Genomic DNA, 72089 nt, shown 5'->3' with positions numbered 1-72089 from the left:
ACATACGACTATTTTACATCATTTGAAAGATAAGACTCTCGTTAATCTAACCATATTGTCTGATTTCAAAAAGGCTTTACAACGAAAGCAAAACATTAGATTATGTTAGAGTACATAGACACAAATAACCACACAGCCATTTTTCAAACAAGCATATATGTCACAAAAAACCAAAACACAGCTAAATGCAGCACTAACCTTTGATGATCTTCATCAGATGACACTCCTAGGACATTATGTTATACAATACATGCATGCTTTGTTCAATAAAGTTCATATTTATATCAAAAGACAGCTTTTTACATTGGCGTGTGATGTTCAGAAATTGTATTCCCACCGAAAACTTCCGGTGAATTTACTAAATTACTCATGATAAATGTTGACAAAATACATAACAATTATTTTAAGAATTATAGATACAGAACTCCTTTATGCAATCACGGTGTCAGATTTTAAAATAGCTTTTCGGCGAAAGCACATTTTGTAATATTCTGAGTACATAGCTCAGCCATCACGGCTAGCTAATTTGACACCCGCCAAGTTCGGGGCAACCTAAACTCAGAATTAGTATTAGAAAAATTGGATTACCTTTGCTGTTCTTCATCAGAATGCACTCCCAGGACTGCTACTTCCACAACAAATGTTGTTTTTGTTCCAAATAATACATAGTTATGTGTAAATATCTCTGCTTTGTTTATGCGTTCAGGTCACTATCCAAAGGGTAATGCGCGAGTTCATTTCGAGACAAAAAAATTCAAAATGTTCCATTACCGTACTTAGAAGCATGTCAAACGCTGTTTAAAATCCATTTTTATGCTATTTTTCTCGTAAAATAGCGATAACATTCCAACCGGACAATAGTGTTTTCATTCAAAAAGGAAGAGAAAAAACAGCGTGCTCACGTGAACGCGCATATCCAATCTCTTAGTCACCAGGCATGCCACTCAGAAACTGAGCTACCATACTCTGCCCAGAGACAGGAGACGCCTCAATCCACGTTCTGAAGGCTTTAGAAAGCCAATGGAAGCCTTAGGAAGTGCAACGTAACCCCACAGATACTGTAGTTTCGATAGAGAATCAAAAGAAGAACTACAAATTCTCAGACAGGCCACTTCCTGCTTGTAATTTTCTCAGGTTTTTGCCTGCCATATGAGTTCTGTTATACTCACAGACACCATTCAAACAGTTTTAGAAACTTTAGAGTGTTTTCTATCCAAATCTACTAATAATATGCATATTCTCCTTTCTGGGCAAGAGTAGTAACCAGTTTAAATTGGGTACGTTTTTTCATCCGGCCGTGAAAATACTGCAATACTGGACACCTCAATAAGACAGACATAAACTCAGCAAAAAAAGAAACGTCCTGTCTCCCTGTAGCACTGTCTTAGGCATCTCACAGTACAGACATTGCAATTTATTACCCTGGCCACATTTGTAGTCCACATGCCTCCTTGCAGCATGCATAAGGCACATTCACGCAGAAGAGCAGGGACCCTGGGGATATTTGTTTTGGTGTTTTTCAGAGTCAGTAGACAGGCCTTTTTAGTGTCCTAAGTTTTCATAACTGTGACCTTAATTGCCTACCGTCTGTAAGCTGTTAGTGTTTTCACTTCATGCGGATCAGTGGGACGCTAGCGTCCAATCTCGACAACTTCCGGTGAAATTGCAGAGCGCGAAATTCAATTTACAGAAATAGTAATATTCAACATTCAGGAAAATTTAAGTGCCATACATCAGTTAACCTGTTGGGGATAGGGGGCTGTATTTGCACGGCCGGATAAAAAACGTACCCGATTTAATCTGGTTACTACTCCTGCCCAGTAACTAGAATATGCATATAATTATTGGCTTTGGATAGAAAACACCCTAAAGTTTCTAAAACTGTTTGAATGGTGTCTGTGAGTATAACAGAACTCATATGGCAGGCAAAAACCTGAGAAGATTCCTTACAGGAAGTGGCCTGTCTGACCATTCCTTGAGCTTCTTGACTCTGTTTATTGAAGACTGGGGATCTTTGCTGTAACGTGACACTTTCTACGGCTCCCATAGGCTCTCAGAAGGCGGGAAAAAGCTGAATGATATAATTCCAGCCCCAGGCTAAAACACATTAGCGCTTTTGGCAAGTGCTCTATCAGAGGACAATGGGCTGAGGCGCGTGCACGAGTCGATGTTTTTATTTTGTATCGTCTTTGAACCTAAACACAGATTCCCGGTCGGAATATTATCGCTTTTTTACGAGAAAAATGGCATAAAAATTGATTTTAAACAGCGGTTGACATGCTTCGAAGTACGGTAATGGAATATTTAGAAATGTTTTGTCACAAAATGCGTCGTGCGCGTCACCCTTCTTTACCATTCGGATAGTGTCTTGAACGCATGAACAAAACAGAGGATATTTGAACATAACTATGGATTATTTTGAACCAAACCAACATTTGTTATTGAAGTAGAAGTCCTGGGAGTGCATTCTGACGAAGACAGCAAAGGTAATAACATTTTTCTTATAGTAAATCTGATTTTGGTGAGTGCTAAACTTGGTGGGTGTCTAAATAGCTAGCCCTGTGATGCTGGGCTATCTACTGAGAATATTGCAAAATGTGCTTTCACCGAAAATAGCGAGTGCATAGAGGAGTTCTCTATCTATAATTCTTAAAATAATTGTTATGTTTTTTGTGAACGTTTATCGTGAGTAATTTAGTAAATTCACCGGAAGTTTGCGGGGGGTATGCTAGTTCTGAACGTCACATGCTAATGTAAAAAGCTGTTTTTTGATATAAATATGAACTTGATTGAACAAAACATCCATGTATTGTATAACATAATGTCCTAGGGTTGTCATCTGATGAAGATCATCAAAGGTTAGTGCTGCATTTAGCTGTGGTTTGGGTTTATGTGACATTATATGCTAGCTTGAAAAATGGGTGTCTGATTATTTCTGGCTGGGTACTCTGCTGACATAATCGAATGTTTTGCTTTCGTTGTAAAGCCTTTTTGAAATCGGACAGTGTGGTTAGATTAACGAGAGTCTTGTCTTTAAAATGGTGTAAAATAGTCATATGTTTGAGAAATTGAAGTAATAGCATTTCTAAGGTATTTGAATAACGCGCCACGGGATTCAACTGGCTGTTGAGTAGGTGGGACGATTTCGTCCCGCCGACCCTAGAGAGGTTAAAGCTTGATTTCTTGTTAAAACCTGTTGGGGCTAGGGGGCAGTATTGAGAATCTTGAAAAAAATATGTGCCCATATTAAACTGCCTCCTACACAAACTCAGAAGCTAGGATATGCATATTATTATTCTTTTTGGATAGAAAACACTCTGAAGTTTCTAAAACTGTTTGAATGGTGTCTGTAAGTATAACAGAATTCATATGGCAATCAAAACCCTGAGACAAATCCTAACAGGAAGTGGAAATCTGATCTGTGGAATCACTTTCAAGCCTTTGCCTATGAAACACACAGTGAGTTAGGATTCATTTAGCACTTCCTAAGGCTTCCACTAGATGTCACCAGTCTTTACAAAGTGGTTTGAGTCTTCTCCGGTAAAAACTGACCTAACGAGAAGCCTGGAAAGTTTGTCATAAGGGGAAGGACATTACTACTATGACACGCATGCATGTGGGGACTCTTTCGTTCTGAAACGTTTTATAAGACAATGCAATCGTCTGCCTTGAATATTATTGAAGTTCTGATTGAAAAGTGCTCTAAAGATTTATGCTATACAACTTTTGACATGTTTGAACGAACGTAAATATGTTTTTTTTGTACTTTTCGTGGCGACATGTTCCGTGCGCTTCGTACATTTGGAGTAGCCTACAGAACGTGGAAACGACAAGGAGCTAATATCGAGCAAAACCAGATTTGTTGTGGATCAGGGATTCCTGTAAGTGCCTTCTGATGAAGTTTATCAAAGGTAGGTGAATATTTCTAATACAATTTATGATTGTAGATGGTTCCAAGATGGCGCTGGTATCTATCGCCTAGCTTATTTTTCTGAGCATAGTACCTCGTTTATTGCAAAGTGTGATTTCCCAGTAAAGTTATTTTGAAATCTGGCAATGCGGTTGCATTGATGAGATGTTAATCTATAATTCTTTGAATGACAATATTATATTTTACCAATGTTTTCGAATAGTAATTTTGTAAATTGTAGCGCTGATTCACTGGCGGTATAAGAGGGAAAATATTTTCTGAACATCACCGCCATCGCAAAATGCTGTTTTTGGATATAAATATGAACTTGATAGAACAAAACATGCATGTATTGTCTAACATAACGTCCTAGGAGTGTCATCTGATGAAGATTGTCAAAGGTTAGTGCATAATTTTAGCTGGTTTTCTGCTTTTGGTGACGCCTGTCTTTGCATTGAAAATGGCTGTATGTAATGTTTTGTCAATGTACTGTCCTAACATAATCTAACTTTATGCTTTCGCCGTAAAGCCTTTTTGAAATCGGACAACGTAGTTCGATTAAGGAGATGTTTATCTTTCAAAGGGTGTAAAATAGTTGTATGTTTGAGAAATTTGAATTATGACATAGAAGTTAATCCAGCTGCTGTGTCAGATTTCAAAAAGATTTACGGTGAAAGCACACTATGCGATTATCTGAGGACAGCGCCCAGCACACAAAAGCTTTAAGGATACGCCACTTTCTTTCAATTTTCGCCTAAATCTAACTGCCTATAGCTCAGGGCCTGAAGCAAGGATATGCATATTCTTGGTACCATTTGAAAGGAAACACTTTGAACTTTGTGGAAATGTGAAAGGAATGTAGGAGAATATAACAGAATAGATCTGGTAAAAGATAATACAAAGAAAAAAACAACTGTTCTCATGTTTTTTTTGCACCATCATCTTTGAAATGCAAGAGAAAGGCCATAATGTATTATTCCAGCCCATGTGCAATTTAGATTTTGTCCACTAGATGGCAGCAGTGTATGTGCAAAGTTTTAGACTGATTCAATGAACCATTGCATTTCTGTTAACAATATTGGCTTATATCAAGACAAATATATGGTAAAGAAAGAGTGTTCGCTTTCCAGTCTTTTCGGTCCTCTGAAGCAGTTGGTAGTCATCAAGTTGTCACCGTCAAAAACACCATCCTTGGAGAGCAATTCTGATGTAATAATTTTGTTCGAACTGAGCAAACATTTATGTGGTGAACTAGAACTGCCCGCATCCTCCTTCCTTCGCGACTGCTACAAGATCAAATAGAGCCAAGCAACCAGCATAGCAACGGACGCTTTCATTCATTATGTAATCCGGTCAGAATTTTGCAAGTTCTAGCAACAGCCCTAGCAACAGACGCTAGAATGCATTGAATCCCATTGTATGATAGTGATGGCGCCGGAAGGTAGGGCTGCTGCCTTATTGGCTCTCAACCAATCATGCTATTTTCTATTTATTTATTACGTTGTTCATAACTTTTTTTGTACATAATGTTGCTGCTACTGTCTCATGACCGAAAAGAGCTTCTGGACATCAGAACTGGGATTACTCACATCAAATTGAACGAGGAGTTCTTCTTCAATGAGTCGGCCACGAGGGATATACTGCAGACACCCGACCAGGCACCGATCCCCGTGATTCGCTGGAGAAGGAAACTGAGGTTTCGAGGCAAAAGATCCTGGTGCCTTGAGAGATCAGGCGGCGAGTGGCTAATCTGCCCTTGGCTTCCATTCTGCTAGCTGACGTTCAATCGCTGGAAAATAAATGGGATGAACTGAAAGCAAGTATATCCTACCAACGGGACATTAAAAACTGTAATATCTTATGTTTCACCGAGTTGTGACTGAACGGCGACATTAAGAACATACAGCTGGCGGGTTATACACTCTATCGGCAAGACAGAGGAGCAGCCTCTGGTAAGACACGGGGCGGGGGGCTATGCATTTATGTGAACAATGCTGGTGCACGATATCTAAGGAAGTCTCAAAGTTTTGCTCACCTGAGGTAGAGTATCTTATGAAAAGCTGTAGACTACACAATCTACCTAGAGAGTTTTCATTTGTATTTTTCGTAGCTGTCTACATAGCACCACAGAGCAAAGTTGGCACTTAAACCGCACTCAATGAGCTGTATTTCGCCAAAAGCAAACAGGAAAACGTTCACCCAGAGGTGGCGTTCCTCGTGGCCGGTGATGTTAATGCAAGGAAACTTAAATCAGTTTTACCAAATTTCTATCAGCATGTTAAATGTGAAACCAGAGGGAAAAAAATTCTAGACCACCTTTACTCCACACACAGAGACGCGTACAAAGCTCTCCCTTGCCCTCCATTTGGCAAATCTGACCATAACTCTATCCTCATAATTCCTGCTTACAAGCAAAAATTAAAGCAGGAAGCACCAGTAACTCGGTCTATAAAAAAGTAGTCAGATGAAGCAGATTCTTCCGATGGCATTGAGGAGTACACCACATCAGTCACTGGCTTTATCAATAAGTGCATCGAGGACATTGTCCCCACAGTGAATGTAGATACATACCCCAACCAGAAGTCATGGATTACAGACAACATTCGCACCGAGCTAAAGGGCAGAGCTGCCGCTTTCAAGGAGCGGGACTCTAACCCAGAAGCTTTTAAGAAATCCTGCTATGCCCTCCGACGAACCATCAAACAGGCAAAGCGCCAATACAGGACTAAGGTCGAGTCGTACTACACCAACTCCGACGCTCGTCGGATGTGGCAGGGCTTGCAAACTATTACAGACTGCAAAAGGAAGCACAACCGAGAGCTGAACAGTTTCACGAGCCCACTAGACGAGCTAAATAACTTCTATGCTTGCTTCGAGGCAAGTAACATTGAAAATATCATGAGAGCATCAGACGGATTACCAGGACGTGTACTCCGAGAATGCGCTGACCAACTGGCAAGTGTCTCTCTCCCTGTCTGAGTCTGTAATACCAACATGTTTCAAGCAGACCACCATAGTGTTCATGGGCACAGGGACTAAGGTAACCTGCATAAATAACTACCGACCCATGAAATATTTTGAAAGGTTGGTCCTGGACCACTTCAACACCATTATCCCTGAAACCCTAGACCCACTCCATTTGCATATCGCACCATCAGATCCACAGATGATGCAATCTCTATTGCACTCCACACTGCCCTTTCCAACCTGGACAAAAGGAATACCGACAGTGGCTTGCGAAAGTATTCACTCCCCTTGCCATTTTTCCTATTTTGTTGCCTTTTTGGGGGGTTTGTATCATTTGATTTACACAACATGCCTACCACTTTGAAGATGCAAAATATATTTTATTGTGAAACAAACAAGAAATAATAATAAAAAATTTGAGCATGCATAACTATTCACCCTCCCCCTAAGTCAATACTTTGTAGAGCCACCTTTTGCAGCAGTTACAGCTGCAAGTCTCTTGGGTATGTCTCTATAAGCTTGGCACATCTAGCCACTGGGATTTTTGGCCATTCTACAAGGCAAAACTGCTCCAGCTCATTCAAGTTCGATGGGTTCCGCTGGTGTACAGCAATCTTTAAGTAACACCACAGATTCTCCATTGGATTGAGGTCTGGGCTTTGTCTAGGTCATTCCAAGACATTTAAATGTTTCCCGTTAAACCACTCGAGTGTTGCTTTAGCAGTATGCTTAGGGTCATTGTCCTGTTGGAAGGTGAATCTCCGTCCCAGTCTCAAATCTCTGGAAAACTGAAACAGGTTTCCCTCAAGAATATTCTTGTATTTAGCGCCATCCATCATTCCTTCAATTCTGACTAGTTTCCCAGTCCCTGCCGATAAAGAACATCCCCACAGCATGATGCTGCAAAATAGCGTTTTCCTTGATGGCCAAAAAGCTACATTTTAGTCTCATCTGACCAGAGTTGTCAAAAGCGTCGTAAAGGACAGACCAAGGCGCAGCGGGTATAGTGCTCATCTTCTTTATTTTAATGAGAACACTTTTAACAAAATAACAAAAACGACAACCAACAGTTCCGTCAGGTACGTAGACACAACGGAAAACCACCAACCACAAAACCCAAAGGAAAACAGGCTGCCTAAGTATGGCTTCCAATCAGAGACAACGAAAAACCCCTGCCTCTGATTGGAAACCATACTCAGCCAAACATGGAAAAATGAAACATAGAAATAGAAAACTAGAACCAAAATCCCCTAGAACAAAAAAACCCAAAACACACAAAACAAACACCCCATGCCACGCCCTGACCATACTACAATGACAAAAGACCCCTTTACTGGTCAGGACGTGACAAGAGTACCTTCTTCCATATGTTTGGAGAGTCTCCCACATGCCTTTTGGCGAACACCAAGTGTACGGCTTAAAGTGGTCCTATGGACAGATACTCCAATCTCCGCTGTGGAGCTTTGCAGCTCCTTCAGGGTTATCTTTGGTCTCTTTGTTGCCTCTCCGATTAATGCCCTCCCTGCCTGGTCCATGAGTTTTGGTGGACGGCCCTCTCTTGGCAGATTAGTTGTGGTGCCATATTCTTTATGATGGCTTTAATGGTGCTCTGTGGGATGTTCAAAGTTTCGGATATGTTTTCATAACCCAATCCTGATCTGTACTTCTCCACAACTTTGTCCCTGACCTGTTTGGAGAGCTCCTTGGTCTTCATGGTGCCGCTTGCTTGGTGGTGCTCCTTGCTTAGTGGTGTTGCAGACTCTGGGAATTTTCAGAACAGGTGTATATTTACTGAGGTCATGTGACAGATCATGTGACACTTAGATTGCACACATGTGGACTTTATTTAACTAATTATGTGACATCTGAAGGTAACTGGTTGCACCAGACCTTATTTAGGGGCTTCAAAGCAAAGAGGGCGAATACATATGCAAGCACCACAAAATACCTTTTAATAATAATTTCACTTCACCAATTTTGACTATTTTCTGTATGTCCATTACATGAAATCCAAATAAAAATCTATTTAAATGACAGGTTGAAATGCAACAAAAAATGAAAAACACCAATGGGGATGAACACTTCTGCAAGGCACTGGATGTTTTATTTATTTCACCTTTATTTAACCAGGTAGGCAAGTTGAGAACAAGTTCTCATTTACAATTGCGACCTGGCCAAGATAAAGCAAAGCAGTTCGACAACATACAACAACACAGAGTTACACATGGAGTAAAACAACATACAATCAATAATACAGTAGAAAAATAAGACTATATACAATGTGAGCAAATGAGGTGAGAATAGGGAGGTAAAGGCAAAAAAAGGCCATGGTGGCAGAGTAAATACAATACAGCAAGTAAAACACTGGAATGCTAGATTTGTAGTAGAAGAAAGTGCAAAGTAGAAATATAAATAATGGGGTGCAAAGGAGCAAAACAAATAAAATAGATAAATACAGTAGGGGAAGAGGTAGTTGTTTGGGCTAAATTATAGATGGGCTATGTACAGGTGCAGTGATCTGTGAGCTGCTCTGACAGCTGGTGCTTAAAGCTAGTGAGGGAGATAAGTGTTTCCAGTTTCAGAGATTTTTTAGTTCATTCCAGTCATTGGCAGCAGAGAACTGGAAGGAGAGACGGCCAAAGGAGGAATTGGCTTTGGGGGTGACCAGAGAGATATATCTGCTGGATCACATGCTACAGGTGGGTGCTGCTATGGTGACCAGTGAGCAGAGATAAAGGGGGACTTTACCTAGCAGGGTCTTGTAGATGACCTGGAGCCAGTGTGTTTGGCGACGATTATGAAGCGAAGGCCAGCCAACGAGAGCGTACAGGTCGCAGTGGTGGGTAGTATATGGGGCTTTGGTGACAAAACGGATGGCACTGTGATAGACTGCATCCAGCTTGTTGAGTAGGGTATTGGAGGCTATTTTGTAAATGACATCGCCGAAGTGGAGGATGGTCAGTTTTACGAGGGTATTTTTGGCAGTATGAGTGAAGGATGCTTTGTTGCGAAATAGGAAGCCAATTCTAGATTTAACTTTGGATTGGAGATGTTTGATGTGAGTCTGGAAAGAGAGTTTACAGTCTAACAAGACACCTAGGTATGTGTAGTTGTCCACATATTCTAAGTCAGAACCGTCCAGAGTAGTGATGCTGGACACCCGGGCAGGTGCAGGTGATGTCGGTTGAAGAGCATGCATTTAGTTTTACTTGTATTTAGGAGCAGTTGGAGGCCACGGAAGGAGAGTTGTATGGCATTGAAGCTCGTCTGGAGGGTTGTTAACCTCTATGGGCTAGGTGGGACGCAAGCGTCCCACCCGTGGTGCACTCCATCAACAGCAGGTGCATTTCAAGAGCGGCAAATTTGAATCCAAATAAATGTCAAAATTCAAATTTTTCAAACATACAACTATTTTACACCCTTTGAAAGATAAACATCTCCTTAATCTAACCACGTTTTACGATTTCAAAAAGGTTTTACGGCGAAAGCATAAATTTAGAGTATGTTAGGACAGTACATTTACAAGAGTTGTGTGTAATGTTTTGTCAAGTCAAAGACAGGGTCACCAAAACCATAAAACCAGCTAAAATGATGCACTAACCTTTTACAATCTCCATCAGATGACACTCCTAGGACATTATGTTAGACAAGGCATGCATTTTTAGTTCTATCAAGTTCATATTTATATCCAAAAACAGCGTTTTACTATGGCATTGATGTTGAGGAAATCGTTTCCCTCCAATAACCGGCAGTCAAGTCAGCAACACAAATTAAATAATTAAAATTAGAAAACATTGGTAAAATATTATATTGTCATTTAAAGAATTATAGATTTACATCTCTTGAACGCAATCAACTTGCCAGATTTAAAAATAACCTTACTGGGAAATCACACTTTGCAATAATCTGAGCACTGCGCCCAGAAAAATACGCGTTGCGATACAGACAAGCCGTCATGTTGGGGAGATCTAAAATCGAAAATACTATGTAAATAATCCATTACCTTTGATTCTCTTCATCAGATGTCACTTCCAGGTATCACAGGTCCATAACGAATGTAGTTTTGTTCAAAAAAGCTCATCATTTATGTCCAAAAATCTCCGTCTTGTTAGCACATGATCTAAGCCCGCCGGACTTCACTTCATGAACGAGGGGAAAAAATATATTTCCGTTCGTTCAAACATGTCAAACGTTGTATAGCATAAATCATTAGGGCCTTTTTTAACCAGAACATGAATAATATTCAAGGTGGACGAATGCATTCTCTTTTATAACGCATTGGAACGAGGGTACCCAACATGAACTCGCGCGCCAGGTGTCTAATGGGCCATCATCGTTCCATGGCTCTTGTTCGGTCAGATCTCCCTCCAGAAGACTCAAAACACTTTGTAAAGGCTGGTGACATCTAGTGGAAGCAATAGGAAGTGCCAAAATATTCCTCAGCCCCTGTGTTTTTCAATGGCATAGGTTTAAAGGTAATACAACACATCAGGTATCCACTTCCTGTCAGAAAATGTCTCAGGGTTTTGCCTGCCAAATGAGTTCTGTTATACTCACAGACACCATTCAAACAGTTTTAGAAACTTTAGTGTTTTCTATCCATATATAATAAGTATATGCATATTCTAGTTACTGGGTAGGATTAGTAACCAGATTAAATCGGTGAAATTTTTTTATCCAGCCATGCAAATACTGCCCCCTAGCCCTATTAAGTTAACACAGTGTCCAAAGAAGGGCCAGAAGTATACAGAATGGTGTCGTCTGCATAGAGGTGGATTAGAGACTCACCAGCAGCAAGAGCGACATCATTGATGTATACAGAGAAAAGAGTTGGCCCAAGAATTGAACCCTGTGGTACCCCCATAGTGAGAATGATATTCATTGACTACAGCTCAGCGTTGAATACCATAGTGCCCTCAAAGCTCATCACTAAGCTAAGGACCCTGGGACTAAACACCTCCCTCTGCAACTGGATCCTACACTTCCTGAAGGGCTGCCCCCAGGTGGTAAGTGTAGGTAACAACACATCCGCCATGCTGATCCTCAACATGTGGGCCCCTCAGGGGTGTGTGATCAGTCCCCTCCTGTACTCCCTATTTGGCATGACAAATCGTGTCACCCTAAAAGGCTGAGGATTTTAGGGTGAAAAAGGTCCCACAAATCTGCTCCAGAAATAAACATTTTTAGCTACTGTAAAAAGAGACAAGCGGTTTTCTGCAATGTAAAGGCGCAACCACAGACACAAAGCCATGCTCCATTTGTTTCTATGGGAGAGGCTGTGGTATAGCTAAGCCCAGAGCCATATAGAAATAATTGACTCTGGCTAAATCTAATCATACTTTCCTGAGTTTAAATGGTTTTCACAGATAAAGTAAAATGATGATACAAATTTAACAGCCTGAGGGCACTGGACTTGCAACAACAATACAGAGGTAACCATGTGCCATTTAATGTATCATCTGACAGCCACTAGTGCTGCCAAGTCTAAATTACATGTGCATTCATTTTTGTGTTACATAATTATTTTTAAAATCAAGATCAGGAAAAGTTTCGAAGTATACCTGAGAGGTCCTCAACTCACACCAGTGTGCGGCGGCACATCGATAGGGAACCACTGATCTAAGTTACCAAATAATCAACATCTTAGATAAGAAACCTACGTTTGAACGAAAATGTTGTGACGGCTGTCTTTGGAGAGAGTGAACCAAGGTGCAGCGTGGTTAGTGCTCATCATGAATTTATTGAAGATAGAACACTATAAACACAAAAAACAAGAAACCGACAGCCAAACAGTTCTGTCAGGTGCAAAACACTAAACAGAAAATATCTACCCACAAACCCCAAAGGAAAAACAGGCTGCCTATGTATGACTCCCAATCAGCAACAACGATCTACAGCTGTTCCTGATTGAGAGCCACACATGGCCAAACCAAAGAAACAAACCAACATAGAAAAATAAACATAGAACGCCCACCCATGTAACACCCTGGCCTAACCAAAATAGAGAACCAAAAACCCCTCTCTATGGCCAGGGCGTTACAAATGTATGATTTTTATCACAGGAGATAATTCCAATCTATTGGAAATAGTGGAAAAATATATTGCGTGTGTGTAGTACTCCATTAAAGAAATACAAAGTGGCACGCCCGACTTTACACAACCATATGACGTACATAGGAAAATCAAATAACTAAAATACTTTTGTTCATATGTATTTATATACTGTATATGTGTGCATGCGTGCGTGTGTGCGTTGCTTTCATACATGCAGTCTTTCTCTTCTTTCAAGGAAGTGTATTTGTGTTCCTGGCAGTTGCTGGACAGTTTCAGTGCCACAGGTGTGGTATCAAGGGGATAGAGAGAGAGGAAGCTGCTTTTGCATGACACTATTATTAGACAAGTTAGAGAACCAAGAAACCACCTCAGATCAACTGATAACAGAATGTTGAAGTCTTAGTTGAGTATTACAGATATAGCTTAACGTTGTTTTAATCTGTCCTGGGAGGAAGTACAGCTGTAAATTGGCTCCATAGATAACTCTGCCAAGCAGAAACACTCCAATCAGTAATGTTTTTGGACAAAGGATGTGTCCTTCTCCCAGCATTAGCATCCAGTGGATGTCTCAGTAAAAACAAAATTACTTTATTAAAGTGAAAAAGGACACAGACATTACAGGATACACTTATATTTAAAGATACTGTACAATAGAAATGAATGAATTAAAAATAACATCACCACAATGCTTGTATAATATTGACAACAACAATACTAATCAATCATAATCAATAATATTTTGGATATATCCATACCATTATTACTAAAGAACACTACTGAACACCATAATCATCCCAGACCATTATCTTTCTAGTCTAGACTCATCTATCTCTGCAGTCCATCATGTGTTCTTCACTGCTTCATCTGAAAAGAGGCAGAGACAGATACAGGTTAATACAATAAGCAGACAGCAAAGTAGAGCAATGTAGGTTACCTTTGGCCCACAAAGAGTTTCTCATCTCTCCTCCGTGTATATAATCATATTTGGAAGGTAAAGGAGCAACTCTCACTCACAATCAAATCAAATCTAATGTTATTGGTCACATACACATATTTAGCAGATGCTATTGCGGGTGTAGCGAAATGTTCGTGTTCAATTAAACACTTGATACCTTATATTTTTATTTGAAATCGTGACGTTTCAGCTGCCAATGGCCTTCATCAGAAGTCTACAATCACATGAAATAAGTGGTGTCAGTACCTTGACCAGGCTGAGCACTGTGCTGTAGGTGAGAGAGAGAAGAAAGAGGATGATGAAGGAGGAGGTGGTGGACCACAGGCTGCTGAACTCATCCTCATCGTTGTCCGTGCAGCTCAGAGCGAAGCTCGCCTCAGGCTCAGTCAGTGGGATGTTCTCTGAGAACAGGGAGAGAGACAGGTGGTGAGGAATGGACATATACTTGTGTCTGTGTGTGTGTGCGTGTTCATGTGTGTCTGCGTGTTTACGTGTGTATGTGTTCATGTGTGTCTTTGTATTCTACACCTGTATTATTCTTTATCATTTTCTAACAAATACAGCTACATGAGTTCAAATGATATGGACACACACAGACAGACACACACAGACACACACATCAACACACAAAGAACACATGAAACTGACCTGTGCAGGCTCATATCTTGTCCTAATATTAACATGCACACCCACTCACATTATGTCAAACTACACTTATACACTAAATAGTACGTCCATGACCACCTGATTGGAAGCATAGTACTACTATGTAGGCTATTCAGTACTGTTGTGTCTTTTCATGCCAAACAATTGTCTTCATTCTGTTTTTATATGTACAGTAGACCAGTATATTTTCTAAGACTTGAAGTAATTGATATACGAACTCGAAACGATGTGATGTTAAATGCAGTATTGTTTATTAGCCAGCCTCCACATTAGGAAGACACATTGAATAATGACAAAGTACAACAATGGCAACACAAGGCTGTGCAGTAGGACTGACAACTTACAAAACAGTAGACTGGACAATATCACATTAGACAATATGTTACAGTCAACAAAACAATGACAACACTAACATGATAACTTTAACTCAACAAGGACAACAATGAATGACATCAAAGAGGACAACAGGGGACAGTCCTAGCAATTGGCTATTCTGACCCACAGAGGAGTTAATAAGGAGAAAGAACAACACAACGCACACAGATTAAAATCACATATCTTAACATGAGTTACCCTTGGACTTCGACACACTGTCCTCCTTAGATGCGGTGTTGTTGTCCAAGCTGTCGTGCCTGACGGCGCATGTGAAAAGCACTTCCGTGTCCCAAACATTCTTGGTGGTGGTGAAGACGCTGGTGACAAGGTAGCTGCCTTTCTGGGTTTTCTGAGGAGGGCTGGTGACCCCCTCCTGATAATTGTCTTCGCCCACCTTCCCCACCTTCCCCACCTTCCACATGATGTAGACGTCACAGAGAGACGGACTGAGCACCAGGCACAACAGAGTCACTTCCCCCTCCGGGGGTCTTCCTTTGGGACAAGGTGAACGGACACTGAAGGGGCTTGACCTGAAAGAGGATTGATTTTAAGGAGAAACATTACTCTCTTGTTCGTGTAACCCCAGGAGGTTGGTCGCGCGTTAATTGGGGAGGATGGGCTCGTGGTAATGGCTGGAGATGAATAAGTGGAACGGTGACAAATACATTAAACATGGTTTCCATGTGTTTGATGCCATTCCATTTACTACGTTCCAGCCATTATTATGAGCCGTCCTCCCACAAGCAACCTCCTGTGGTTTAGGCACATATGAAAACCAGTATGTGAATATCAGTTTAAAATCCAACCAAGTGGTCCTTATCCCTGGATCTGGAGCAACACAGGGGTGTGCTGGTTTCTGTTCTAGTCCAACACTAACACACCTGATTCAACTAAGCAAAGGTGATGATTAGTTAATGATTAGTTGATTTGATGACTCAGGTGTGTAAGCGCTGGGCTGGAGCAAAAGTCTGCACATTCTGTGCCTCCCTCTCCAGAACCTGGAGTACGTGACCACTTATCACAACCACATTGAGATGTCTCAGTGACCTACTTCCTTTGGTGAAGCTGAGTTCCTGAACGACCGGTGTGTCTTCACCACTCTTCATGGCAGAACACTGGACTTTGTTCACATTGGTCCACTCCATCTGGTTTATGGTCAGAGTGCTGACCCTGCTGTTCAGGTTGCCCTTTGATTCAATAGGTTTCAGGTCGACGTCATCAGTCTTGGCCTGTTCGTTGACCTGCCAGGTGATATTGGTACCAGACACTGTGTCTTGGTCTGTAGCAGTGATGACACAGTCCAGTACTGCTTGGTTGTCCATGAACACCTTTTTCACACTCGGTGGGTTCAGAGTCACCGTCAGCGGTTCTGAAAGGGGAAAGAAGCAGTGTGAAAGCAGGACATGTTAATGTTACTGATGAGGAACTACACTAAATAATAGAGATCCTGTATGTGAGCATGACATCAATTGTAGTACAGTCTTCTCCTATGTACAGACCTGTTTTGGAGATCGTCTTGATGGTGGTTTGTCCCTGGTGCTGCACCACACAGCTGTACTTGACCATGTTGTTCCAGTCAGTGTTGATGACCTTCAGCAGACTGCTGGCTGAGAAGAGGCCTGACGGCTGTTGGCCTACAGTAGGGGTCGGGCCCTCCACCTCCTTTTCATTCTTCTTCCAGGTGACAGTGACTTTGTTGGGGGCGAAATCTTCAATCATACACATCAGGTACTGGGTTGTGCCAATAGGCCCCGACAGCAAAGACACTGTTGGAGGCTTTGAGACTGAGTAGGGGGAGGAAAATGTCTGCATGTTAGTTTAATCGCTTATTGAAATAAGACATCCAGGGTAAACACCAAGCATAATTTTATAGTCAGGTTTTCTAAACAGAAATAGTTTACATCACAAACATTAAAATGCAATCTTTAGAAAAATAGAACCAACTTCATAGAAAAATACAATATAATGACCACATCATACCTGGTTTATTGATGACTGCTGTGTTTCCACCTCCAGGATGTTCCACAGAACAATGGAAAGACGTTGCAGTATCCCAGACATCCTTAGCCACACGGAGCTGACTGACTCCTGTGTAGGTTCCCCCGCTCTGGACTGCCGGGTATTGGACGAAGTCCGTCAGCGTACTCCCGCTGGCGTCTGTCCATTTGAAGGTGAGTGAGGAAGGAGAAAAGCCAGTAGCGAGACAACCGATGCTGTAGACATTGTTAGAAGGGATTCCACAGTTCATAAGAGTGAGTAGAGTAAGGGGGGCTGTGGTTGCTGCAAGAAAGAAAGAAAGAAAGAAAGAAAGAAAGAAAGAAAGAAAGAAAGAAAGAAAGAAAGAAAGAAAGAAAGAAAGAAAGAAAGAAAGAAAGAAAGAAAGAAAGAAAGAAAGAAAGAAAGAAAGAAAGAAAGAAAGAAAGAAAGAAAGGTAACACTTTATTTGAATGTACAGAAATGACCAGGTATCTACTTGGAATTACCATGGTAAAAATGGTCATTACACAGTTATAACCTAATAACTTATTTTTAATTTAATCTGGCACTATAAGGCACCATTTAATTCCATGTAGTTGGTTATAATTACCACTACGTTTCTAGTTTTATTAGTTGTATGTACAGGATACAAAAAGTTACTTTCAGGTTCCTTCTCAACAATGCAACAACAATAAGAAATAATAAAATATACGAATATGAACATAAAGTAACTGGCTCAGTAGAATACAATAAACATTTTAGAAAAGGTATAATACATGACGGCACAATTAAATACACATGAACACATTCAATTGTAGACACATTTACCAGTGAAAACAGAACTGTAAAATAAAACATACTGTTCCACTAATAAAACATTTGAATGTAATTATTTTTATGGATTAAGGTGATGCCAATTAATACTCAATTCAATACAGGTTAAGATTAACTCTTATAATTATACCCTATAATAGGTTTATGTGTTTGACTCCCATATGAATAGCCTACATTTTTGTTTTTACATGGTCATTTTAGACCTAAAACAAAGCCTACATAATCAACTAATTAAACATCAATCGCAAAAAGTGAAAAACTTATGTGGACAGATGAACAAACAATATACTGCCTTACCTAGGTGTGCTACACTAACAACATTATCCAAGTAATAATGTCTACTTTTCTCCATAAAACAATTATTTATCTACAAACTAAAACAATTTGATTGCATGAAAAAATGGATATATACAATGGCTTACCTGATGATACTGTGATCATTGTCCCTTTCTCCTAATAGTCAAAGTATCCATACACAGTGTGACAAGGGCATATGCCAAGCAATACAAAATTAATAGTTGTTATTTAGTCAGCATCATTATGAATGGTTTAACATTTAATAGTTGTTATTTATTCACCATCATTATGAATGGTTTAACCTTTAATAGTTGTTATTTAGTCAGCATCATTATGAATGGTTTAACATTTAATAGTTGTTATTTAGTCAGCATCATTATGAATGGTTTAACCTTTAATAGTTGTTATTTAGTCAGCATCATTATGAATGGTTTAACATTTAATAGTTGTTATTTAGTCAGCATCATTATGAATGGTTTAACCTTTAATAGTTGTTATTTAGTCAGCATCATTATGAATGGTTTAAACTTTAATGTGTTATTTAGTCAGCATCATTATGAATGGTTTAACATTTAATAGTTGTTATTTATTCACCATCATTATGAATGGTTTAACCTTTAATAGTTGTTATTTAGTCAGCATCATTATGAATGGTTTAACATTTAATAGTTGTTATTTAGTCAGCATCATTATGAATGGTTTAAACTTTAATGTGTTATTTAGTCAGCATCATTATGAATGGTTTAAACTTTAATGTGTTATTTAGTCAGCATCATTATGAATGGTTTAACATTTAATAGTTGCTATTTTGTCAGCATCATTATGAATGGTTTAAACTTTAATGTGTTATTTAGTCAGCATCATTATGAATGGTTTAACATTTAATAGTTGTTATTTAGTCAGCATCATTATGAATGGTTTAATAGTTGTTATTTAGTCAGCATCATTATGAATGGTTTAAACTTTAATATATGTTATTTAGTCAGCATCATTATGAACGGTTTAAACTTTAATATGTGTTATTTAGTCAGCATCATTATTCATGGTTGAACCTTTAAAATGGGTTGGCAGGTAGCCTAGTGGTTAGAGTGTTGGACCAGTAACCGAAAGGTTGCAAGATCGAATCCCCGAGCTGACAAGGTAAAAATGTGTTGTTCTACCCCTGAACAAGGCAGTTAACCCACTAGGCCGTCTTTAAAAATAAGAATTTGTTCTTAACTGACCTGCCTAGGAAGTGACTGTGAACTGGGTAATCCTTAGGGAACGATGGTTTCATGCGACAGACATCTTTGTTGTTTTTGTACAGGTCATGCTTTGCTTCACACAACTGTGTGTCATTATATCTGACACAGTAATACACAGCTGTGTCTTCAGTTTGAATTATCTTCCCTTCTAAAGTCACTATGTTTTTGGATCCATCTTTGGAGATGCTGAACCTGCTTTTCAAAGAATCCTTGCAGTTTCCATCTGAACCATTCCATAGCTTTATCTACAGGATGTCTAATCCAGTCTGTGGTATAGCTATCATCACTGATATAATACCCAGATACCTTACAGGTGATGCTCCAAGACTCTCTGGGCTTTACAACCATAGAGCTTGGCTACTGAGTTCTGGGTCAACAATACCATGCTCACCTGTGGGGGGATTGAGATATTTGAAAATGGTCTAACATCAGCTACATGAAAAATTGATAAAGCTTGATTATGTTATAGTACTATCTATTTAATGAAAAAATAAACAGGAGGCAGCTGCCAGCAGCAGCAGCAGAGATGCGGGAACATGGTTTATGTGGAAGCTGAACTGATGGGAACAATACTTATTTACTCCAACTAGGTGAAGGAGAGACAGACCCTTCTATATATACTGTACAAAGGGGGGAATTGATTTGCATCAAAGTCTGAGATTTAGGATTAATGCAGAAGTACAGTTAGTACATTTCTAGTACCACGGTGACATGTTGAGTAGAACATATTACAGTTTAATAATACAGTGTAATTACAGTGTAATAATACAGTTATCTGTTATGGAATGCATTGTGCAGCATTATGAATGGTTATGTTCTGCTCGTAGTTTACAGTATGTTATTCTCATCATTATCATTGATGCACAGATGGAGATAATCTAACTTTTGGTGTCCACCAAAGATACAGTATATACAGTTGTCACGACTTCCGCCGAAGTCGGTTCCTCTCCTTGTTCAGGCGGCGTTCGGCGGGCGGCGTTCGGCGGTCGACGTCACCGGTCTTCTAGCCATCGCCGATCCACCTTTCATTTTTCCATTTGTTTTGTCTTGTTTTCCTGCACACCTGGTTTACATCTCCTCATAATTACTATGTGTATTTAGCCCTCTGTTCCCTCCATGTCCGTGTGGGGTATTGTTTATTGTCAGGTTGGCACGCTTCCGGCTGGTTTGCGCCAAGTTTTGTTTAACAGCCGTGCTTTGTGGCAGCCGGTACTTTGTACTTGGTTATTGTACAAGATGCTGCATCACTTGTTCTTTGGGCATTTGTTTTTGTGATGCAGTTGCGTTATGTTCTATTAAATGCTTCAGCAAAGTGCTTTGTCCACTCATCTCTGCTCTCCTGCGCCTGACTTCCATGCACCAGCTACACCCACTGCCTGACAACAGTACACCAGCTACACCCACTGCCTGACAACAGCCTATTACTCTTTTCATATATCAGTCAAAGTCTGCTATCAAAATTCCTCTTTTATATTTCATTATGTTCAATGACTACATTACTACGTACCAGTAACTCAAACTCTTAATTGGATTAGACTGATATACAGGTGAATGTAAATAAGCTGTAATCAAGATTATATTTACTGACTAACATGGTCAGAGTGGTTTAAGCTTCATTGAGCTTGATGAGGAATGGTATGCTGTGAATACACTTGTGCTGGATCCTCAGTTTATTGTCTGTCTTACATCCCATTAGACTCTTCCAGTGAGAGAAGTGCTTGATCAGTTTATGTACAGCTCTTTAGCCTCCTGTGTCACTGTGTCTCTGGCACAATAATAAACAGCAGAGTCTTCAGTCTTCAGACTGTTCATCTGGAGATACACCTGTTTCATGCTATTGTCTCTGGAGATGGTGAACCGACCCTGAACAGACTGGGGGTAGTTGGTGCTTCTGCTGTCATGGGTAATAGCTGCAACCCACTCCAGTCCTTTCCCAGGAGCCTGTCTGATCCAAGCCATCCGGTAGTTATTCATGTCTAAACCAGAGGCTATGCAGGTCAGTTTATGTGGTTCTTCAGGCTTTTTAACTACTGGTCCAGACTCAATCAGCCTCTGACCCTGAACACCTGTTAATAAAAAGAGAGTATTTCAAACTTGAAGAAGAGCTTTTAAGTACACACAACCATCTGATGAAAGTAAAAACAAAGTGTTTACCTGACAGTCCTATGATCAATAGCAATAGCCCTAATATGTAATCTTTGTTAAACATTTTTGACTATTGTCAGTGTCTATCACTCAGTCTAGTATTCAGAGCTTCAGTCCCTCTCTTCCACTCAGCAGTGAGATAAGTAGTGATGGAAGAGGTCAGAGTTTTGCATTGACTCCTCCTCACAGGAAGGGAAGATCACACAGAGATTAAATAGAGAACTCAGAGATGGGAAACGGATTCATATGTTCTGAATACTTTGTTAAATACTTGTTCATGTGACAACAAGAACGATCAACCAGACAGGGCAAGAGATCCTCTGATTGTGTAGTTAGAATGTCAGAGGCTGGACTCTTTTATAGTGTAGTGCTTTGTGATATTGTTGTATTATTTACAGTAATTATTCTTAGTATTATTCTAGTGTTACATAAAGAGAGGAAGTAGTACACCAGTTAGCCATATTGTTAGTTTTTTTGTACAGCTGCTTCACCAGCTTCAATCAGTGTGTCTGTCGAGCACAGTAATAAACAGCAGAGTCCTCTGAACTAAGACTCTTTGCCTCTAAGATCTGGGTGTTTATGGAGACGTCCTCAGTCAAGGTGAACTGGCCTGTCAGGGTGTCTGAGTAGGTAGCAGAGTTTGAACCAGTGCTCATTCTCCCAATCCACTCCAGTCCTCTCCCAGGTTTCTGCCTTGTCTAGTGAATGTTATAATTAGTCATTGAAAAACAAGAGATGTAACATGACACCTGAGAAGGTGACTGATCCAGTCTGATATCAGAACAAACACCTTCAAAACAAAAACATCAAAATGCAGTTAAAGATGTGGTATTTACACAGATTTAGAGTTTGACCATGATACTCAGACATTCTTCAAAACCCCATTTTACATTGGCGTGTAATGTTCAGAAATGTTTTGCCTCCCAAAACTTCCGGTGAATGAGCACATAAATTTACAGAAATACTCATCATAAACCTTGATAAAATATTCAACAGTTATTTAAAGAATTATAGATACACTTCTCCTTAATGCAACCGCTGTGTCAGATTTTTAAAAAAGCTTTACGGCGAAAGCAAATTTTACAATAATCTGAGTACAGCGTTCAGACACGAAACCATACTCGCCATTTTGTGGAGTCAACAAAACTCAGAAATAATATTATAAATATTCACTTACCTTTGATGATCTTCATCAGAATGCACTCCCAGGAATCCCAGGTCCACAATAAATGTTTGTTTTGTTCGATAACCTCTATGGGCTAGGTGGGACGCTTGCTCTCAATTCTCTCTTTCTCTCTTTCTTTCTTTCTTTCTTTCTTTCTCTCTCTCGGAGGACCTAAGCCCTAGGACCATGCCTCAGGACTACCTGGCATGATGACTCCTTGTTGTCCCCAGTCCACCTGGCCGTGCTGCTGCTCCAGTTTCAACTGTTCTGCCTGTGGCTATTGAACCCTGACCTGTTCACTGTGATTACTATTATTTGATTTAATAACTGGTTGACCTTCCTTTGGCAACAATAACCTCAACCAAACATTTTCTGTAGTTGTGGATCAGACCTGCACAATGGTCAGGAGGAATTTTGGACCATTCCTCTTTACAAAACTGTTTCAGTTCAGCAATATTAATGGGATTTCTGGTGTGAACCACTCTCTTGACATCATGCCACAGCATCTCAAACGGATTAAGATCAGGACTCTGACTGGGCCAATCCAGAAGGTGTATTTTCTTCTATTGAAGCCATTCTGTTGTTGATTTACCTCTGTGTTTTGGTTCGTTGTCCTGTTGCATCACCCAACTTCTGTTGATCTTCAATTGGCGGACAGATAGCCTTATATTCTCCTGCAAATTGTCTTGATAAACTTGGGAATTCATTTTTCCGTCGACGATAGCAAGCTGTCCAGGCCCTGAGGCAGCAAAGCAGCTCCAAACCATGTTGCTCCCTCCACCATGTTTTACAGTTGGTATGAGGTGTTGATGTGGGTGTGCTGTCCCTTTTCTCTCTATACATAGTGATGTGTGTTCCTTCCTTCCAAACAACTCAACCTCAGTTTAATCTGTCCACAGAATATTTAGCTTGTTGCACTGTGGAACATCCAGGTGCTCTTTTGCGAACTTCAGGTGTGCAGTAATGTTTATTTTGGACAGCAGTGGCTTCTTGCATGCTGTCCTCCCATGAACACGATTCTTGTTTAGTGTTTTACGTACTGTAGACTCGTCAACAGAGATGTCAGCATGTTCCAGGGATTTCTGTAAGTCTTTAGATGACACGCTAGGATTCTTCGTAACCTCATTGAGCATTCTGCTCTGTGATATTTCAGTCATCTTTGCAAGACGGCCACTCTTAGGGAGATAAGCAACAGTGCTGAGCATTCTCCATTTATAGACAATGTGTCTTACCATGGACTGATGAACATCAAGGCTTTTAGAGATACTTTTGTAACCCTTTCCAGCTTTATGCAAGTCAACAATTCTTAATCTAAGGTCTTCTGAGATATCTTTTGTTTGAGGCATGGTTCACATCAGGCAATGCTTCTTGTGAATAGCAAACATACATTGTGTGAATGGGGCAAGGCAGCTCTAACCAACATCTCCAATCTCATCTCATTGATTGGACTCCAGGTAAGCTGATTTGCTTTTGGAGGTCATTAGCCTAGGGGTTCACATACTTTTTCAAACCTACACTGTGAATGTTTAAATTATGTATTCAATATAGACAAGAAAAATACAATAATTTGTGTGTTATTAGTTTAAGCACACTATGTTTGTCTATTGTTGTGACTTAGATGAAGATCAGATCAAATGTTATGACCGATTTATGGAGACATCCAGGTAATTCCAAAGGGTTCACATACTTTTTATTGCCATTGTATACTCGGCAATTTTTATTTGTGAGATATTTATAATATTTTCAAAAGTATACGTTTTTAATATTTTATTATTTTAGATATAATTGAGCATATGACCTGTGTGTGAGAGTATGCTATGTCTCGACAAGTGTGGGTGTGTTGTTGATGATATGGAGTTGATACTGACAGAGTGAACCATAGACTCATTTTAGAGACTCATACTGAGATCAGTGTTGATCAGTTTTTGTATGGCACTGCAGCCTCCTGTGTCACTGAGTGTTGTAACTTTAATGGGTTAGAGAGTTAATGTTTAAGTTAATTCATTGAGCTGTATCTAAAGATATTTTCTTTACAGTTATTTACATATGTAATTGTATTAGAATTTGTGTGTTGGAGATTGAGAGAACTACGTACATACTTTGTTGTATTAGTTAGTATTGAATTACGCTTTTGACTGCAAGTTCCAGAACGCCTTGCGACTGGAGGTAGAGAGAGAACGCGCCAGTTATGTCAAGTGACAAGTGATTATCCTGACTTTCGCTAGCAACTTACTTTTATTGTTTTATAGAATCTAAAGTTGTTAAATGTAACGTGAACAAGTATTATTACTAAAAGAAGCTTTCATCTCAAACCCGACGTCCCGAGTCATTACTTTGAAGATAGTTATTCTATATTTTGGTGCCGAAAGTATTGAGTATGAGCTACGACAAAGATTGTAGGGATGAAGCGGCTGAAATGGCTGAGGAGGAACGTCGGCATGAAGCAGAAAGAATGAGACGAAAGCGGGGTACCATTCGAGGTGCCACAACACGGATTTTGAATCAGATTGACGTGGAAATAACCCAGTCAAATTCGGATACCGATCACTTGAGTACATTGTTGGAATTGCTATCAGCTAAGGAGGACAGCTTGTTTGAACTTGATAGTGGAATTGAACAGTTAACGCCATTGGACGGATTGGAGGTGGAGATTGCATGCACGGAGGATTGCAAAGAGCGCGTTATCATGCTGAAGAGCCGAGCACAACGAGTGATAAAGAAAAAACAGGACCTCAATCCACTACCAGCACGGGTGAGTGACGCTAACTCAAACAGATCATAGAGACAATCAGTAAGGCTACCAAAGTTGATTATTGAGAAATTCTATGGAGATGTCAGTATGTGGCAGGCGTTTTGGAGCCTGTATGAGACCGCTATTCACAACAATGATTCACTGTGTAATAAAGAGAAGTTTACCTATCTGAAAACATATCTCACTGGACCAGCTGCAAAGGCAGTAGCAGGACTGATGTTAACAGACAGTAACTATGATGATGAAATCGTTCTGCTCAAGAGCAGATTTGGAAGGAAAGATCTTGTGATTAGTGCTCACATGTCAAAGCTGCTGAATCTCACTCCTGTGAAGAAATCCTCTGACCTAAATGCATTGAGGCAGCTATATGATGAATGTGAAATTCAGATTAGGAGCTTGGAATCACTGGGTGTAGTGTCAGAAACCTATGGAAGCCTACTATGCCCAATCTTAATGCAGATGATTCCAGAGGACATAGCTCTTGACTATAGTCGTCAGAGGGGAGTAGATGATGAATGGAAAGTGGCTGAGATCGTCAGTTTCCTAAAAAGGAGGTTCAGAGCAGGGAGAGAGCGCTACAAATGACAAGATCATGCAACCAACAGAGAGAGGAAACCATGGAACAAGTCATGCTCCTCCAATGAAATGAAAACAAAAAGATGCAAAAACAAAAACATGGCATCTGCTGCGGCACTGCATACAGTCAGCCAGAAGGAACAAAACTGTCTATTCTGTGACAGTGCAGACCACAAATCAGAAAACTGCCCTGACCACAATATTGCTGCACGCAAAGAGAAACTAAAGAAAATGGGAAGATGCTTTGTATGTTTAGGACAGAAACACATAGCAAAATTCTGTAAAGTCAAAGATGTGTCATGTGCAACATGTGGAAGCAAACATCACATTGCTGTGTGTACTGGTAAGAGGAGTGAGGTGCAACCCCCTACTGTTTCTGCAGATGCTGTTGTTTCCTCAGTTATTCCCCATTCAGTGAAGATGAAACCAGATGGACAGAACACTGTGTTGCTACAAATGGCAAAGGCATGGGTAGAAGGCCCATCTGGCAGGAAGATAGCTCGTTGCTTACTAGATGGAGGCAGTCAGAGAAGCTTCATACATGAAAACCTTGTAAAGGGCTTGAAGCTACCAGTAATCAGACAAGAGGCACTTACTCTTCACACATTTGGCTCCTCTGCTCCAGCAACGTCACAACGCAACACAGTGAAAGTCATCTTGGAGAACGTCTGAGACAAACAGCAGAGAATAGAGATAGAGGCAATTAAAACCCCACATGTGTGCACAGCTGTGATGAAGGTTCCTGGTGAACAGATTCAACATGAGCTCAATAGAAAGGGACTGCAGCTCGCAGACTTTCCAGGAGATGACAATGAACCTGAACTCTCTGTCCTGATAGGAGCAGACTACTACTGGCAGATAGTATCAGGCAGAGTGGAGCGACTGACGGAGACACTGGTTGCTTTAGAGAGCACCTTTGGATGGTCGGTGCAGGGATTCGTGTCCATGTCAAGTGTCGCCGAGGCAACCTACATGTTCATCCCACTTGACGAATACACACTAGTCTTCAAACAACTGCATGCATTCTGGGAGCTTGAGTCTCTGGGTATTATAAGCGAGAAAACACAGAACCCAGAGGAAAACGAGGCTCTACAGAGGTTCGAGGAAACAACCACCTTCGAAGATGAGCGATACCACGTGGAGTTGCCATGGAAACGAGAAATGCCAGAACTCCAAGACAACTATAGAATCGCCAAGAAACTGTTTGAAGGTCTGAAGAAAAGACTGAAGAAGGATGTGACGTTGTACAGCAGATACAATGAAGTAGTAGAGGACTACTTACAACAGGATATGGCAGAGGACGTGCCCAATGACAACGCTTCAAGCGCAGACAACGTAAAATACTACTTACCTCACCATGCAGATAAGGTGACGACAAAACCGAGACGATAAGGTGACGACAAAACTGAGAGTGGTGTTTGATGCCTCGTCCCATGAAGATGGCTGTCCATCCCTCAATGACTGTCTACTCACAGGACCGAACCTGAATCCGGATCTGCTCAGCATTCTGATAAAGTTCAGACTACATGAGATCGCATTCATGGCAGACATCAAGAAGGCTTTCCTGCAGATATCCCTAGCAGAGAGAGACAGAGACGCAGTGAGATTTCTATGGCTCACAGGCCCACCAAGGGGAGAAAATGAAGAGAAGCTGCGTGTTCTGAGGATGAAAAGAGTGGTATTTGGAGCTTCCCCAAGTCCATTCTTGCTGGCAGCTACAATCAGGAAGCACCTGAAACAATATGAAACAGAACAACCAGAAGTTGTAGAGATACTGAGAGAGTCACTCTATGTAGATGACTTCATTGCATGTCCACGCAATGTTGAATAGGCTTACTTTGTGACAACAACTGTAAAGCGAATGCTGTCGATTGCAGGCATGGACCTCTGCAAATGGATGACCAACTCTCCTGAATTGAAAACAAAATGGGAGGAGAGTACGACAACTGACCACCGGTTGACGCTAGAAACACAAGGAGCAGTGCTTAAGGTTTTAGGTTTAGTATGGTGACCAGAAACAGATGACTTTGTGTTTGACCTCAGGCCGCTACTGAGCATTCTAAAGCAAAGGGAAAACACAAAGAGAAGTGTTCTGCAGTTGTCTGCAAGTATCTTCGACCCTCTTGGTTTCCTGACCCCCTTCACCATCGGGATCAAGTGCAAGTTCCAGGAAATGTGGGAGAGGGGACTCAGCTGGGACGAAGAATTACCACCTGATCTGACACGAGAATGGCAACAGTGGTGTTCAGAACTACCCCAGTTACACCAGCTCACCATACCAAGGTGGTACAGAACAGACATGCATCCACAGAATAGCCACAATAGCCACCTGAAACTACACGTCTTCTGTGATGCAGGTGAAAGGGCTTACAGTGCAGTAGCTTACTTGCAAGGTGAATCACAAGACCAGGAAACAACAAGTCTAGTCGCATCCAAGTCCAGAGTAGCCCCACTCAAGAAAATGACGCTGCCACTCCTGGAGCTCATGGGAGCTGTGATTGGAGCGAGACTAGCAAACAACCTGATGACCACACTGAAAATGTAAGAAAAACAGATCAAAATGTGGACAGACTCGATGATCATGCTGCATTGGATTTGCAGCTCAGCTCAGAAATGGAAACAGTTTGTCGCGAACAGAGTGACGGAAATCCAGTCCATGACCAATCCAGAGTCATGGTCGCATATTGAAGGGAAAACTAATCCAGCTGACCTCCCTACAAGAGGACAAACTGTTCAAAACTTGACACAGAGCGAGCTATGGTGGAATGGACCCAGAATTCTGACATCACCCAATCAGTCTGAGGAGCCTGATGATAACAAGGTTCCAGAAGAGGTAAATACAGAACTCAAGTTCAGTTGCCAGGTTACTGTACAACTCGCAGCAAACAGCACAGACATCACTGAACCTGTGTTGGAGCTTGAAAGGTACAGCAAACTGAAAAGATTGTTCAGAGTCACCGCCTGGATAAAGAGATTCATAGCCAATGCTTGTACAAACATAAAGATGCAAGGTGAACTGACTGCTGACGAACTGTTCGATGCAGAAAAGTACTGGATTAAGGTAACACAATGATAAGGGAATTATATAATAAAGGTAAATGAATAAAGAATCCATCCCTGAAACGTAACTGACTAGTAATTCATAGTTATGTAGCATGTATAATGAATAATTAAAGTACTAATCGAAAGGCCCATAAGGTCTAGTAGAGGCCCGGGACAAAATGTGTGTGTGTGTGTTTTAGTGGGCCTAAGATAACAACAAGTAGACTGTGATTGGCCCGGCAGCTGAGGAACTTTGAGTAACTTAGAGAAGAAAGGGAGTGACCCTCATGGTTTCTCTAATCCTGGGGGAAAGGAACAGACAGCACTGGGTAGTGATTAACCATGGTGAAAAGTCTGGGGAGGGATACAATTCACCTACGGTTCGTGTGTATGTATGTGCGTAGGATATCTATTGTTTGTGTGGAGGTATGTGCGTAAGCGGGTAGTGAGCATAAAATGAACATCTTTGTGTAATGTACTTCAGAACGTTCTCTGAATAAACTGTACGAACCTTTTGCAGAAAGCTGAGTCCTTGCCTAATTATTCTTTACCCAGTGTCTTACAAACCTTGGGAATTAGTCAAGGCTTATTTATTGTTAATTATTATCATTGGGATAGAAAATTCCACTGACACACAACAACAGAGTTTCGGACAGGAGATCAAACTACTGAAGGCAGGAAAAAGGCTAAACAATGACTGTAAAATCAGAGAACTGAAACCGTTCTTGGACGAACACGAACTACTCAGAGTAGGAGGAAGACTGCAACAGTCCAACTTCACATTCAGAGAGCAGCACCCATGGGTTCTGCCCAACAAGTACAGATACTCAGAAATGCTGATACAGTGCCACCATGAGAAGGTGATGCATTCTGGAGCAAGAGACACTCTAGTACAAATCAGAGAGCGATACTGGATCTTGCGTGCTAGGCAGCTAGTCAAGAGCACAGTGGCAAGATGTATAGCGTGCAAGAGATTCAAGGCAAAGGCCGGACAGCAGGTCACTGCGCCTTTACCAATAGCCAGAATAACTGAATCCCCACCATTCGAAGTCACAGGTGTGGATTTTGCAGGACCGCTCTATGTGAAAGAAAATGGTTCTGTGAAGAAGTCATACATTGCACTGTTCACTTGTGCTGTAACCAGAGCAGTGCATTTGGAACTGGTCTCAGATCAGTCAACAGAGACATTCCTGTTAGCTCTAAAAAGATTAATCTCAAAGAGAGGATTATGCAAGGTAATCTACTCAGACAATGCAAAAACGTTCAAGAGAGCTGATCAGGACTTGAAAGAGCTGTGGAAGGCAATCGAAGAGCCCCAACTCTTGGCATTCTTTTCAGAAGGGGGCATCACCTGAAGGTTCATTACCGAGCGAGCAGCCTGGTGGGGCGGATTCTGGGAAAGACTCGTCAGGTCAGTGAAAACATGCCTGCGAAAGGTTCTTGGGAGAGCTTCACTCAACTTTGAAGAGATGTGCACAGTCCTGACAGAGGTTGAAGCTATCCTAAATTCTAGGCCTCTGACCATCGTGCACAATGAAGTGGATGAACCACAACCCCTGAACCCAGCACACTTCCTGGTGGGTAAAAGACTAACCTCTTTGCCTCCAAAGCCATTTCCAGCTGACACTCAGCACCCAACGCTAAACAAGGAGGAAATGACATGCAGATGGAAGTACAGGCAGAGAATTGTGACCAGCTTCTGGAACTACTTGCTGGATCTAAAGTCAGCACACCGATGTGACACGCCACAGCCCACCCCACTGAAAGCGGGTGACGTTGTACTCATTGGAGAAGATAACACACCCAGACAAACCTGGAAACTAGGAAAGATTGAGGAACTGTTTCCAGGCCGAGATGGCCTAGTTAGGTCATGTTCAGTTCGTACTGCTTCATGGACTTTGTTGAGGAGACCTATTCAGCTGATATACTGCCTAGAGATTTAGATGAACACAGTTGTTCATCGGGGGGAGGATGTTGTAACGTTAATGGGTTACAGAGTTAATGTTTAAGTTAATTCATTGAGCTGTATCTACAGATATTTTCTTTACAGTTATTTACATATGCAATTGTATTAGAATTTGTGTGTTGGAGATTGAGAGAACTACGTACATACTTTGTTGTATTGGTTAGTATTGAATTACGCTTTTGACTGCAATTTCCAGAATGCCTTGCGACAGGAGGTAGAGAGAGAACGCGCCAGTTATGTCAAGTGACAAGTAATTATCCTGACTTTCGCTAGCAACTTACTTTTATTGTTTTATAGAATCTAAAGTTGTTAAATGTAACGTGAACAAGTATTATTACTAAAAGAAGCTTTCATCTCAAACCTGACGTCCCAAGTCATTACTTTGAAGATAGTTATTCTATACTGAGTCTTCAGTCTTCAAGCTGTTCATCTGGAGAAACACCTGTTTCATCTTATTTTTTCTGGAGATGGTCAACCGACCCTGAACTGAGTCGGGGTAGTAAGCGCTGTCACCATCACTTCCAGTAATAGCTGCAATCTACTCCATTCCTTTCCCAGGAGCCTGTCTGATCCAAGCCATGTAGTAGCTACTGAATGTGAACCCAGAGACTGTACAGGTCAGTTGGTGGGATTCTCCAGGCTTTTTAACCACTGGTCCAGAATTAGTCAATGTCTGACTATGAACACCTGTTGAAAGAAAGTAACATTAGAGCTAATAGCTGGACTCAAAACCTCATATAATAACAATATAAAGGTTTTATTCTAACAATCTTAATGTTTCCACATGTCAGGCCTATTATCATCAGTAGAAACACAGTAGTAAATGTCATGATGAACTCTTAGTATGATGTGTCTCTGTTCCTCAGTCTAGTCGGTGTGTCTTTCATCCACTCTGCAGTGAGATATGGAGTGGTGGAAGAGCTCAGGGTTTTACATTGACTCCTCCTCACAGGGTGGGAAGATCACACAGAGATTACATAGAGAATTCAGAGATGGGGAACAGGTTCATATGTTCTGAATACTTTGTTTATTACATGTTCATGTGGCAACAAGAAAGATAGACCAGACTGGGCAAGAGATAGTTTTATTGACTAGTTTGAAAGGCTGGACTCTTATTGTGTAGTGCTTTGTGATATTGTTGTTGTATTCTTTACAGTAATGATACTCAGTATTATTCTTATGACACAAAGAGAGGAAGTAGTTCACCAGCTATCCATGTTGTTAGGGGTGGTTTTGTACAGCTGCTTCCCCATCTCCAGTCACTCTGTCGAGCACAATAATAACAGCAGAGTCCTCTGATCTTAGCCTCTAAGAAGTGGGTGCTGGTGGAGACGTCCTCAGTCAGGGTGAACTGGCCTTTCAGGGAATCTGAGTAGGTAGCAGAGTTTGAACTAGAGTACATTCTCCCAATCCACTCCAGTATTTTTCCTAGTTTCTGCCTCATCCAGTGCACGAAGTAGTCTGTCATTGTAAACCAGGAGATTGTACAGGACAATTTAACAGTGTCTCCACGTTTTTACACCTGAGGAGTACACTAATCCAGTCTGATATCACAACAAACACCTGCAAAACAAACACATTTAAGATGTGGTATTTACCAAATTCAAACAACAGAAATCTCATAATTAAAATTCCTCAAACATACAAGTATTTTACACTATTTTAAAGATAAACTTCTTGTTATTCCAGCCGCTGTGTCCGATTTAAAAAAAGGCTTTATGGCGAAAGCACACCATGCGATTATGTTAGGTCAGCGCCTAGCCACAGAAAACCATACAGCCATTTTACAACCAAGGAGAGGTGTCACAAAAGTCAGAAACAGAGTTAACCTGTTATGGATAGGGGGCAGTATTTTCACGGCCGGATAAAAAACGTACCCGATTGATTTGTATAGAAAACACCCTAAAGTTTCTAAAACTGTTTGAATGGTGTCTGTGAGTATAACAGAACTCATATGGCAGGCCAAAACCTGAGAAGATTGCATACAGGAAGTGCCCTCTCTGACCATTTCTTGGACTTCTATAGCCTCTTTATGGAAAACAGAGGATCTCTGCTGTAACGTGACATTTTCTAAGACTCCCATAGGCTCTCAGAAGGCGCCAGAATGGGGAATGATGACTTTGCAGGCCATGGCTGAAAAACAGTAGCGCATTTGGATAGTGGTCGATCTGAGAACAATGAAACGGGCGTGCGCGTGCACGTGAAGAGTCCATTTCACATTTTCAGTCTTTGAACGAAAACAACGTCTCCCAGTCGTAATATTATCGCTATTTGACGAGAAAAATCGCATTAAAATTGATTTTAAACGGCGTTTGACATGCTTCGAAGTACGGTAATGGAATATTTTGAAATTTTTTGTCACGATATGCGCCGGCGCGTCACCCTTCGGATAGTGTCTTGAACGCAAGAACAAAACGCCGCTATTTGGATATAACTATGGATTACTTGGAACCAAAACAACATTGGGTGTAAACTAGAAGTCCTGGGAGTGCATTCTGACGAAGAACAGCAAAGGTAATCCCATTTTTCTTATAGTAAATCTGAGTTTGGTGAGTGCCAAACTTGGTGGGTGTCAAAATAGCTAGCCTGTGATGGCCGGGCTATCTACTCAGAATATTGCAAAATGTGCTTTCACCGAAAAGCTATTTTAAAATCGGACACCGCGATTGCATAAAGGAGTTCTGTATCTATAATTCTTAAAATAATTGTTATGTTTTTTGTGAACGTTTATCGTGAGTAATTTAGTAAATTCACCGGAAGTTTTGGTGGGAATGCTAGTTCTGAACGTCACATGCTAATGTAAAAAGCTGGTTTTTGATATAAATATGAACTTGATTGAACAAAACATGCATGTATTGTATAACATAATGTCCTAGGAGTGTCATCTGATGAAGATCATCAAAGGTTAGTGCTGCATTTAGCTGTGGTTCTGGTTTTTGTGACATTATATGCTAGCTTGAAAAATGGGTGTCTGATTATTTCTGGCTGGGTACTCTCCTGACATAATCTAATGTTTTGCTTTCATTGTAAAGCCTTTTTGAAATCGGACAATGTGGTTAGATAAAGGAGAGTCTTGTCTTTAAAATGGTGTAAAATAGTCATATGTTTGAAAAATTGAAGTTTTGGGATTTCTGAGGTGTTTGTAATTCGCGCCACGCCCTATCATTGGATATTGGAGCGGTGTTCTGCTAGCAGAACATCTAGATGTAAGAGGCTAGCTAGCTAAAATGGTCCCTTTCCTATATTAGCCATGGATGGAGATTTGAACTTATGGTTTTACTTGATTCTCCCTACTGGCCAATGATTATAACGGCTATTCTGAACCAACCATTAATTCATACATTGTGCCCCTGGCCTGAGAGGATTGAAGTTCAATATGTAGCTAGATGTACTGTAGGAGGCTAATGTTAACTAGCTAACATTGCCCATGAAAGGAAGTTAGGCTAGCGAGCAAGCATTTTAGCTAGGTAGCCTAAGACAACCAAAAATAAAAGTGTGTGTTGTATGACAGATTGATAGACCGTTTCATCAACATGAAAGAGAGGAGGATGGCTTTGGCGAGTCAACATGTTTTTTCTACTTGCACGAACACACACGCACGCCTGCACACACACACACACACACACACACACATAAATCAGAAACATGGACAGCTACATCATATTTAGCTTATGCTGCTTGAACTAAATTGTTCTTGGTATCTTTTAGTTGCCACTGTATTAGATTAAGCATAGGTAATTTGATGATGTTGACATGTTGAAGTTGAAATGGTGCTGGAAAAGTGGAGGCAGCTCCTGTTTTCTTTGCGACTTACGTTAACTCTGTGGTTCTAAATCAGTAGTTGATTAGTGGTCTGAAAATGATTGAAACATTATTAACTTGCTTGACCATGCTTTTGGTCATGTAACTATTTGTTACATGCAATATGCTTTGTGGACTCCACAGGACAGCTGTTGCTCTCCGGTTTTGTGATGAAACAAAGGTGTGGTTGAATTTATTCTGCCACAGTGTCTTTATTGTCTCTGCCTTTAGGCCTATATATCATGGTCGCAAGGCATATGAACTAACAGGTTATAGAGCAAACAGCGCAATTATCACAACACATAGGTTGTAATATGGCATTTTTTTTCTTCTGGCTTCCCCAGTGATTTTACCAACACACCACTACTTTTCATATGGCATGAATAGTTTGTTATGAGTCCAATGCAGCCATTTTTATCTCAACATGAAATAATTTCTGAGTAACAATTAAGTACCATGCTGTGATTGTTTTCTATTATACAACGGGTGGGTCTAATCCTGAATGCTGATTGGTTAAAACCGCATTCCAGCCGGTGTCTATTCCACAAGTTATCACCGGCTAAATCTATGACGTTAAAATGCCTATTTACTCTGTTCCATCTGACTGTGCAATCCACTGTCTCATCAGCACAGCCAAGCTATTTATAAACTTGATCTCCACTATAAAAAGCATCCAGTTTTTAGAAATGTTTGCAAATATCACATTTACATAAGTATACAGACCCTTCACTCAGTACTTTGTTGAAGCACCTTTGGCAACAATCACAGCCTTGAGTCTTCTTGGGTATGATGCTACAAGCTTGGCACACCTGGATTTGGGGAGTTTCTCCCATTCTTCTCTGCAGATCCTGAAGCTCTGCCAGGTTGGTCGGGGAGCGTTGCTGCACATCTATTTTCAGGTCTATCCAGAGATGTTAGATCGGGTTCAAGTCCAGGCTCTGGCTGGGCCACTCAAGGACATTCAGAGACTTGTCCCGAAGCCACTCCTGAGTGGTCTTGGCTGTGTGCTTAGGGTCATTGTCCTTTTGGAAGTTGAACCTTCACCCCAGTCTGAGGTGCTGAGCACTCTGGAGCAAGTTTTCATCAAGGATCTCTCTGTACTTTGCTTTGTTCATCATCCCCTCGATCCTGACTAGTCTCCCAGTCCCTACCTCTGAAAAACATCCCCACAGCATGATGCTGCCACCACCATGCTTCACCAAAGGGATGGTGCCAGGTTTCCTCCAGACGTGACGCTTGGCATTCAGGCCAAAGAGTTCAATCTTGGTTTCATCAGACCAGAAAATGTTGTTTCTCATTGTCTGAGAGACTTTAGGTGCCGTTTGACAAACTCCAAGCGGGCTGTCATGTGCCTTTTACTGAGGAGTGGCTTCCATCTGGCCACTCTACCATAAAGGCCTGATTGGTGGAGTGCTGCAGAGATGGTTGTCCTTCTGGAAGGTTCTCCTATCTCTACAGAGGAACTCTAGAGCTCTGTCAGAGTGACCATCGGGTTCTTGGTCACCTCCCTGACCAAGGCCCTTCTCCCCTGATTGCTCAGTTTGGCCGGGCGACCAGCTCAAGGAAGAGTCAAGGTGGTTCCAAACTTCTTCCATTTAAGAATGATGGAGGCCACTGTGTTCTTGGGGACATTCAATGCTGCAGAAATTTTTTGGTACCGTTCCCCAGATCTGTGCCTCGACACAATCCTGTCTCGGAGCCCTACGGACAATTCCTTTGACTTCACCGATTGGTTTTTGCTCTGACATGAACTGCCAACTGTGGGACCTTTATATAGATGGGTGTGTGCCTTTCCAAATCATGTCAAATCAATTGAATTTACCACAGGTGGACTGCAATCAAGTCTTAGAAACATCTCAAGGACGGTCAATGGAAACAGGATGCACCTGAGCTCAATTTCGAGTCTCATAGCAAAGAGTCTGAATGCTTATGTAAGTTATTTATGATTTTTATTTTTAATAAATTAGCAAAAATTAAAACTGTTTTTGCTTCGTCATTATGGGCTATTGTGTGTAGATTGCTGAAGATTTCAGTTTATTTAATACATTTTAGAATAAGGCTGTAACGTAACAAAATGTGTGAAAAAGTCAAGGGGTCTGAATACTTTCCGAAGGCACTGTACATACATACCTTTTGTATGTGTAAACAATTCATTCCAGTTGTGACAGTGATGGATTGTGGAGTCATGGCACCATATTTTGGCCAAGGAAGATGAATGGCTGTGTCCTGTAGCCTGTCATAATGTTGTATAATTTCAGTAATTGTGGTATGTTACCCCATGTATTGTTACAGAACCTTGTGGTAAGCCTAGTCAGTATTTTGTATCACAATTTAGCATAAGTTGTCCACCGTTATTTTAGGGGCATTTGGTATATTGACCAGTTCACCTCTAATTTATTAACAAAGGACGGCAGGTAGCCTTGTGGTTAGAGCGTTGGACTAATAACCGAAAGGTTGCACGATCGAATCCCCGAGCTGACAAGGTAAAAATCTGTCCTTCTGCCCCTGAACAAGGCAGTTAAGCCACTGTTCCTAGGCCATCATTGAAAATAAGAATTTGTTCTTAACTGACTTGCCTAGCTAAATAAAGTTAAAATATAAAGGAGATTGGCTAAACTTTCTCATTGAGTATTTTATAAATAAAACAAATATTTTTCCATGATTTGAGTAGAACTGAGGAGAATTACGTCTGCTCTTCAGCTTCCATTTTCTGTACAGCATATCCCAAGAGGATGGGTTTTTGTACAGCTCTGGTGCTGGTTTATATCACTGTGAGGGTAGGCACAATAATACACAGCTGTGTCTTCAGTCTGAAGGTTCTGCCCTTTTAAAAACACAGTATTACTGCTAGAGTCTACTGACAGGCTGAACTTGTTCTTTAGAGAATCCTTGTATTTTGTGTCTCCAGAATATACATTTCCAATCCACTCCAGTGCTTTCCCTGCAGGCTGTCGGATCCAAGATGTCCAAGTGTCAGTAACTGAATATGAGACCTTACAGGAGATGGTCAGCGGTTGACCTGGCTGGACAGTCATAGATGTTGGCTGAGAGAGTTCATAACTCTGTACACCTGGGAAATAAAATTAAATAATTAACAATATTAAATACACAAAATAGCAACATGTTACACTATATACATTCTAGTAGTTGTGTTGAAGACAGTTTTATACTGCAGGCAATTTTATTTGCTTTGTTTTTCCTCCAAACCCAGAGAGACTCACAGGAGGCAGCTGCCAGCAGCAGCAGACTTGCAGGGAACATTGTTTGTGTTGAAGCTGAACTGGTGGAGCTGCTCTTCTCTACTCTCCAGGACAGAGGGACGTACGAGGACAGACACACAGACAGCCATATACGGTTTAAGTAGGGAAAGAACCAGGTTTGCATTGACGTAAAGGGGGAGGGGATGTATAAAAGGGTAAGAGACACCACAGGACCATCTCCCACTATTACCGGACACAACCTTGGCAATCTGAAAACTCAGAGACCCTCTTTAGGTTATCTTTTTGAATAGGAGGGTGGGGTAAATATGAAACACTACATGTACAGCATTAGTTAATACTTGTGGTGGATGAAACATATTTAAGGCACTACTTTCATTTTGACAAACTAAAGCATTATGAATCAACATCCATATTATACTTTTTTCTTGTAATATATTTAACTAGCAGAGCCTTCATCAGTACTGGTCTTTATTTTATTCATATGGAGAGAGAGTGTCCCCTGTTGGTGCATCAACAACACTAGCACCATGTATTTAACAGGTGTATCATTGTGTTATTATTTAATATGTCATTAGAATTGTTCCTCATGTATCCCCTTGTCATGGTCTACTGGTCATACCATACGTGTGTCTGTGTGTTTGTGCACGTCCTTCCTTTCTCTACCAGATGGTTTTTGTACGGCTATTCTCATTAGTTTAACCATAGTGAATCTCTAGCACAGTAATACACTGCAGAGTCCTCTGGCTTCAACTGACTCATGAACAGATAGAAATAGTGCTGTCCTTCGATGCTGTGAATCGATCCTGTACTACCTGGGCAATGCTCTTACTTCGGTCAGAATAATAGTAAATTATCCATTCATGTCCTTTTCCATGTGCCTGGCGGATCCAGTGCATTCAAGTACTGCTTATAGTAAATCCACTACAGGCACATGTGAGTTTAAGGGATCCACCCGGGGTCCCCTGGACTGACTGTTCAGCCTGTGTGAGTACGACCTGACAGTGGACACCTGAGGAGGGAGAAGAATGACAGGTCAGATCAATCAACCAGTCACATCAGTATCACAGCAACACAGATTATACTGATCAGTCTACAGTCAGGAACTCACAGGAGGCAGCTGACAGCAGCAGTCATGCAGGGAACATGGTTTGTGTTGAAGCTGAGCTGGTGGGAGCAACTCTTCTCTACTCTCCAGGACTCAGAGAGACGTACTACACACTTAGAAAAACGGAGGAGCTATCTAGATCTAGGAGCTATCTAGAACATAAAAGGAGCTATCTAGAACCTAAAAGGGTTCATTGGCTGTCTCCATAGGAGAATCCTTGGAAGAACCCTTTTTGGTTCCATGTAGGACTATTTTCACAGAGGGTTCTATATGGAACCCAAAAGGGTTCTAATATGGGGACAGCTGAAGAATCCTTTTGGAACCGTTCTTTCTAATGTAGGACAGACAGACAAATAGCAATATATAACGGAGAGTGAGAGGAAGCGAGGGGTGAGATTATATTTGCATAATGAAGATAATCAGTATAAAAGCACTGGGAATATCAGTGCAAATGGTGGTAAAATATTTATAATGTGTCAGTTTCTATCACTACACTCTAGAATGGTTAAACATTGTTTTCTTATTATTGGTAATCCTATACTATATGTATCAAGTTATTATTGTAAAGACTAATGTATTGCGGTGCTTGTAAACATATTGCTATTAACGTTCATCAGAAAGAAATAAGATTATCTGTGCTGAATGCGGAAGTGGTTTTTGTACGGCTGCTCCCATTAGTTTAACCACTGTGACTCTCTAGCACAATAATACACTGCTGTGTCCTCACTCTTCAGGCTGTTCAGCTGTAAGTACAGTTTACTGCTAGAGTCGTCTCTGGAGATGGTGAATCTACCCTGGACTGACTGGGAATAAGAGATTGGATTACTCTGTGTGCTAATATAAGCAATCCACTCCAGTCCTTTCCCAGGAGCCTGTCTGATCCAACCCATCCCATAGCTACTGAATGTGAACCCAGAGGCTGTACAGGTCAGTTGGTGGGATTCTCCAGGCTTTTTAACCACTGGTCCAGACTCAGTCAATGTCTGACCATAAACACCTGTGGAAATAGAAAGCAGAGATGTTGTTGAAGTTGAAACTAAAATCTGATGTCAACTTGTTTATTTGATAGACAGCATAATTAAACATACTGTATCCTCACCTGTTAGATAGACTGTCAGTAAGAACATTCCTGTGGTAGGAAACATGGTGATTTGTGTAGTTCTCTAAAGGTAGTTGAGACAGTCCTCAGCAGATACAACCTTCAACAGAGACATTAATAAAGATGAAGGACTAGAATGTTTTGCATGAGCTCCTCCTTACTGGGAGGACCAATCACAAGAGGCTTTATGACAGAGCATCTTGAGATGCTCTGTCATAAAGAAGAAATCCTGCTGTTTGTGTTTCCATGTATCTATTTTATCAGGTAAATTGATGGAGAATACATTTCCATCACATCAGGTGTTGTAAGGACAGTTTCAGAATTAATGTACAAATTATTACTCATGACAGTAAAGTAATATTGGTACAAGCTGCCATCATGTTGTCATAGCATGATAAAGAAGCATACTTCTGAAACAACCACTGAATCAATCCCAAAATACGTATTTGTTGAATAACATGTTAATCAATGGTGCAAAGTACTTAAGTAAAAATTATTTAAAGTACTACTTAAGTAATTTTTTGGGGTATCTGTACTTCACTTTACTATTTATATTTTTGAGTACTTTTACTTTTACTTCACTAAAGAAAATAATGTACTTTTTACTCCATACATTTTCCCTGACATCCAAAAGTTTTCATTACATTTTGAATGCTTAGTAGGACAGGAAAATGGTCCAATTCACGCCTTTATCAAGAGAACATCCCTGGTCATCCCTACTGCCTCTGATCTGACGGACTCACTAAACACACATGCTTCATTTGTAGTGTTGGAGTGTGCCGCTGGCTATCTGTCAATTAAAAAAAAACGGAAAATTGTGCCATCTGGTTTGCTTAATAAGGATTTTGAAATGATTTATACATTTACTTTTACTTTTAATACTTAAGTATATTTAAAACCAAATACTTTTTGACTTTTACTCAAGTAGTATTTTACTGGGTGCCTTTTGCTTTTACTTGAGTCATTTTCTATATCTTTACTTGTACACCACTGATATTAACACATGTTCAATAGTGAGGGTATTGAGTTATACCTATATCTTTTCATATCCTACAGTAGTCCTATGTTATGACTAGTGACTGATACTACATCTAGTTCATACAGTCATCAGATCATAGTAGGATGTATTTCATGTAAAGGCTAAGATTGTCCACTCCTGGTGGGTACATATAACGCCAACCGTTTATGGGGTGGGTGAGTTTTTGTACAGCTCTGTTGCTAGTTTGTATCACCGTGACCCCCGAGCACAATAATACACAGCTGTGTCCTCAGCCTGCAGACTGGTGATGTCTAAGTACAGTACATTACTACTGTCTCTGGAGATGGTGAATCTGCTCTTAAAAGAGGCTCCAGAAATGATGGATCCACCAGCCCAGATGATCCCAATCCACTCCAGTGTTTTCGCTGGCTGATGTCATATCCAACCTGTACCATAGTCTGTCAGGGCATAACCAGAGACTTGGCAAGATAGTTTCACTGGACTGTCCAGGAGATTTGAGTTGAGCAGGGGAGGAGTTCAAACTAATGCTGTGTATACCTGAATGAGAGCAGGGAGAAGAGAGAGAGACAGGGAACTTAACCTGACAAAAGATAATAAATTACTTTTTCCAACCATCTACGTCTTTATACAAAAATGAACACATGGGAAAAACATGGATTTACTGGATTTACTGTGCAATCTTGTTTTGTACCCTGTATTTGAAGAGAGAAAAATCACCCCACGTACATGGCAGGAAGGCCAGGAGGAGGAGAGAAATAATAAAGACGTTTCTCTGTTGAATGGCAGACAGGTTGGTTGCAGTGATGAAGATTGTGTCTGTGTGTGTCTGTGTGTGTGGCTACCCCTCAGAGCTGTTTGTACAGTTTATAGCAGAGGGGATTATCTGCATATTGTCCGTCTTTTATTGACAGAGTAAACAGGAGTCAACAGTGAGACATCAATCTAGGATCCGGAAAATATGCATAAGCTGGTCAGATTCCCATGCATACATACATGACCAACTCAACAATGCTGTTCTACAGTGATCATTGAGGATATAGAGACAGATAGTTAGTTAGCTCGATGTGTCATTCACGACAGAGATTTGGAACATTAAACTTGGAGAGATACCTGGTGAAACCTTTAGTTCAGCTCAACATACATTTTTATTTATTTATTTTTATTTATTTTATTTTATTTATTTCACTTTTATTTAACCAGGTAGGGAAGTTGAGAACAAGTTCTCATTTACAATTGCGACCTGGCCAAGATAAAGCAAAGCAGTTCGACAACATACAAAAACACAGAGTTACACATGGAGTAAAACAACATACAATCAATGATACAGTAGAAAAAAATAAGACTATATACAATGTGAGCAAATGATGTGAGATAAGGGAGGTAAAGGCAAAAAAGGCCATGATGGCAAAGTAAATAAAGTATAGCAAGTAAAACACTGGAATGGTAGTGTCACGAAATAAGTCGTACTCATCATTGAAAATGTCATACATGAGAGAGAAGGACCAAGGCGCAGCGGGAATATGGATGCTCATATTTTAATTTTAAAAAAAGGAGTAAAGCATCCACTGAAAAAAACGATAAACAAAACAATGAACAGTACTCACGAAGTGACAGTGTAGCAGGCTAAACCAAAAAAAGCAGTGCTCACAACAATTCCCCACAAACACACAGACAAACACACCCAACTAATATAGGACTTCCAATCAAAGGCAACACCACACAGCTGCCTTCAATTGGAAGTCCACCCCCAATTACCTCTACATAGAAACACCCAACCTAGACAGAACAAAGAAAACTCAACTTCTTCTGCCACGCCCTGACCAACACTTGTACACCTACTCCACCTGCTGGTCAGGACGTGACAGGTAGATTTGTAATTTGAAGAAAGTTCAAAGTTAAAATATAAATAATATGGTGCAAAGGAGCAAAATAAATAAAATAAATAAATACAGTAGGGGAAGAGGTAGTAGTTTGGGCTAAATTATAGATGGGCTATGTACAGGTGCAGTGATCTGGGAGCTGCTCTGATAGCTGGTGCTTAAAGCTAGTGAGGGAGATAAGTGTTTCCAGTTTCAGAGATTTTTGTAGTTCGTTCCAGTCATTGGCAGCAGAGAACTGGAAGGAGAGACGACCAAAGGAAGAATTGGCTTTAGGGGTGACCAGAGAGATATACCTGCTGGAGCGCGTGCTACAGGTGGGTGCTGCTATGGTGACCAGTGAGCGGAGATAAGGAGGGACTTTACCTAGCAGGGTCTTGTAGATGACCTGGAGCCAATGTGTTTGGCGACGATTATGAAGCGAAGGCCAGCCAATGAGAGCGTACAGGTCGCAGTGGTGGGTAGTATATGGGGCTTTGGTGACAAAACGGATGGCATTGTGATAGACTGCATCCAGCTTGTTGAGTAGGGTATTGGAGGCTATTTTGTAAATGACATCGCCGAAGTCGAGGATTGGTAGGATGGTCAGTTTTACGAGGGTATGTTTGGCAGCATGAGTGAAGGATGCTTTGTTGCGAAATAGGAAGCCAATTCTAGATTTAACTTTGGATTGGAGATGATTGATGTGAGTCTGGAAGGAGAGTTTACAGTCTAACCAGACACCTAGGTATTTGTAGTTGTCTACAAATTCTAAGTCAGAACCGTCCAGAGAAGTGATGCTGGACAGGCGGGCAGGTGCAGGCAGCGATCGGTTGAAGAGCATGCATTTAGTTTTACTTGTATTTAGGAGCAGTTGGAGACCACGGAAGGAGAGTTGTATGGCATTGAAGCTCGTCTGGAGGGTTGTTAAAGAGTGCTACACTGTATATTTATATGGACAGGCATGTCAGAAAAACAAACATGAACGTCATTCAACAATTTGGCTAAAATCAGCAAAGTAGGAATCAGTACGAAATCAGAAACATAGGACACAATAGCAGAATAGCAACCAATACTGGAATGGAGAAAATTACGATGAGAGTATGAACATTCAAATTCATAGCAGTGAAATGATCTCCCATATGGGTCCAGAGTGCAGTCAGTGTGTCGTATGCAGACAGTACAATCCTGTCAACCCTCATGTCCATGGAGAGGTTTTAGTATTGATGTTTATCACTGTGGCCATTCCCATACACAGTGACTCACACCATTACAAAACCCTATGTCACAAACAGCCACAGAATCCTCTCAGTAAAACTCACTGAAACCTCCAATGTCTCCATGTGGACAATGTCTTTTCCAATCCTGTGTCATTTACAACCACCATTGAAGTTCATATATATTGGCATATACTATATATTACTCTTACAGAATGTCCACGTGGATGATACATTGTTTATAACTAGGACAGAATAATTTATAACTGACTTTTTCAGACATAACATAGGTACAGCAGATCCCCTTATTGTATAGGACACTTTTAAGTGTGCCTTTAGAGGCCATGCAATTCAGTACTCATCTATAAAACAAAAGCAATTTAGATCAAAAGAGTCCATATTAACAAAGGAAATTGAAGGACTAACAGTACAGTTAGATAGCAATAAAAACTGTACCATAGAGGCACAGAATAAGTTAGAGGAAAAACAAAACGAAATGGAGGAACTTATTCAAGAAAGATCAAGTGTAATATATTATAAAAAATAAAGCGAACTGGATGGAATATGGGGAAAAATGCACCAAATTATTTTTCAATCTTCATTATAGAAATGCTACAAAAAAAAAATGTATTAAAACTTGTTACAAATAATGGAGTCATGCATGATTCACCGAATTATATTTTGAGAGAGGAAGTAAAGTACTTTAAGGATATGTTTTCATTTCAGTCTCCTCCATCTCCACTAACTGAAACTAATTGTATGGATTTTTTTCCTAATAATAATGTAAAATGAACATCTGTACAGAAAGACTCATGTGAAGGCCAAATTACAGAGGAGGAACTTCTTGATGCAATTGGGGCCTTTAAGGATGGGAAAACTCCAGGGCAGGATGGCATACCAGTGGAAGTATACAAAACTTTTCTTTATATACTCAGAGGACCATTATTATGGGCCAAAATTCGGACAGGTTTTTTACATGGACGATACATTGGAGATAATATAAGACAAATACTGGAAACAATAGAATACTATGAAATATCGGGGACACCAGGCTTGGTTTTCATAGCTGATTTTGAAAAGGCTTTTGATAAAGTATGACTGGAGTTTATATATAAATGCCTAGAATATTTCAATTTTGGGGAATCTCTTATAAAATGGGTTAAAATTATGTATAGTAACCCTAGGTGTAAAATAGTAAATAATGGCTACATCTCAGAAAGTGTTAAACTATCTAGAGGAGTAAAACAAGGTTGTCCACTATCGGCATATCTATTTATTATTGCCATCGAAATGTTAGCTGTTAAAATTAGATCAAACAATAATATTAAGGGATTAGAAATCCATGGCTTAAAAACAAAGGTGCCATTGTACGTTGATGATTCGTTTTCTTTTAAAACCACAATTAGAATCTCTCCACGGCTTCATAGAGGATCTAGATACTTTTGCTATCCTCTCTGGATTAAAACCAAATTAGGATAAGTGATCCAATATTACATATTTTGATCACTAAAAAATGCACATTTTACATTACCATGTAGTTTACCAATTACATGGTCTGACGGAGATGTGGATATACTCGGTATACAAATCCCAAAATAAAGAAATGATCTCACTCCAATACATTTTTATAGAAAGTTAGCAAAAATAGATAAGATCTTGCTACCATGGAGAGGAAAATACCTGTCTATTTGTGGAAAAATCACCCTGATTAACTCTTTAGTCATATCACAGTTTACCTATTTGCTTGTGGTTTTGCCTACACCTAATGACCTGCTTTTTAAATTATATGAACAAAAAATATTCAATTTTATTTGGAACGGCAAGCCAGACAAAATTAAAAGGGCCTATTTATATAACGAATACAAATTCGGAGGGCAGAAATGATTAAATATTAAAGCATTAGACCTCTCACTAAAGGCATCAGTCATACAAAAGTTATACTTAAATCCAAACTGGTTCTCTAGTAAATTGGTAGGAATGTCTCATCCTATGCTCAAGAATGGCCATTTTCCCTTTATTCAGATTACACCTGCTCACTTTTGGTTGTTTGAAAAGGAAACAATCTCCAAAATATTGTTATTTTTTAAACAAGCCTTAGAAAGTTGGTTGCAATTTCAGTTTAATCTACCTGAAAAGACAGAACAAATAATATAACAAATATTGTGGTTAAACTCAAATATACTAATTGATTTTTAAAAAAAGTATTTTTCGAAGAAATGTTTAGAAAAGGTATAATTTTAGTGAATGATATCATAAATAGGACTGGTGGTGTTATGTCACACATGCAGCTAACACAGACATATGGAAATGTCTGCTCTACCCAAAATTACAACCAATTAATTGCAGCATTACCACAAAAATGGAAGAGGCAAGTAGAAGGGGAAAAAAGTAAGGAACTTGTAAGCCGGCCCTGTATTAAAGAACATAAATGGCTAAAGAAAAGTGTGATAAATAAAAACATATACCAATTTAATTTAAGGACAAAAAACTGACAGCTATGCCATATAAATTGCAAAATAGTTGGGAAGAGATTTTCGATGTACCCATTCCATGGCACATGGTTTATGAATTCATACGCAAAACAACGCGGGATTCAAAACTTCACATTTTTCAATTTAAATTACTATACAAAATTCTTGCAACCAATAGAATGTTATATATATGGGGGATACAACCTTCCCAGCTCTGCAGATTTTGCTGTGAGGAGGCAGAGTCATTAGATCATTTATTTTGGTATTGTCCATATGTAGCTCATTTTTGGTCACAGGTCCAGGAATTGCTGAAGAATTGCAACATTTGCCTAGATCTAACGCTGCAGATAGGAATACTGGGTGATTTGAAAAGCCATAGTCAATCAATAATATAATAATTATTTTAGCAAAAATGTTTATTTTAATTTACAATCTGTAGAAGGTATGAGAATAGAAAGGTTCAGTACTTTTGTGAAGCATCACAGCACAGTTGAAAAATATATGGCAAATACAAATCCGAAATGGTTAATGTTGAGAGATAGATGGGAGGGGTTGAATGGAGCTGAAGGGTGGGACTAATAACAAGATAACCAATGTAAAACATACGAGGTCTGTAAAATGTATATAGGTTCAGAAATTTTGTGAAATAGCACAGTTACAAATATAAATCAAACTGGATGGACATCAGAAATAGAGGAAGGACTAAAAACTAACAAAATATAACTATTGTAAAACAGATTGTGTCTGTAAAATGTGTATAAATGTATAAACTGAAGGTAGAAGCCTAAGTGTTTATTAGTTTGCTCCAATTGAGGGAAGGGTGGTAGGGTTTGCGGGGAATAATAAAGGTATATTCTTTAAAAAGTATGTATATCTATATAGATATGTATACATGCATGTATGTATAAGGATATATATATTTACCCAAAAAATATATGGGGGATTGGACATGATGCAGACAATTACATTGATGGAAGCAACAATCATTCTGCAATATTAAGCTGATCCACCCCTTAAAAGAAAAAAGTTAAATTCAAGCAAATTTTTAGATCACAGTGTACAGAAAATAGTTGTTCCCCAGTGTATGTCAGTATTAAAGTTTTGAATATTGAGATTTCTTTGTCTGAAGTAGGCCTAAAGAGTATGGACATTTGTTTGAGTTGATAATGTGTTTAAATGTACAAGCACATATAGGTTAGCTGCCTATTGACGATCAGAATGTATATGTCTGTGTTCCTTAGGTGTCAGCACTCTCACACCCTGTGCTTGGTAGAGGTGGTAGGTTTTTGTCATGGACTGTATCATTGTGACCCGCTATATGGCACAGTGGTTTAACCCTGTACAAAAACCTCCCCACCACTCTGTGCAGGGCCAAAGATGGAATAAACATGTGCACCTTTTCACAACAACCATAACATGATCTATTGATTTTAATCTGATGAACAGTATGTCAAATTATGTTTTACTGCTTATTATTAACTATTTGATTAGTTTGGACTTTCAGCTTTTACTCAGTCAGGCATTTTTACCATAACAATGATTAAAGAACCTTGTTGAGGACAGTTTTATAGACAGTAATTAAGTTAATTTTTAGTTCTTATTTAAAGTAAAAAATATTTTTATTTAGAACAAATTCATTCTGTTTTCAGAATCCAATAATTAGAGTAGCTGTTTAAATGTTTTCTCTTGTAATTGTGTATGAGATGAAGTGGGTAGCCATTTTCCACCACAGTGGTTTTTGTTATGACATGTAGCACTGTGCCCCCATAGTTATCACGATGACACACACCCATACAAAAACCTTTCCACACACCAGAGACCACTACATCTATCAGGTACCTGGCATATTTCCCTGGAGTCATCACAAATCTCTCTGACTCAATAAATTATCTTATTTTTACCTTGGAAATGTGTCTTTAGCCAGTTGATCTTGTCAGATATTATAATCCAAATGTATATGAAGAAATGCCAAACCATTCTCACCGGCCATCGTGGCTAATGGATAAAGGGCATAGATGAGCATATACAACTTAAAAAGTGAGTTATGCAGCATCTCTTTATGTTGTAAATTAAGTGTCCTTTGCACTACAGGAATATGAATGAGAATTTGTAAGAATGTGGAGTGTGTTACATATTATGGGACATCATACTGTAGAACAGTGGTATTCTAAGAAGGGGGGGTGACCACTAGGTTGGCCACAAAGGTATTGCATGTGGCATACTTTTGGCTCAGTGGTTTTGGTGCAGCTGCCCCAACAATTTCAGTCACTTTGTCTCTCGAGCACAATAATAAACAGTCCTCTGATCTCAGACTTCTGGCCATTAAGAATTGTGTGCTTGTAGACGTCCTCACTCAGGGTGAACTGGCTTTTCAGGGAGTCTGGAGCATTTGTTGAACCAGAGTTAATACCCCCAATCCACTCCAGAGCTTTTCCTGGTTTCTGTCTTATCCAGTTCATGCAGTATCTTGTCAAATCAAACCCAGAGATTTTACAGTACAATTTAACAGTTTCTCCAGGTATTTTCACCTGCGAAGGTGACTGATCTATCTCACCACAGCAAACTCCTGCAAACATTATGGAGGTCATTCAATAAATTATTAATTCAACAGATGTAACTTTTCTGGTGATAATGTACTGTCATTTACAATGACAGCCTAACCTAGACGATGCAGAGCAAATAGTGCGCCGCCCTGGGGGACTCGCAATCATGGCCGGATGTGACACAGCCTGGATTTGAACCAGGAACACCTCTTGTACCAAGATGCAATGCCTTAGACCACTGCGCCACCCAGGAGCCCAAACATGTGTTTGCCTAACAAGTAGGAAGAGAAGAGTTGTTGAAATACTCAAGTCTAAGTACATATGCAATGCTGTCTTTCCCTCATTGTTTCTCTCTCTCCATCTCTCTCTCTGTCTGTCTTCAACACTATTCCCACCTCTCTCTCCCTCACTCACTTTCATCCGGTTTAACTTATAGCTAGAGTCAGACACCTCAAAAGGACAGACATATAACTACACTGCTCAAAAAAATAAAGGGAACACTTAAACAACACAATGTAACTCCAAGTCAATCACACTTCTGTGAAATCAAACTGTCCACTTAGGAAGCAACACTGATTGACAATAAATTTCACATGCTGTTGTGCAAATGGAATAGACAACAGGTGGAAATTATAGGCAATTAGCAAGACACCCCCAATAAAGGAGTGGTTCTGCAGGTGGTGACCACAGACCACTTCTCAGTTCCTATGCTTCCCGGCTGATGTTTTGGTCACTTTTGAATGCTGGCGGTGCTTTCACTCTAGTGGTAGCATGAGACGGAGTCTACAACCCACACAAGAGGCTCAGGTAGTGCAGCTCATCCAGGATGACACATCAATGCGAGCTGTGGCAAGAAGGTTTGCTGTGTCTGTCAGCGTAGTGTCCAGAGCATGGAGGCGCTACCAGGAGACAGGCCAGTACATCAGGAGACGTGGAGGAGGCCGTAGGAGGGCAACAACCCAGCAGCAGAACCGCTACCTCCGCCTTGTGCAAGGAGGAGCAGGAGAAGCACTGCCAGAGCCCTGCAAAATGACCTCCAGCAGGCCACAAATGTGCATGTGTCTGCTCAAATGGTCAGAAACAGACTCCATGAGGGTGGTATGAGGGCCCGACGTCCACAGGTGGGGGTTGTGCTTACAGCCCAACACCTTGCAGGACGTTTGGCATTTGCCAGAGAACACCAAGATTGGCAAATTCGCCACTGGCGCCCTGTGCTCTTCACAGATGAAAGCGGGTTCACACTGAGCACGTGACAGACGTGACAGAGTCTGGAGATGCCATGGAGAACGTTCTGCTTCCTGCAACATCCTCCAGCATGACCGGTTTGGCGGTGGGTCAGTCATGGTGTGGGGTGGCATTTCTTTGGGGGGCCGCACAGCCCTCCATGTGCTCGCCAGAGGTAGCCTGACTGCCATTAGGTACCGAGATGAGATCCCCAGACCCCTTGTGAGACCATATGCTGGTGTGGTTGGCCCTGGGTTCCTCCTAATGCAAGACAATGCTAGACCTCATGTGGCTGGAGTGTGTCAGCAGTTCCTGCAAGAGGAAGGCATTGATGCTATGGACTGGCCCGCCCGTTCCCCACACCTGAATCCAATTGAGCACATCTGGGATATCATGTCTCGCTCCATCCACCAACGCCACGTTGCACCACAGACTGTCCAGGAGTTGGCAGATGCTTTAGTCCAGGTCTGGGAGGAGATCCCTCAGGAGACCATCCGCCACCTCATCAGGAGCATGCCCAGGCGTTATAGGGAGGTCATACAGGCACGTGGAGGCCACACACACTACTGAGCCTCATTTTGACTTGTTTTAAGGACATTACATCAAAGTTGGATCAGCCTATAGTGTGGTTTTCCACTTTCATTTTGAGTGTGACTCCAAATCCAGACCTCCATGGGTTGATAAATTGGATTTCCATTGATTATTTTTGTGTGATTTTGTTGTCAGCACATTCAACTATGCAAATAAAAAAGTATTTCATAAGATTATTTCTTTCATTCAGATCTAGGATGTGTTGTTTAAGTGTTCCCTTTATTTTTCTGAGCAGTATATATCAGTGGAGACTGCTGAGGGGAGGACAGCTCACAATAATATCTGGAATGTAGTCAATTGAATGGTATCAACTGCATGGAAACATTATTATGAGCCGTCCTCCCATTAGCAGCCTCCGCCTAACTATATGTATAGCTTAATAGCTAGCAACTAGCTAGATGGAAAATGGTTGTTGAAAAATGGTTGTATGTAGCTAAAGTTGAAGTCGGAAGTTTACATACACCTTAGCCAAATACATTTAAACTCAGTTTTTCACAATTCCAGAAATGTAGTCCTTGTAAAAATTCCCTGTCTTAGGTCAGTTAGGATCACCACTTTATTTGAAGAATGTGAAATGTCAAAATAATAGTAGAAAGAATGATTTAAAGTCAGCAAAGCACCCCTACAACATGATGCTGCCACCCCTGTACTTCACGGCTGGGATGGTGTTCTTCGGCTTGCAAGCGTCCCCTTTTCCCTCCTAACATAATGATGGTCATTATGGCCAAACAGTTCTATTTTTGTTTCATCAGACCAGAGGACATTTCTCAAAAAAGGACAATCTTTGTCCCCATGTGCAGTTGCAAACCATAGTCTGGATTTTTATGGTGGTTTTGGAGCAGTGGCTTCTTCCTTGCTGAGTGGCCTTTCAGGTTATGTCGATATAGGACTCGTTTTACTGTGGATATAGATACTTTTGTTTCCTCCAGCATCTTCACAAGGTCCTTTGCTGTTGTTCTGGGATTGATTTGCACTTTTCGCACCAAAGTACGTTTCTCTCTAGGAGACAGAATGCGTCTCCTTCCCGAGCGGTATGACGGCTGCATGGTCCCGTGGTGTTTATACTCGTGTACCATTGTTTGTACAGATGAACGTGGTACCTTCAGGCGTTTGGAAAATGCTTCCAAGGATGAACCAGACTTGTGGAGGTCTACAATTTTTCTTCTGAGGTCTTGGCTGATTTATTTTGATTTGCCATGATGTCGAGCAAAGAGGCACTGAGTTTGAATGTAGGCTTTGAAATAAATCTACATGTACACCTCCAATTGACTCAAAAGCAGAAGCTTCTAAAGCCATGACATAATTTTCTGGAATTTTCCAAGCTGTTTAAATGCACAGTCTACTTAGTGTATATAAACTTCTGACCTACTGGAATTGTGATGCAGTGAATTATAAGTGAAATAATCTGTCTGTAAACAATTGTTGCAAAATTACTTTGTGTCATGCACAAAGTAGATGTCTAACCAACTTGCCAAAACTATAGTTTGTTAACAAGAAATTTGTGGAGTGGTTGAAAAACTAGTTTTAATGACTCCAACCTAAGTGTATGTAAACGTCCGACTTCAACTGCAAATCCATCCGGTTATATATATATATATGATATTGGCAGAACGCTTACATTGTTGATATTCTAACTGCACTGTCCAGTTTATAGTAGCTATTACAGTGAAAGAATACCATGCTATTGTTTGAAGAGAGTGCACAGTTATGAAAAAATGGGCAGATCCTTACTACTTAACGTTATCCTGAATTGTGAATTTCTCTGAATGTTGTGGCTCTTGTCAAGATCCGTGTTGTGTTCATAGTACTTCACCTGGTTGGAAAGATAAAATAAAATCTCCTTGAGGGTTGCCATTAAAGTGCAAGCTCATACACACAGAAAGCTACAATAACAGTTACAGTAGCTAGCTAGCTAGTTAGCTAGCTAACATTAGCTAAATTAAACTGTGTGGCTAGCTAGCTGGCTAAGCTGACTAGGCAGGCTGACCTAAATTAATCCAGTAGCTAGCAACGTCAATCTGAAAACAGATTAGATGATTTCTCCCTATTTAACAATATTCACTTATATCAAGACAAATATATTGTAAAGAAAGAGTGTTCTCTTTCCTGTATTTTCAGTCCTCTGAAGCAGCAGGTAGTCATCAGTTTGTCACCGTCAAAAACACTGTCCTTGGAGAGCAATTCTGATTAAATAATTTAGCTCGGACTGAGCAAGCATTTATGTGGTGAACTAGAACTGCCCACATCCTCCTTCCTTCACGACCACTATGAGATCAAATAGAGCCAAGCAAACAGCATAGCAACAGATGATTTCATTCATTACGTAATCCGGTCAGAATGTTGCAAGTTCTAGCAACAGCCCTAGCAACAGAAGCTAGAACGCATCGAATCCCATTGTATGGTAGTGATAGCGGCGGAGGGTAGGGCTGCCGTCTTATCGGCTCTCAACCAATCATGTTATTTTGTTTGTTTATTCGTGTTGTTCATAACTTGTTTTGAACATAATGTTGCTGCAACCGTCTCTTATGACCAAAAAGAGCTTCTGGACATCAGAACTTGGATTACTCACCTCAAATTGGACGAGGAGTTCTTCTTCAATGAGTCAGCCACGAGGGATATACTGCAGACACCCGACCAGGCCCCATTCCTGTGATTCGCTGGAGAAGGAAACTTAGATTTCGAGGCAAAATATCCGGGTGCCTTGCGAGGATCAGGCGGCGAGTGGCTAATCTGCCCTTGCCTTCCATTCTGCTAGCTAATGTTCAATCGCTGGAAAATGAATGGAACAAACTGAAAGCACGTATATCCTACCAACGGGACATTAATTAAAACTTCTTAGGGCTTGGGGGCAGTATTTCGACGTCTGGATGAGAAGCGTGCCCAAAGTAAACTGCCTGTTACTCAGGCCCAGAAGCTAGGATATGCATATAATTGGTAGAGTTGGATAGAAAACACTAAAACTGTTAAAATAATGTCTGTGAGTATAACAGAACTGATATGGCAGGCGAAAACCTGAGGAAAATCCATCCAGGAACTGGGATTTTTTTATGTGTGTATTTTCAATTGAATGCCTATAGAGTATCTAATGGGTTGGGACCCAGATTGCAGTTCCTATGGCTTCCACCAGATATCAACAGTCTTTAGACATTGTTTCAGGCTTGTTTTCTGAAAAATGAAGAAGAATGAGACCTTTCTGTCGGTGGACTGTAGAATCGTGCAGTGCTGGTTGGCGTACGTGACCGATTGTGCGCCCTTCGTTGTTTTTCCTTTCTATTCCCTCACGACGCCAGGACAGCGGAGTCAATCACCACCTTCCGGAGACACCTGAAACCCCACCTCTTTAAGAAATACCTGGGATAGGATTAAGTAATCCTTCTAACCCTCCCCCCCACCCTACCCCCCCAAAAAGATATAGATGTACTATTGTAAAGTGGTTGTTCCACTGGATATCATAAGGTGAATGCACCAATTTGTAAGTCGCTCTGGATAAGAGCGTCTGCTAAATGACGTAAATGTAAATGTAAATGTATTGAATACACTATTGTCCGGTTGAAATATTATCAATTATTTAGACAATTGACAACCTGAGGATTAATTATAAACATAATTTGACATGTTTCGACGAACTTTACCGGTACTATTAGGATGTATTCATCTGCATGTTTTGATCGCCTTTGAGCCAGTGGATTACTGAACAAAACGCGCCAACAAACCTGAGTTTTTGGGATATAAAGAGGGACTTTATAGAACAAAACAAACATTTATTGTGTAGCTGGGACTCTTGTGACTGCAACCATATGCAGATCTTTAAAAGTAAGTGATTAATTTTATCGCTATTTCTGACTTTTGTAATTCCTTTACATTAGTCTCATTCCAAACGTCGTAAATTGTTGGTTATCTGCACGAACCCAGTCTTCACCATACATCAATTGTCTCAATCATTTATTTATTAACTAACTAAATAATCACAGAAATGCACATACAAACAAAGTAGATATGGTTACAAGGAAATGATAGGGGATGTGCCCTAGTGGGATAAACTGGCATGGCGGCTTGGTAGACAAAAAGGGAAGTGGGTGTAGACTGAGAAAGGCGGGAGTTACGCAAATGAATCACTACACACTTGATAATTCTAACAATTGAAATGTTAAACCTTTCCACATGAACGCTCACTCATTCGGGAATAATTGCAATCAATATATATATTTACTCTCAGTGTGTTGTCGTGATCTCTGTTGGAAAGTTTGTTTCTGTTGGAGAGTTTGTCCACCCTCTCTCTCTGCCGTGGTTAGAATGTATAGTTCAGAGTAACATTCAGCAACGTTGTTATAGAATAGATGTTTCGGCGGTTGTCGGCCTTCGCTTTCACGGGTACATAATTTCTAGCTGCAGACTAGTAATTAGTATTGAAGAGTAGCTCTTATTCTGTCGGATCGATAGTCTCAGAGTTTAGCCACGTGGTATGGTTAACCTCTATGGGCTAGGTGGGACGCTAGCGTGCCACCCGTGGTGCACTCCATCAACAGCAGGTGCATTTCAAGAGCGGCAAATTTGAATCCAAATAAATGTCAAAATTCAAATTTTTCAAAAATACAACTATTTTACACCATTTGAAAGATAAACATCTCCTTAATCTAACCACGTTTTACGATTTCAAAAAGGTTTTACGGCGAAAGCATAAATTTAGAGTATGTTAGGACAGTACATTTACAAGAGTTGTGTGTAATGTTTTGTCAAGTCAAAGACAGGGTCACCAAAACCATAAAACCAGCTAAAATGATGCACTAACCTTTTACAATCTCCATCAGATGACACTCCTAGGACATTATGTTAGACAATGCATGCATTTTTAGTTCTATCAAGTTCATATTTATATCCAAAAACAGCGTTTTACTATGGCATTGATGTTGAGGAAATCGTTTCCCTCCAATAACCGGCAGTCAAGTCAGCGTCACAAATTAAATAATTAAAATTAGAAAACATTGGTAAAATATTATATTGTCATTTAAAGAATTATAGATTTACATCTCTTGAACGCAATCAACTTGCCAGATTTAAAAATAACCTTACTGGGAAATCACACTTTGCAATAATCTGAGCACTGCGCCCAGAAAAATACGCGTTGCGATACAGACTAGACGTCATGTTGGGGAGATCTAAAATCGAAAATACTATGTAAATAATCCATTACCTTTGATTCTCTTCATCAGATGTCACTTCCAGGTATCACAGGTCCATAACGAATGTAGTTTTGTTCAAAAAAGCTCATCATTTATGTCCAAAAATCTCCGTCTTGTTAGCACATGATCTAAGCCAGCCGGACTTCTCGTCATGAACGAGGGGAAAAAATATATTTACGTTCGTTCAAACATGTCAAACGTTGTATAGCATAAATCATTAGGGCCTTTTTTAACGCGAACATGAATAATATTCAAGGTGGACGAATGCATACTCTTTTATAACGTATTGGAACGAGGGTACCCAACATGAACTCGCGCGCCAGGTGTCTAATGGGACATCATCGTTCCATGGCTCTTGTTCGGTCAGATCTCCCTCCAGAAGACTCAAAACACTTTGTAAAGGCTGGTGACATCTAGTGGAAGCAATAGGAAGTGCCAAAATATTCCTCAGCCCCTGTGTTTTTCAATGGGATAGGTTTAAAGTCAATACAACACATCAGGTATCCACTTCCTGTCAGAAAATGTCTCAGGGTTTTGCCTGCCAAATGAGTTCTGTTATACTCACAGACACCATTCAAACAGTTTTAGAAACTTTAGAGTGTTTTCTATCCATATATAATAAGTATATGCATATTCTAGTTACTGGGTAGGATTAGTAACCAGATTAAATCGGGTACATTTTTTTATCCAGACGTGCAAATGCTGCCCCCTAGCCCTAACCGGCTAATGTTAACCTCTTACATCTAGACGTTCCGCTAGCGGAACACCTGCTCCAATAGCCAATGATGGGCGTGGCGCGAATTACAAATTCCTCAAAAATACAAAAACTTCAATTTTTCAAACATATGTCACGTCCTGACCAGCAGAGGGCGTAATTTGTGTTAGTCTTGGTCAGGATGTGGCAGGTGGTTTGTGTTTGCTAAATGTTGGGTTGGTGATTGGGACTTCCAATTGAAGGCAGGTGTGGTGAGTTGCCTTTGATTGGAAGTCCTATATAGGTGTGTGTGTTTTTCTTTGGGGTTGTGGGTGGTTGTTTTGCACTGCGTTTTTTAGCCTGCAAACTGTTGCTGCTGTCGTGTTTATTGTTTCCTGTGGATGCTTTACTCCTTTTGTTGGGTAATTAAAGATGAGTATTCACATACCTGCTGCGCCTTGGTTCATTTCTGAAGACAGCCGTTACAGAACCATCCACCAAACCAGGACCAAGCAGCAGAAGAGGAGGAAGCCACAGGAGAAGAAAAGGGAGGAATGGACATGGGAGGACGTCCTGGACGGCAAGGGAGCCTACACCTGGGAAGAGATCCTGGCCGGAAGGGATCGCCTCCCATGGGAACAGGTGGAGGCACTCAGGAGAGTGGAGGCAGCTGGACAGAGGAACCAACGGGAACGTTATGCTGGAACACGGTTGGCTAGGAAACCCGAGAGGCACCCCCAAGAATGTTTTTGGGGGGGCACACGGGTAGCTTGGCCAGGCCAGGGAAGAGCCGTAAGCCAGCTACCCGTGACTACAGGGAGGTGCGTATGAGGTGGAGGGCGCCATGTTACGCTGAGGTACGCACCATCTCGCCTATACGGACGCACAGCCCAGTTCGCCCAGTACCAGCGCCCCGCAGGTGCCAGGGCAAGGTGAGCATCGAGCCGGAAGGGGTGATGCCAACCCTGCACTCAAGACCGCCAGTGCGCCCTTTCGGTCCGGTGTTTCCCGCTAGACGCACTAGCATGGAGGTGCGTGTCTCCAGGCTGGCACGTCCAATACCAGCCCCACGCATCAGGAGTCTAGTGTGTCAGTCCAGCCTCGCCAGTCAACAGTCACCAGAGCTGCCCGCCAGTCAACAGTCACCAGAGCTGCCCGCCAGTCAACAGTCACCAGAGCTGCCCGCCAGTCAACAGTCGCCAGAGCTGCCCGCCAGTCAACAGTCGCCAGAGCTGCCCGCCAGTCAACAGTCGCCAGAGCTGCCCGCCAGTCATAAGTCGCCAGAGCTGCCCGCCAGTCGTAAGTCGCCAGAGCTGCCCGCCAGTCGTAAATCGCCAGAGCTGACCGCCAGTCGTAAGTCGCCAGAGCTGCCCGCCAGTCGTAAGTCGCCAGAGCTGCCCGCCAGTCGTAAGTCGCCAGAGCTGCCCGCCAGTCGTAAGTCACCAGAGCTGCCCGCCAGTCGTAAGTCGCCAGAGCTGCCCGCCAGTCGTAAGTCGCCAGAGCTGCCCGCCAGTCGTAAGTCGCCAGAGCTGCCCGCCAGTCGTAAGTCGCCAGAGCTGCCCGCCAGTCGTAAGTCGCCAGAGCTGCCCGCCAGTCGTAAGTCGCCAGAGCTGCCCACCAGTCGTCAGTCGCCAGAGCTGCCCACTAGTCAGAAGCTGCCAGAGTGGGCAGACTGCCCGGTTCTGCCAGAGTGGCCAGACTGCCCGGTTCTGCCAGAGTGGCCAGACTGCCCGGTTCTGCCAGAGTGGCCAGACTGCCCGGTTCTGCCAGAGTGGCCCTCCTGCCCTCCGGTCCAGCCCGAGTGGCCCTCCTGCCCTCCGGTCCAGCCCGAGTGGCCCTCCTGCCCTCCGGCCCAGCCCGAGTGGCCCGAGTGGCCCTCCGGCCCAGCCCGAGTGGCCCGAGTGGCCCTCCTGCCCTCCGGCCCAGCCCGAGGGGCCATCCTGCCCTCCGGCCCAGCCCGAGTGGCCCTCCTGCCCTCCGGCCCAGCCCGAGTGGCCCGAGTGGCCCTCCGGCCCAGCCCGAGTGGCCCGAGTGGCCCTACTGCCCTCCGGCCCAGCCCGAGGGGCCATCCTGCCCTCCGGCCCAGCCCGAGTGGCCCGAGTGGCCCGAGTGGCCCTCCTGCCCTCCGGCCCAGCCCGAGGGGCCATCCTGCCCTCCGGCCCAGCCCGAGTGGCCCTCCTGCCCTCCGGCCCAGCCCGAGTGGCCCGAGTGGCCCTCCGGCCCAGCCCGAGTGGCCCGAGTGGCCCTCCTGCCCTCCGGCCCAGCCCGAGGGGCCATCCTGCCCTCCGGCCCAGCCCGAGGGGCCCTCCAGTCCTCCGGCCCAGCCCGAGTGGTCTGTCTGCCAGGGTCAGCCCGAGTGGCCCGTCTGCCCGGCGCAGCTATCGGCGCCACCAAAGTGGGCAACGCCGAAGGTGGAGCGAGGTCCACGTCCTGCACCTGAGCCACCTCCAGGATAGGTGGGTTGGGGAGGGAGGGTGTAGCACAGTGCCGTCGGTGACGGCAGCCACCCTCCCTTCCCTCCCTTATTGTTTAGGGGTTATTGTTTGTTGGTTTTGTTGGGGTATTGGGGATTTTCTTGTGTTTTCTTTTTTTAGGTGCATCCCGGGGTCTGCACCTTGAGGGGGGGGGGGGTACTGTCACGTCCTGACCAGCAGAGGGCGTAATTTGTGTTAGTCTTGGTCAGGATGTGGCAGGTGGTTTGTGTTTGCTAAATGTTGGGTTGGTGATTGGGACTTCCAATTGAAGGCAGGTGTGGTGAGTTGCCTTTGATTGGAAGTCCTATATAGGTGTGTGTGTTTTTCTTTGGGGTTGTGGGTGGTTGTTTTGCACTGCGTTTTTTAGCCTGCAAACTGTTGCTGCTGTCGTGTTTATTGTTTCCTGTGGATGCTTTACTCCTTTTGTTGGGTAATTAAAGATGAGTATTCACATACCTGCTGCGCCTTGGTTCATTTCTGAAGACAGCCGTTACAACATATGACTATTTTACACCATTTTAAATACAAGACTCTCCTTTATCTAACCACACTGTCCGATTTCAAAAAGGCTTTACAACGAAAGCAAAACATTAGATTATGTCAGCAGAGTACCCATCCAGAAATAATCAGACACCCATTTTTCAAGCTAGCATATAATGTCACATAAATCCAAACCACAGCTAAATGCAGCACTAACCTTTGATGATCTTCATCAGATGACACCCCTAGGACATTATGTTATACAATACATGCATGTTTTGTTCAATCAAGTTCATATTTATATCAAAAACCAGCTTTTTACATTAGCATGTGACGTTCAGAACTAGCATACTTCCGGTGAATTTACTAAATTTACTAAATTACTCACGATAAACGTTCACAAAAAACATAACAATTATTTTAAGAATTATAGATACAGAACTCCTCTATGCACTCGCTATGTCTGATTTTAAAATAGCTTTTCGGTGAAAGCACATTTTGCAATATTCTCAGTAGATAGCCCGGCATCACAGGGCTAGCTATTTAGACACCCAGCAAGTTTAGCACTCACCAAAGTCAGATTTACTATAAGAAAAATGTTATTACCTTTGCTGTTCTTCGTCAGAATGCACTCCCAGGACTTCTACTTCAATAACAAATGTTGGTTTGGTCCCAAATAATCCATTGTTATATCCAAATAGCGGCGTTTTGTTCGTGCGTTCAAGACACTATCCGAATGGTAAAGAAGGGTGACGAGCACGACGCATTTCGTGACAAAAAAATTCTAAATATTCCATTACCGTACTTCGAAGCATGTCAACCGCTGTTTAAAATCCATTTTTATGCCATTTTTCTCGTAAAAAAGCGATAATATTCCGACCGGGAATCTGCGTTTAGGTAAAAAGACGAAAGAAAATAAAGCATGGGGTCGACTCGTGCATGCTCCTAAGCCCATTGTCCTCTGATCGGCCACTTACCAAAGGCGATAATGTGTTTCAGCCAGAGGCTGCCTCGATATCATTCAGCTTTTTCCCGGGTTCTGAGAGCCTATGGGAGCCGTAGGAAGTGTCACGTTACAGCAAAGATCCTCAGTCTTCAATAAAAAGAGCCAAGATGAACAAGAACTTGTCAGACAGGTCACTTCCTGTATGGAATCTTCTCAGGTTTTTGCCTGCCATATGAGTTCTGTTATACTCACAGACACCATTCAAACAGTTTTAGAAACTTTAGGGTGTTTTCTATCCAAAGCCAATAATTATATGCATATTCTAGTTTCTGGGCAGGAGTAATAATCAGATTAAATTGGGTACGTTTTTTATCCGGCCGTGAAAATACTGCCCCCTAGCCATAACAGGTTAAACAGTTTAAAATCACATTACATTATTTCACAAATAGTTTCATCTTTACTCATTCATTTTATACAACAATTAGATGCAAGCCTCACAACTGAGACTCTTGTATAAACAGAGTTAAGGTAATGTGGCTGTATTGTCTTTCCTGTCGTCACCAAATTGTACAAAACGGACCAGTTCATAGCTGGTTACTTCACAGACCGTTTATACATTCTCCAGAACATGAATATTGTTCAGTTCTCAAGTTCTGTGATGTGGAAGAAGTTCCTTTGTTCTCTCTATGAAAACTCACTCTCTCTTATAATCTGGCCATGAGGAGAGAACTCCTCTAGGAATGTTTGACCTGCCTAATAGAGCCTATTGGTAGGGGAAGAGAGAGAAAGGTGGTGAGAGAGAAAGCGGGATGGTGCAGAGAGAAGGGGATGGTACTCGCTATCCCCAAAGAGGGCAACGTCATGACAGCATCAAGCTTAGATTGTAGGATGGCCGGGGTGTTAAGCATGTCCCAGTTTAGGTTAGAAGGATTACTTATCCTATCCCAGGTATTCCTTAAAGAGGTGGGGTTTCAGGTGTCTCCGGAAGGTGGTGATTGACTCCGCTGTCCTGGCGTCGTGAGGGAGCTTGTTCCAGAGTGCCAGAGCAGCGAACAGTTTTGACTGGGCTGAGCGGGAACTGTGCTTCCGCAGAGGTAGGGGGGCCAGCAGGCCAGAGGTGGATGAACGCAGTGCCCTTCTTTGGGTGTAGGGACTGATCAGAGCCTGAAGGTACAGAGGTGCCGTTCCCCTCACAGCTCCGTAGGCAAGCACCATGGTCTTGTAGCAGATGCGAGCTTCAACTGGAAGCCAGTGGAGTGTGTGGAGGAGCGGGGTGATGTGAGAGAACTTGGTAGGTTGAACACCAGACAGACTGCGGCGTTCTGGATGAGTTGTAGGGGTTTAATGGCACAGGCAGGGAGCCCCGCCAGCAGCGAGTTGCAGTAATCCAGACGGGAGATTACAAGTGCCTGGATTAGGACCTGCGCCGCTTCCTGTGTAAGGCAGGGTCGTACTCTGCGAATGTTGTAGAGCATGAACCTACAGGATCGGGTCACTGCCTTGATGTTAGCGGAGAACGACAGGGTGTTGTCCAGGGTCACGCCAAGGCTCTTAGCACTCTGGGAGGAGGACACAATGGAGATGTCAACCGTGATGGCGAGATCATGGAACGGGCAGTCCTTCCCCAGGAGGAAGAGCAGCTCCGTCTTGCCGAGGTTCAGCTTGAGGTGGTGATTCGTCATCCACACTGATATGTCTGCCAGACATGCAGAGATGCGATTCGCCACCTGGTTATCAGAAGGGGGAAAGGAGAAGATGAATTGTGTGTCGTCTGCGTAGCAATGATAGGAGAGACCATGTGAGGATATGACAGAGCCAAGTGACTTGGTGTATAGCGAGAATAGGAGAGGGCCTAGAACTGAGCCCTGGGGGACACTAGTGGTGAGAGCACGTGGTGCGGAGACGGATTCTCGCCACGCCACCTGGTAGGAGCGACCTGTCAGATAGGACGCAATCCAAGAGTGAGCCGCGCCGGAGATGCCCAACTCGGAGAGGGTGGAGAGGAGCATCTGATGGTTCACAGTATCAAAGGCAGCAGATAGGTCTAGAAGGATGAGAGCAGAGGAGAGAGAGTTAGCTTTAGCAGTGCGGAGAGCCTCCGTGACACAGAGAAGAGCAGTCTCAGTTGAATGACCAGCCTTGAAACCTGACTGATTTGGATCAAGAAGGTCATTCTGAGAGAGATAGCAAGAGAGCTGGCCAAGGACGGCACGCTCAAGAGTTTTGGAGAGAAAATAAAGAAGGGATACTGGTCTGTAGTTGTTGACATCAGAGGGATCGAGTGTAGGTTTTTTGAGAAAGGGTGCAACTCTCGCTCTCTTGAAAACGGAAGGGACGTAGCCAGCGGTCAAGGATGAGTTGATGAGCGAGGTGAGGTAGGGGAGAAGGTCTCCTGAAATGGCCTGGAGAAGAGAGGAGGGGATAGGGTCAAGCGGGCAGGGCAGGTTGTTGGGCGGCCGGCCGTCACAAGTCGCAAGATTTCATCTGGAGAGAGAGGGGAGAAAGAGGTCAAAGCATAGGGTAGGGCAACGTGAGCAGAACCAGCGGTGTCATTTGACTTAACAAACGAGGATCGAATGTCGTCAACCTTCTTTTCAAAATGGTTGACAAAGTCATCTGCAGAGAGGGAGGAGGGGGGGGGGGGAGGGGGAGGAGGATTGAGGAGGGAGGAGAAGGTGGCAAAGAGCTTCCTAGGGTTAGAGGCAGATGCTTGGAATTTAGAGTGGTAGAAAGTGGCTTTAGCAGCAGAGACAGAGGAAGAAAATGTAGAGAGGAGGGAGTGAAAAGATGCCAGGTCCGCAGGGAGGCATAAGGACATATGGTGTCCAGGGCACAGTTGGGGGCAGAAGGTGGTCTATAGCAAACAGCAACGGTGAGAGATTTGTTTCTGGAAAGGTTGATTTTTTTTAAAGTAGAAGCTCAAATTGTTTGGGCACAGACCTGGATAGTATGACAGAACTCTGCAGGCTATCTCTGCAGTAGATTGCAAATCCACCACCTTTGGCAGTTCTATCTTGTCGAAAATGTTGTAGTTGGGGAGGGAAATTTCGGAATTTTTGGTGGTCTTCCTAAGCCAGGATTCAGACATGGCTAGGACATCCGGGTTGGCTGAGTGTGCTAAAGCAGTGAATAAAACAAACTTAGGGAGGAGGCTTCTGATGTTTACATGCATGAAACCAATGCTTTTATGTTTACAGAAGTCAACAAATGAGAGCGCCTGGGGAATAGGAGTGGTGCTGGGGGCTGCAGGGCCTGGGTTAACCTCTACATCACCAGAGGAACAGAGGAGGAGTAGGATAAGGGTACGGCTAAAGGCTATAAGAACTGGTCGTCTAGTGCGTTCAGAACAGAGAGTAAAAGGAGCAGATTTCTCTCTAGAGGGTAGTGAGGTCTGCACAACGCATCACCGGGGGCAAACTACCTGCCCTCCAGGACACCTACACCACCCAATGTCACAAGAAGGCCAAAAACACCATCAAGGACAACAACCACCCGAGCCATTGCCTGTTCACCCCACTATCATCCAGAAGGCGAGGTCAGTACAGGTGCATCAAAGCTGGGACCGAGAGACTGAAAAACAGCTTCTATCTCAAGGCCATCAGACTGTTAAACAGCCATCACTAACATTGAGTGGCTGCTGCCAACATATTGACTCAAATCTCTAGCCACTTTAATAATTAAAAATTGGATGTAATAAAAGTCACTAGTCACTTTAAACAATGCCACTTTATATAATGTTTGCATACCCTACGTTACTCATCTCATATGTATATACTGTACTCTATACCATCTACTGCATCTCGCCTGTGCTATTCGGCCATCGCTCATCCATATATTTGTATGTACATATTCTTATTCAACCCTTTACACTTGTGTGTATAAGGTAGTTGTTGTGAAATTGTTCGATTACTTGTTAGATATTACTGCATAGTCGGAACGAGAAGCACAAGCATTTCGCTACACTTGCATTAACATCTGCTAACCATGTGTATGTGACAAATAAAATGTGATTTGATGTAGAGCAGACCTCAAACATTCCCCTGAGAACCAAATCAAGTACTATTTTTATTTTATTTATTTAACCTTTATTTAACTAGGCAAGTCAGATAAGAACAAATTCTTATTTACAATGACGACGTAGGAACAGTGGGTTAACTGCCTTGTTCAGGGGCAGAACGACAGAATTTTACCTTGTCAGCTCGGGGATTTGATCTAGCAACCTTTTGGTTACACTCTGTCCACTAGGCTACCTGCCACCCCAACATGAGCATTGCCCTATAGGCAAGAGTAGAGAGTTGGAAGTTAGAAACATTGATGAAAGTGTCACTCCACAATACATACTGATACATTAATTGACAATATAAAATGCAGATTTGAGAACCACATTGTGGACCACTCAGAGTTCTGAGACATTGTAGGCAATCATATGTAAACATACTGCACTATGTAATTTGGTATCATCTATAATACATTATAAAATGGGTTGTTTGGATCCTGGATGCTGATTGGACTAGCAGCGTTCCAAGCCGTGCTGTATTGGCCGTCACAGACATACCAATGCCTGCTGACAGTTCCTTCTGAAATTGATCACTACACCTCCATAAGAATATCATGTTCATGTTGCTGTCTGAATCCTCTCTTGTATTTATCTCATCTCACATTTTATTTCCCCTTTTTTCTAGTCTAGCATTTAGTTTGGTATAGCGGGGGTTAATATAAGCCTAGCTGTCTGTCTGCCTATCAGATCTCTGAAGATTTCTTTCACGTTTGAAATGCAAATTCACCTGTAGTGTCACACCCTGATTTGTTTCACCTGTCCTTGTGATTGTCTCCACCCCCTCCAGGTGTCGCTTATTTTCCCTAGTGTGTTTATCCCTGTGTTTCCTGTCTCTCTGTGCCAGTTCGTCTTGTATGTTCAAGTCAACCAGCGTGGTTTTTCCCGTGCTCCTGCTTTTCAATTCTCTTCTGCTAGTCCTCCCGGTTTTGACCTTTTCCTGTTTTCTGGACTTCATTCCCGCCTGCCTGACCATTCTGCCTGCCCTGACCTCGAGCCTGCCTGCCATTCTGTACCTCTGGAACTCTGAACTGGTTTTGACGTTTTGCCTGTCCACGACCATTCTCTTGCCTACCCCTTTTGGATTGTTAATAAACATCTTGGACTCTAACCATCTGCCTCCTGTGTCTGCATCTGGGTCTCGCCTTGTGCCCTTCTATGTAGAGAGAATGGTCACATTCCCGTGCACAGAAGTTGCATTCATCAACCAATGTTTGCGTGCCACGCCATCGACTGTGTAATCAACTGACAGATTTCCATTGAGATCCTTTACTATAAGTATTTACAAAATCATCCTCCAAGATTCCTTACAGTTTTACCAACCTCTGTGATCTGAGCAGGAAAAACAGTGCAGCAGAGTAACGACTAATGACGTATAATATTCCCCTGAGAGCCAAAACAAAGAGTTTATAAACAGAACTACATGTACTGGTGCATATTTCCCCGAGGTAAGGGTCAGAAAGTATAGACGAATCACATACTGTAAATGGCAGATTAGACAATCTACTGAGGACAGTGACTGTCTTTGATTGACAATTGTCCTTGATATGTTGATGTTAAACATGACATCTTGTAACGCCCTGGCCATAGAGAGGGGTTTTTTGTTCTTTATTTTGGTTAGGCCAGGGTGTTACATTGGGTGGGCGTTCTATGTTCCTTTTTCTATGTTTTGGTATTTCTTTGTTTTGGGCCATGTGTGTGGCTCCCAATCAGGCACAGCTGAAGCTCGTTGCTGCTGATTGGGAGTCACACATAAGGAGCATGTTTTTCCTTTGGGTTTTGTGGGTAATTGTTTCTTGTTTAGTGTGGTTGCACCTGACAGGACTATTGGCTGTCAGTTTCCTTGTTTTTGTTTTGTATAGTGTTCTTTCCAATTAAATTGAAGGATGAATACTAACTCTGCTGCATTTTGGTCCTTTCCTGAAGACAGCCGTTACAGAATTACCCACCGAAAAAGGACCAAGCAGCAGAGGAAGGAGAGGCACCAGGAGAAGGACTCATGGACTTTGGAGAAGATGGAGAGGATCGTTCAGGATTCCTGGAGATGGGAGGAATTACTGGACGAAGGTGAACCATGGGCTCAAGCTGGGGAGTATCGCCGCCCGCAGTGGGAGATCGAGGCAGCGAGAGCTGAGAGGCGCTGGTACGAGGCAAGGGAGCGCAACGGACACGGGAGGCAGCCCCACAATTTTTTTGGGGGGGGGGCACACGGGGAGATTGGCGGAGTCAGGTGGTAGACCTAAGCCAACTCCCCGTGCTTACCGGAAGCAGCGTGGTACTGGTAAGACACCGTGTTATGCTGTGGAGCGCACGGTGTCCCCAGTGCGCGTTCAAAGCCCGGTGCGCTACATACCAGCCCCCCGCAAGTGCCATGCGAGTGCAGGCATCGAGCCAGGGCGGATGGTGCCAGCTCAGCGCGTCTGTTCTCCAGTGCGCCTCCTCGGTCCAGGTTATCCTGCGCCGGCGTTGCGCACTGTGTCTCCAGAGCGCTGGGAGGGTCCAGTTCGCCCAATGCCTGCTCTCCGCCCGTGCCGGGCCAAAGTGGGCATTCAGCCTGGAGTATGGGTAAAGAGTGTCCGTACCAGAACTCCAGTGCTCCCCCACAGCCCGGTTTATCCTGTGCCTCCTCCTCGGACCAGGCCTCCAGTGGGTCTCCCCATCCTGGTCCGTCCTGTGCCACCTCCCAGGACTAGGCCTCCAGTGGGTCTCACCTGTCCAGAGCTGCCCGCCAGTCAACAGTCGTCAGAGCTGCCGCCAGTCAACAGTCGTCAGAGCTGCCCGCCAGTCAACAGTCGTCAGAGCTGCCCGCCAGTCAACAGTCGTCAGAGCTGCCCGCCAGTCAACAGTCGCCAGAGAGGTCAGACTGCGCTGAACTGCCGGAGTGGCCAGACTGCGCTGAACTGCCGGAGTGGCCAGACTGCGCTGAACTGCCGGAGTGGCCAGACTGCGCTGAACTGCCGGAGTGGCCAGACTGCGCTGAACTGCCGGAGTGGCCAGACTGCCCTGAACTGCCGGAGTGGCCAGACTGCCCTGAACTGCCGGAGTGGCCAGACTGCCCTGAACTGCCAGAGTGGCCAGACTGCCCTGAACTGCCAGAGTGGCCAGGGACGCCCGCCAGCCCGGTGAGTCCTGTGCCTACGCCTAGGGCCAGGCCTCTGTCCTGTCTCCCCAGCCTGGTGAGTCCTGTGCCTGTGCCCAGGGCCAGGCATCCATCATGTCTCCCCAGCCTGGTGAATCCTGGGTCAGTGCCGTCGGAGCCGCCAGGGACGCCCGCCAGCCGGGCGCCGCCAGGGTCGCCCGCCAGCCGGGCGCCGCCAGGGTCGCCCGCCAGCCGGGCGCCGCCAGGGTCGCCCGCCAGCCGGGCGCCGCCAGGGCGCCCGCCAGCCGGGCGCGCCGGGTCGCCCGCCAGCCGGGCGCAGCCAGGGTCGCCCGCCAGCCGGGCGCAGCCAGGGTCGCCCGCCAGCCGGGCGCTGCCATCGCCGCCCGCCAGCCGGGCGCAACCAGGGTCGCCCGCCAGCCGGGCGCAACCATCGCCGGTCGCCAGCCGGGCGCAGTCAGCGTCGCCCACCAGACCTTCGGCGCGGCCAGGTGCGCCACATAAGAGGGCGACGTCAAGGGTGGAGCAGAGGCCACGTCCCGCACCTGAGCCGCCGCCGTAAGAAGGCCCACCCGGACCCTCCCCTTCAGAGTCAGGTTTTGCGGCCGGAGTCCGCACCTTTGGGGGGGGGTACTGTAACGCCCTGGCCATAGAGAGGGGTTTTTTGTTCTTTATTTTGGTTAGGCCAGGGTGTTACATTAGGTGGGCGTTCTATGTTCCTTTTTCTATGTTTTGGTATTTCTTTGTTTTGGGCCATGTGTGTGGCTCCCAATCAGGCACAGCTGAAGCTCGTTGCTGCTGATTGGGAGTCACACATAAGGAGCATGTTTTTCCTTTGGGTTTTGTGGGTAATTGTTTCTTGTTTAGTGTGGTTGCACCTGACAGGACTATTGGCTGTCAGTTTCCTTGTTTTTGTTTTGTATAGTGTTCTTTCCAATTAAATTGAAGGATGAATACTAACTCTGCTGCATTTTGGTCCTTTCCTGAAGACAGCCGTTACACATCTAAATCATGAAGTTTATCAATATTTATAAAGTAATCCTCCAAGGTTTTCCACAGTTCTTGTGCCAATTTCTATGTCTTATGAGATGGATCAAGAGTTTTTCCAGACTAAGTGTCTCCTTTTTGCTGCTCTCTCTCTCTGTCTGCCCTGTGAGTTCTGCTTGATTGTACCTTTTATCAACTGGAATGAACATTAACTTTGTTTATTGTAAACTCTCCCCTCTTGCTTTCCCTTCTAATTTCTACTTTCCCTGTCTCATCTCTTTCTCTCTCCTGTTCCTTCTTTTCTTTCTCTCTCCATCAGGTTTAAATGGTCAGAGTCTGAAGACCATTCCCTACAGTCCAGTCCAAAAACAGCCTGGAGAAACTCTGTCTCTCCTGTCAGGGATCTGCATTCCCATTTAGTAGCTATGGCATGCACTTGATACGACAACCAGCAGCAAAGGCACTGGAATGGATGGGGTATGCTGGGGCAAGTACATTTGCAAAAAGTGTTCAAGGATGAGTAGAAATTACAAAGTATAATTCCAACAGCATGAGGACTCTGCTGTGTATTACTGTGCAAGAGAGACGCAGTTGTGTGAGTGAGTGGAGGATCTGTATAAAAAACCCTCAGAGAATCTAACTGGCAGCAGAGTCAACAGAGGGCAGTAGAGCATCAGTACAGCAGAGTAACATCTACTGAAGTATAATATTCTCCTGAGAACCAAAACGACATAACTGCTTGTACATCAACACAAGGTACATATTTCCCTGAGGAGAGAGACATAAAATAAAGAGGAATCAGATACAGGCCTACATACTGTAGCTGTGTTCCTTCTTGTTAAACAAGGTGACTGTCCTTGATAGATTGATCCCTAATTTTACATTTACATTAAATTAACCACAATGGTGAAGGATTTCTATAAATACTCAGAAAATCATCCTCCAAGATTCCCTACAGTTTTACCAACCACATTGACCAGATCAGGAAAAACTCTAGGCCCTGGTCATGGCATGGGGACAGAGTTTGTCCGTGTCATTTGACATGTCATGTTATCAACGAAAACTTCTGGCCCTACCAATGAGTCATAGCTTGACCCCTGACCTCAGAGTTATCAGCCCCTCCCCCATGACATCATGATATAAATCCAGATCCCTCAGAGTTCATATATACTTATGTTCTGCTGCTGACTTGTTGTCTTGTTGTCTTGTGTGGAGCAGCTGAGTTCATATCTCCACCCTCAGTATGATGGGAAAACTCTACCTTCTGCTGCTCTCTCTCTGTCTGCCCTGTGAGTTCTGCTTGGTTTTACTCCTTATCAACGTTCTTATTCTGAGCAAACACTGAAGACAAATTTTCATTGTAACCTCTATCTCCATGCTTTCTCCTCTCCCCCTGTTTCCTCTCTCTTTTCAGAGAGGTTAAAAAAATACAACAATAAACATGCACAGGTCATCATGTGTAGGAGCCAACTTTCACAATGACCAGGTTTTTGCTAAAACACCTGATCTAACACACCTAAATTAAATCAGCTGATGATAAGGACAGAGACGCCTTTCCCTTTATGCAGACTATGCGACCACTAGGGGACGCCCAACCATTTTTTTGTAGATTTGGTAGGGCATCAGTAGTTTTCCACTTGTTATGTCAGTCACTCAATAAGCCCATGTCAGTTACCATTATTTTGATTGCTAGGTAAGGTAATCTAACCAGCTATCATAACCAAATTACTGACCGTGTGCACAGGGCATGCGCACACGGTCCCTGATCCCCAAGGGGACCCCATTGATTTTGTTAGTCACTATCATACAGATATCATATAAACATGTCATAAGTCATGGCAAGGGGGATGACCATTAAGGTCCCAAAAAGGCTAGAGGCAACACTGCATAAGGGCCTTGACTGTCAATGTCAAATGTGTTTGTGTAAAAGCCTGCACACAGCATATTACATTACACATTGAACTTGTTCGCAACGCTTAAACAACAACCTCTGAATTGTAATAATGCATTTTATTTAATAACAAAGCAACATTCGACAACATACACAAAGTGGGCCATTCTTGCTTTTTTAAGGCCAAAGGTAATCGAGGAGAGGCGGCGAGGAGAAGGAATGTGGACAAATATGTGCTTGTATGAAATGAGACTCCCTCCACTCGCACAAAATCTGTTCCAAATCTCTGTGGTGAATGACACATTGCGCTAACTAACTATCTGACCTAGAACATCTGACCATGAAATCTATAGTAGTGCTGCTGTGGGGTAGGTGGTGGTTTGATCTGCTATCTTTTGACAAACTAGATAGGTACTTTACTAATACTCTCTCAGTCTGTAGTCCCCCTTGGGAAAAACTTCTAAATCCTCCATGATCACTGTAGCATAGTATCCGATGTTGGTCACTTAGTTTCCTACTGTAAGCATTATAGAGGTAGTCATGCATGTACAGTCGTGGCCAAAAGTTTTGAGAATGACACAAATATACATTTTCCCAAAGTCTGCTGCCTCAGTTTGTATGATGGCAATTTGCATATACTTCAGAATGTTATGAAGAGTGATCAGATGAATTGCAATTAATTGCAAAGTCCCTCTTTGCCATGCAAATGAACTGAATCCCCAAAAAACATTTCCACTGCATTTCAGCCCTGCCACAAAAGGACCAGCTGACATCATGTCAGTGATTCTCTCGTTAACACAGGTGTGAGTGTTGACGAGGACAAGGCTGGAGATCACTCTGCTGATTGAGTTCGAATAACAGAATGGAAGCTTCAAAAGGAGGGTGGTGCTTGGAATCATTATTCTTCCTCTGTCATCCATGGTTACCTGCAAGGAAACACGTGTCGTCATCATTGCTTTGCACAAAAAGGGCTTCACAGGCAAGGATATTGCTGCCAGTAAGATTGCACCTAAATCACCATTTATCAGATCATCAAGAACTTCAAGGAGAGCGGTACAATTGTTGTGAAGAAGGCTTCAGGGCGCCCAAGAAAGTCCAGCGAGCGCCAGGACTGTCTCCTAAAGTTGATTCAGCTGCGGGATCGGGGCACCACCAGTACAGAGCTTGCTCAGGAATGGCAGCAGGCAGGTGTGAGTGCATCTGCACGCACAGTGAGGCGAAGACATTTGGAGG

The 72089-nt window shown here is 42.5% G+C and overlaps 1 pseudogene across 1 annotated transcript; it reads right to left on the bottom strand.

Annotated features, from left to right (window-relative positions):
• Positions 1 to 12597: 12597 nt before the first annotated feature.
• LOC106576903 (immunoglobulin heavy constant mu-like) lies at positions 12598 to 38049 on the bottom strand (annotated as a pseudogene). The gene is made up of 11 exons (XR_014391640.1): positions 37948 to 38049; positions 37512 to 37796; positions 21978 to 21993; positions 19512 to 19518; positions 18161 to 18203; positions 16908 to 17207; positions 16427 to 16711; positions 15979 to 16296; positions 15126 to 15457; positions 14133 to 14287; positions 12598 to 13795 (listed from the first exon to the last, which is right to left on the bottom strand). The product of XR_014391640.1 is annotated as an immunoglobulin heavy constant mu-like (transcript).
• Between the last annotated feature and the right edge of the window lie 34040 nt (positions 38050 to 72089).

The sequence above is a fragment of the Salmo salar genome, chromosome 03 (genome assembly GCF_965601325.2).
Source record: "Salmo salar chromosome 03, fSalSal1, whole genome shotgun sequence".
NCBI lineage: Eukaryota > Metazoa > Chordata > Actinopteri > Salmoniformes > Salmonidae > Salmo > Salmo salar.
This window is presented reverse-complemented; position numbering and strand designations above follow the sequence as displayed.